This window comes from Polyodon spathula, chromosome 6 (assembly GCF_017654505.1).
Source record: "Polyodon spathula isolate WHYD16114869_AA chromosome 6, ASM1765450v1, whole genome shotgun sequence".
NCBI lineage: Eukaryota > Metazoa > Chordata > Actinopteri > Acipenseriformes > Polyodontidae > Polyodon > Polyodon spathula.
Window position 1 is genome coordinate 7,792,705 of NC_054539.1, and position 53,796 is coordinate 7,846,500.

At 38.5% G+C, this 53,796-nt stretch overlaps 4 protein-coding genes across 6 annotated transcripts; 2 read left to right on the top strand and 2 right to left on the bottom strand.

Moving 5' to 3' along the window:
* Positions 1–779: 779 nt before the first annotated feature.
* LOC121316756 (protein FAM98A-like) lies at positions 780–8,723 on the bottom strand. Its single transcript, XM_041251912.1, has 8 exons — positions 8,573–8,723; positions 7,157–7,305; positions 5,286–5,420; positions 3,521–3,705; positions 3,282–3,362; positions 2,680–2,796; positions 2,323–2,490; positions 780–1,797 (listed from the first exon to the last, which is right to left on the bottom strand). The coding sequence occupies exons 1-8, from the start codon at positions 8,608–8,610 to the stop codon at positions 1,132–1,134; spliced, it is 1,539 nt and encodes a 512-aa protein (XP_041107846.1). The 5' UTR covers positions 8,611–8,723; the 3' UTR covers positions 780–1,131.
* A 1,084-nt stretch (positions 8,724–9,807) lies between these two features.
* bub1 (BUB1 mitotic checkpoint serine/threonine kinase) lies at positions 9,808–21,498 on the top strand. Its single transcript, XM_041251914.1, has 25 exons — positions 9,808–9,920; positions 10,456–10,515; positions 10,622–10,763; positions 12,034–12,230; positions 12,610–12,653; positions 12,808–12,890; positions 13,014–13,090; positions 13,403–13,593; positions 14,029–14,156; positions 14,246–14,931; positions 15,110–15,162; positions 15,384–15,518; positions 15,800–15,907; positions 16,002–16,104; positions 16,195–16,279; positions 16,472–16,610; positions 17,080–17,152; positions 17,327–17,598; positions 17,754–17,897; positions 18,012–18,118; positions 18,547–18,708; positions 19,250–19,407; positions 19,810–19,987; positions 20,755–20,861; positions 21,195–21,498. The coding sequence occupies exons 1-25, from the start codon at positions 9,898–9,900 to the stop codon at positions 21,388–21,390; spliced, it is 3,651 nt and encodes a 1,216-aa protein (XP_041107848.1). The 5' UTR covers positions 9,808–9,897; the 3' UTR covers positions 21,391–21,498.
* Positions 21,499–26,905: 5,407 nt separating this feature from the next.
* On the top strand, positions 26,906–40,081 carry nvl (nuclear VCP like). Of its 3 annotated transcripts, none has more exons than XM_041251915.1 (23): positions 26,906–27,306; positions 27,615–27,685; positions 28,121–28,173; positions 28,564–28,654; positions 29,030–29,087; positions 29,225–29,464; positions 30,446–30,566; positions 30,793–30,869; positions 31,052–31,186; positions 31,787–31,888; positions 32,132–32,249; positions 32,710–32,854; positions 33,237–33,501; positions 33,824–34,045; positions 34,550–34,654; positions 34,793–34,855; positions 35,596–35,715; positions 36,171–36,270; positions 36,386–36,492; positions 36,871–36,947; positions 37,251–37,339; positions 37,930–38,009; positions 39,849–40,080. In XM_041251915.1, exons 1-23 carry the CDS (start codon positions 27,250–27,252, stop codon positions 39,891–39,893), a joined length of 2,541 nt encoding a protein of 846 aa, XP_041107849.1. In that variant the 5' UTR covers positions 26,906–27,249; the 3' UTR covers positions 39,894–40,080. The 3 variants fall into 3 exon arrangements, with proteins under 3 accessions (XP_041107849.1, XP_041107850.1, XP_041107851.1); XM_041251916.1 differs by having other exon boundaries at positions 33,827–34,045; XM_041251917.1 differs by lacking the exons at positions 26,906–27,306; positions 28,121–28,173 and having other exon boundaries at positions 39,849–40,081.
* A 5,022-nt stretch (positions 40,082–45,103) lies between these two features.
* On the bottom strand, positions 45,104–52,064 carry LOC121316759 (sphingolipid delta(4)-desaturase DES1-like). Its single transcript, XM_041251918.1, has 3 exons — positions 51,700–52,064; positions 47,501–48,243; positions 45,104–46,310 (listed from the first exon to the last, which is right to left on the bottom strand). The coding sequence occupies exons 1-3, from the start codon at positions 51,779–51,781 to the stop codon at positions 46,164–46,166; spliced, it is 972 nt and encodes a 323-aa protein (XP_041107852.1). The 5' UTR covers positions 51,782–52,064; the 3' UTR covers positions 45,104–46,163.
* Between the last annotated feature and the right edge of the window lie 1,732 nt (positions 52,065–53,796).

The following is a 53,796-nucleotide window of genomic DNA, read 5'->3' on the forward strand; positions in this document are numbered from 1 at the left end:
GTTTTTTTTATTTGTATTGCTCACTGTTCATTCAACATCACACTTCCAAGCACTGTCTTTCATAACTTCACATAACTTATGTACACATAATAGCCAACAAGCAGTGTCATGTGGCTTGTAGTAAAGAAAAAAAAAAAAAAAAATGATATCATGAGCTCAGCTATGCTGTCTGTAGCAAAAGCGAAAGGCCTCCAGGATTCTACAGTCCCTTGCCTGGAAGGCAGTACATTTTAGTTTAAATCAACCACATGTTTTAGCCAGTGGTGTAAACTCATGCACAAAGCATATTTATGAATATGTATTTCCTTTCAAGTAAATTTCACATCAGTTAACGCTGAAGTTATTAATATTCCTCTAACAAAGGACTGCAGAGAGATTTTAAAGTTTTTCTTGCTTGATAATTGGTTTGTTTTCTAACCACCATATAGGTCCATGGTAAGATGTAGTAGTGTGGCAGATTTCTAAAAAAAACAAAAAAAACTGTAGTAGTGGCATTTCAATTCTCTATAGTTGCAATGTTCAATGTCTTCCTTGTGTTGAAAAAAACAGAAGATAAGGCTATTCATTTGTAACCTAAAGCAATTACAGCAGAGCTCATATTGTGGAGACACTGATGTAGATCAATTTCATGCTACTGGTCATATGAGAGTCTTGTAAATTCCTTACATTAAAAGGATATTTCTGATATCTGTTAGTTTTTTGATGGTGCAATTCCCTTACCTAGGGTTACAAGAAAAATGATTCAGCTCTCATTAGGGGATGACACTTCAGTATATATGCAATATGAAAGCAAAAGCCAGAATCATGTTGAAATTCCTGAAACAAAAATGTTAAAATAAAAGAAATGATTGCATAGGTACCGTTGTGTCTGTTTCATGAAAAAGCATGTCATCAGAAATTTCACCGTATATTCAGGATAAAAAAAAAGGCTTCAGTCTTGCTGTATGTGAAACCTTTCAGTTCAAAATTAACAACTTCAGGTCAGCACCAACTCCTCCCAGTGCTGGCGACCTTACCGTGCAATTTCATGGTAGTGTACATTGCTGGAATATTTTGTAGTTAAGGCTTTTTTTTTTTTTTTATCCATCTCGCTAGTACGTGAGCTCTGTTGCAGTGACCACGAGGTTAACCTCAACTTGAATAATGCTTCCCCTGACCAAACCCTGCCTGGTTATAGTGATAGCCTCCCTGCTGGAAGTACTGCTCAAACTGCCCTCCCTGATTTAAGTTCTGCCCTCCTCTTCCACCCCATCCACCTCCTTGACCGCCACGGTTCCCCCTGCCCCTGCCGCCACGCCCCCCACGGCCACCTCTCTCCTGGTAGCCACCGTCCTGGTAGCCACCGTCCTGGTAGCGGTTATCCTGCTGGTATCCTCCGCCGCCTCCACCACCCTGATAACCCCCTCCTCCTCCTCCTCCCTGGTATCCACTTCCCTGGTAGGTAGTTGCCTGAAACCCACCTTGATACCCTCCACCTGTATACCCGCCACCTCCCACACCTTGGTATCCACCCCCTTGGTAGTTGCCTTGGTAGCCGCCACCACCTCCATCCCCCCAACCCCCTTGTACTTTGCCCCCTCTGCCACCCCGGCCACCTCCTCCTCGGTCGTACCCTCCCCGCCCTCCCTGGGACTGCTGATCGTAGCCCCCTCTGCCACCACCTCTGTTCTGCTGCCCGCCTCCCCCTCCGTACTGCTGCGACCCGTCCTGCCTTTTTTGCCAGGGCGGCATCTCAGGAGGAGGTGGCTCGATCTCATTGGGTCTTCCTCCTCGGTCCGGCACCCGGCCCATCAGCACCTGCAGATCACAAGCAAACAAATAGATATGATGTAGAGTAATATATGGGCTGCAGGGAATTTACAAGCAAAAAAAATCTTATTTCTGCACACAGAGCAAGTAATCTTCTTACAATGCTTTAGGTGCCATTTGAAAATGCTACCCAATAACAGTTAATCCTTCTGAGATGGTGGTAAGTGGAAAGCTTCATGAGCTACCTGACTTATTCTAATAGTGGCATTACTGCTTCATCTGTGTGCAGTGAAAACTAAAATCTGCATTTTGAGTAGATAGAATATTTCAATTCCATTTTCCATCGAAAAAAATTTGAATTTATACTTTGAGACATAATTGTTGTGATTGTTCAACTGCTTTCATTTGAAGCCAGTTTAACTGATGAACAGGGACTTCATTTAAGTAATTTGTTGCCACAGTGAGAAGCTCATATTAACAGAATACTGCCACTTGCAATGATGTATTGGAATTGATTAAAAAGGAAGTGGAGTACAGTAGTTGACCCACAACCCTGTTCTACTGCATTCATACCTTGTTGATGGCACAGGCTGACTTCTCACGGATCCTTCCACTGCTGGTTCTTAAAATCTTGGACAGATCTTCCCGGGCTGCATATAGGTGTGCAATAGAAATATTGCTTTTTGTAGCAAGAGCAGTTCGTTTTGGTGGGTAGACCTTCGCCAACTGATCAGCACGAGCCTTAAAAAAATAAAAATAAATAAAATAAATAAATAAAAATTATATCTAAACGCCTAAATTAACATATTTTATAAAATGGATTGGAAATTGTCCTGCATCTTGACTGATTGCTGACATTTCAACAATGGCTTGGACCTCGCATATATCCTTTCAGAATATCTTTTACTCAAAATCCACTGAATCTCTTACCTTTGCTCTTTCTGACCAACCAAAAGACTGCACCGTTACATCCAGTCGTTTCAGCAGCATCTTCCTCCGGACTTCATATTCATTAACTAGTGCTTGGTTGACAGCTTCGATTTTTTCCTGTGGGAAATATTTAGCCTTTGATGAAGACTGTTTTTACAGCACTACGTTTTCTTGCATTACTTCAACGCGTAATAAACCTTGCTATCACGGCTACAAGAAAACAACTATTTTTGACTAGGTTTCTAATAGAACTGTGATAGAAATACGTCCAGTATTGTGTAGACATGTTTTTACAATCTACTTAAGAGCAGAGTAAATACAAATAATACACGTGGGACAAGAAGCTGTTGTGTAAAGAAACAGAATCTGAAAATATGGCTGGAAATTAAAAGAAATGTGGCCATAAAACTTGTTTTTACACAACACAACCCCAATAAGGAAGCAATATTAGGTCACAGGTCAAAGTAACGTCACTTTTTAAATTAACTTCATGAGATATGGGCAGATTAAGAAAAACATAAAAGTTCCCCTTACAGGACACTTAAAGAAATAATATTTAGGCAGACTACAGAACAAAAACAGCTGTTCTTTAAAGTTCTGACCCAGTGAACTGGGCCAAGTGGTTTCTTCAGTAGCGGCTTTCCAACATGATTCGGCGGCACCTTGGACATGGCTTCCTTCAGCTGTTGATGGAGACACAAGTAATAATTTTTTGTCAATGAAAAAGAAACACATAGGCTCCCAAATATGCCTCATCACGCCCTCCCCCCAATTATGTTATCCACATCATTAGCGGACAAATTGTGTGTGTGAAGGCTTAGTAAGACAGTGATCTGCTTACCTTCTTCTCAATTCCACTAAAGAACTGGAACATGGCAATGTTGGCAGGGGGTTTGGACATACCCAGGCCCACACAAATCCCCTTCAGCTCAAGAAAAACATCACTGCCTCCCCCCTCCAGAGTCGTCTTTTGCGGATGGCTTACATGAACCATCTTTAACGCCTCCAACTCAGAAATAAGGTAGGCTGGAAAAAGGTGCACAGATATGGCGAAGTTAACAAAGATTAATTTATCTTGACTGAACTCTTGCAAGAAATACAAGCTGGAAAGAGGACTAGTACAACAAAACAGAAACAAGACTACCTGGATAAAGAGGGCTCTAAACACTGTACAACTGATTGAATAGGACACTTCACACCATCAACTTCCCAAGCCAAGCAAACGTAAAGATAAGCATTGTAGTTTCCCTCATTGTAGCGCCAGCGAAATAATCACAGAAAATTAACACAACAAAGTTATGCAGTTAACCTTTGACTCGCTTTCCTAGTTCGTTATTAAGTGAACGTTCATACCAATGTCATCAACACTCCCGCTCCCAAAGCAGAACAGAAAGTACAACATGGCAACCCTACATTTAACACCAGAGCAAAATAAACAAATCTGCATGCATGCATCTGAAAATAATATGTTTTCTCGCCTAAGTGAGCATATACTGTTAATCAAAGGACAACTGGAGACACTGTAATGGATAAAACCAAATGGCTTACCTTGATGGAACAGGTCAATTTGTTTAACCTGAAAATGGCTTGACGCAGTCTAACAAGTGACTTTTATAAACCACAGTAAAACAAACAAAAAAGAAGTACACTAAGAGGTGTGTTTGTTTTGCACACATGAAGGCTGACTTAAACTAAAGCACCAGTTTTGTAAACAGCAGAATAGTTTTTTTTTTTTTTACTTTGTTTAAAAAAAGGTGTTTGCCTGTACTTATTCACATATATATATTTTTAACTGCTTAAAAAAGTATGCTGTTGAGCTTAAATTGCTTTGTGAAATAAATACATGGCATCGTTCAATGGAGGACAGTATTCAGCATTTGTAAAGTTCAAATGAACAGTACAGTCAAAAAAAAAAAATCGTACGCTTTATTTTTATAAAATTGTTGTTTGGGTAATTTGAAATTATAAACTGTTCCTCAAAAGTAACATGTATGTTTCATACAGATGGGAAAAGATGATAAAACGTCACTAGTAGACCTACTGTGTTAAGAACTAGTACTGTAGTTTAAAAAAATTAAATAAATAATCTTTTATTAAAATGGCCTGGAGATACTGTAATTGTAGAACTAAAAAAAATAAAACGTTTGAATTTATTGCAAACACAGAAGGCTGTGTTCATGTTTGCTGTTTTTTTTTTGGACCCTCACTATAACGCCACCCTCACTTATTGCCTGTTTTTGCCCATGGCCCTTACCAGGCAATATAAAGAGGGTTGACAATATTTAAATGTCACTGCATTTTGGAAATTAGGCTGTTATATGCATTGTATTGGCAACAGAGTTAGGAAATGGAAAATCCAATACAAAAATCTAAATCTCAAGGGGACAGTAATTACAGCTGCACACCCGAAGAGGTCAGACAGGTTGAAAAGGGACACATAGGGTTAGAAAGCCAGGTAAATAATGATCCATGCAGAAATAACTGTAGAGAATGACGGAGAACACTCAGCATCAAAAAAAATCAACAAGAAATATTAAACTCCACAACATGCATGTAGGGTAAATGCTCCAAAGAGCAAAGTTTGATGTGTATTACACAAAACTTACTGAGCAGCAAAAGGCAGCTGTTTTTGTTTTGAAGACGTTTGGCGACATCCCCAGTCGTAAGAACAGAATAAGGGCAGTTCATCTCAGCTAGCAAGCCACTCATCTCAAGCTGGAAGCCTTCTGCTTCACTGGGACCTTAACAAAGAATACAAAAGGGAAATGCTACAGTTTAATTACAAAGACCACAAGCATTGTCACAGTACAGAATTACAAACCTCCATGTTTTTTTATAATAACAATAATAACCACCAATCTAACTAGAACACAACAGAAATAAAAAGGAAAATGTATACTAAGAAACACACAAAGAAAAGCTCAATATATCATAAATTGCATTATATTACAGTGGCAGGGTGCTGCAGTCACAGAATAAACCAGAGCTGTTTTTGTCGCAGGACAAGAGATCTTTGCTGTGCTTTGCTCCAGAAAAATCTGTCTATAAAAAAATGTAACAAGAGTAAGACAGAGTGTGGATTCAACCATGACCAGAATTATAGTTTTATCCCATGATAGGAAAAGGGAAGGAGATACAGGCACTGCCATCCTGAGCAGACCTGAATAAATTAAGGCCGCCTGGGACCCAACACTTGCCACTGGATCCACTACCTTGGTTGAGTAGCTCTTAAAAATCTTCTATCCACAACCTGCAAACTACTAAATGCAAAAGTGGTCGAAAATCTGAAAATGTTACTAAATCACACATCTGCTATCCAATATAATTTGCATGAATGGTATGCTTAGCGCTCCACATTTTCAGGACACAATTATAGCTTGCTCTCTCAGTACCTTTTGCTTGTGTTGCGGGTTTTGTGCTTTTGTTATTTTTATACAGCAAGGATTTTCAGATATCTGCATATCTTTTGTGAAGAATTCCTAGTCATCAGTTACCTTCCAGGGGGTGACTAGTAAAGTGAATTGTTAAGTGGCTCACTAGTAGTGGGTGCATTTTTGTGGATTAACCCAAAATGATTTGCTCAATACAACAATTAGTCAGTTTAATACTAATGTTTTATTTAAGCCCGAAGGAGAGGGCTTAATCGGGTGGTAATGCCCAACACATTTCGTTTGAACCTCTCACAATGTTTTCCAGTTTGCAATGACTGACATATAAATAGCAGTGCTGAAACAAATACCTGAATTTAATATATTATTATTATTTTTTTTTTTTTTTGAGACTTTGTTATGTGGAATGTAATAAATGAGAACCAAAATGGTGAGTTTTTTCCCCCCCTACATTTTACTTTGCTTCTTCAGCTACAAAAAGGCACAAGTAAACCTCATGTTATTACTTTATGAAAACGTGTCGATGGCTGCTGTTTACTGTGAAGAAACGGCAATGGCAAGGAATTTAAAAAAAAAAAAAAAAAAAGGTAAATAATAATAAAATGCAATGTCAAATTTATGTACTATTTATTTCTGGAATAAACAAAACAATGTTTACCTTGAACTGCTATTTGGCATCCTTTGTTTTGTAGTTAATTCACTGGGGAAAAGTATTCTTTACTCCTGGGTTATTTTTGTATTTTAACTGTTACATATTGTAAGGTCTTGCTGTAAAATAAAGGCACACACACACGGGCCGTGCCCCCCTGCCCCTGCTGCTATGCTATCTCCGCCTGCGTTCTGAGCAACATAATGTCTTTTTAAAAATGTATGAATATTTACATTATGAGCGAGTATCCAAACATGAAAATCCTGCGTTTGTCTCAGCACTAATAAATTGTAGAACACCGTTTTCAGATTCCACATATTTTAATAATGCATAGTGACGTTTTGCACAAAATTCATCACGTCTCCTATACTGCTGACTTATTTTGCTGCAGTGACAGTGGACAGTTCAATTATATCACAATATTACAGTGATTACTTACTGTTTGTGGCTTGCACATTCTCCTCCAATTTGCAGTATAGCTTGATCTCAGAGACAATCCAGGCACATAGCTTTGTGAATTCAGGAGAAGTGGCACCCTCAGCAACTGCCCGATCCAGCGCACCATTTTCTATCAGAGGACCCTTGTAACTATACGATGAAATTAGGTTTTATGAAAAAATATAACTATATCTTAACTATTTACCTACCATATGTTACTCTCAGCAAAGATATGAACAGCCAAGGGTAGACCAAGATACTGTATATAGGCGGTATTCCACCATAGTACCTACAGACCCAATATTTAAATGCTATGGTTCAGTAGCATGGTGAAATACCGCATCATTTGAAAAGTCAAAGCAGGACCTGCAGTATTTTCTTTTGGCAAGAGTATACAGGAGAAACTAAAAAACTATTAAAATAATATATACTGTAACAACTGTTTGTCTTTTTTCTAAGAATATTGCATGCTTGTATTAATACTATTTTTAATGGGAACATTATACGCCACAACATAAATAGTGGCAACCTGTTTATTTTTATACTCAATGCCAGCCATGACGGATCATGCAAACGTTCACTTCAGTGAATACAAGACTTCACTTGTCCTGACATTAAGAAGTGTTTTTTGGCATGTAAGTAATAACTACACTGTCAGGACTGGGATCAATTCCCATTTAAAATCAATTTCCAATTCCAATCCCTTGTAGGAATTGGAAATTATATTTCAGAGATAGTAATTGTTGAAATGCTTTAATTTGAAGAAAATTGAATTGACTAACAAGGACTTCAATTTAGATAACTTCTTGCCACCGTGAGAAGCTCGTTTTAACAGAAATCTGCAAATTGCAATTTCGATCAATGTGTTGGAATTGATTAAAAGGGAATTGGAATTGAAAAAGAGTTATTGACCCTAACCCTATTATTGTATGTCAATGATCGCTATTATGGCCAAAAAAAAACTACTGTACAAGAATATAATATTATATCACTGCTTAACACAGGGAGGACGCTTCGTAGTTTTGGTGCGAGTAAAATGTTTAATGTTTAAGCTTCTTAAAGAAGCAGGTGAATAGCTCCCACCACGTCTTGACAGTGTCAGTAAGTTAAGGGTTTTGTGTCTGGTTTCAATTTCCCAGTGAGACTGCAGCAAGCAGCAACAGCCGAAATTTAAATTGCAAGCTCAAAACAACAGACTATGTTTTCGCAAGTGTCAAAGTGATCAGAATGTATAATTAAAATCGAAATGCAATATTTTAAACATGTGGGTTTCACTCAATTAGGAAGCATACGGAAAGATTGGGTTTTTTTTTTTTTTGACAAGTACTCTGTACACTCTTCTGTAGATACCACTTTATTATACAGCCTCGTCATTCTCCCTAAACAATTTTAAACGCGTTATGAAAATGCTACGTACCACAAATCCTCCAAACAGTCTAATACGTCGTTCTCCATTTCAATGCCGTCTATTTTAAATGACTAAATTACACTGACAGACCAGCTTCACTCTCGCAGCTGCTGGGTTGGCATGTCGGGGTCCAAACCCGCCCCTGAACCCCAGACAGGAATGACCAACACTTGCCTGTTCTTTTTTATTATTACTATTATTATTTTATTTACATTATTTCATATCCGACAAAAAATGTTAGCTATTGTTTCTATGTGAAAATAAAAAAACATGTTAACCTATGCGACAATTCTAAAGAGCGTGTCGAGTTTGCTTTTTACAACCTTCGTCCCGCCATTAAAAGGAAAAGGCAAAGTACTAGTATTCTCACTTCCGTCATAGCTGATGATCGCCCGTAGCCGGAAAGGACCCGAATTTGGTGTTGTTTGGAATTCACTGCCTAATAATGTTTTTGAGTATGTATAATATTCAAGTGACATTTTTAATAAGTGTTTATAAACTAAAATGATAGTATACTGATTGGTTATACTGTCTGGTATCTAAAGTCTAGTAAGTGATTTCATGTCAAGTGTTATCTCCATCTACAGACACAATACAGTCGTTCTTATTCCAACTTTGAAAAAAAGTGGTGTTAGTTTTTGAACATTTCCACAGCCATACATTGTATACTGCAGCAGGAGGCTGAGGATGCTTCAGACAGTGAGTTAAGCATAATCACCCTATACTTATCCTCATTATTAGTATTTACCATCTAACCTTAGCCTTTAGTTTCATTCAATAGTTTACCTGCCTCCGGCCCCTGTTGTAAGTAATTAAATAACCATGATATAATAAATAATTGATGTTAATACTGCATTTTTTTTTTTTTTTTACTCCTGTTAAAATATACATTATACAATTGTGACAAGTATTTGTAATAAGAAAATAATACAGAGAATTATCTTCATATATATCATATTAAATGTCGAACACAAATATACTATATATATATATATATATATATATATATATAATGTGTGTGTGTCCACAAAAAAAAGGCTTCCTGGTATGTTTTGATATTAGTTTCTATTACACAATTTGAGTTCACTCACTTGTGGACTGAAGGATTTAAATGTGTCTGGCTGCAGTCAGGTCTACATTGATTGGCTATCCGCTTGCTAACGGAGTTAGTGCTATCCAATCGGAGGGAAGGGATTTGAATCGCAACGCCTGCGCGCTAAATTTGAAATTGTAAGCAAGGAAGACACCGGATGGGTTGTTGTAGAAGATATTCGCAGTTAATAAAATATAACGTTTAATGTAAAGGGTAAATTAAAACAAATATTATATATAACATGGATATAAAGGACTCTTTACAGTAAGTGTGTGAGGGTATAATTCCCATTTTTACACGTTTAACACGTTGGAAAGGGCAGTGGGTTATGTATCTGCAATAGGTCGTAAACAACGAAGTATGGGGTATGATTATTCAATTATAATATTGATGTATGTTCTGCACTGCTAAAATCCACACTAAATATATTCGCTTTATGGACAGACACATTTAAGTTGGTCGATGATTCTATATTTCTTGTTTTTATTAGTCTGAATGTTAGTATATAAAGGCGTGCTAGCTCGTTCTAAACGTTGCGTGTTTGTCTGCATCTGTATCAACCATTGCAAAGACCCACATGAAAACAGACTGCTGCTTCTCGTAATTAAGCAGCACCGATACAACGTTGTTGTTGTTGTTATTATTATTATAAATAGCGTATGTTGTCAAGCTAAAGTAGAATGTTGCGTGTTGTAATAATAATAATAATTAGATGTTTTTGGAAAATAGCTAAAAACTCTGTCTGTAATGCGCACATACAACCTCGTTCTGACACTGGCATAACTGATTTATTTTTCAGACAGTTTGAAGCCACTGCCCATGACTACGAAGGAGATGATCCTCTTGATGTATGGGATAGGTAACGTTTTGTCTCTAGTATGATATATTTTTGTAAATTATTAAAACTCGTTCTGTGCAGTGTTGAAAATTATTTTTTAAATGTACCCACGTTGTTTCCATGTCAGGTTTGTGCTATGGGTGGAGGAGACTCTTCAGCCCCATGACGAGAACAATATTTCAGTCGTTTTGGAGAGGCTTGTGCGGAAGTTTATGCATGAAAAACGGTATTATAATGACGCAAGATATGTCAACTACTGCATAAAATATGTAAGTGTTCTACAGTGCTCTGGTACCAGATTATTTAAATATGTTATTAATATTAATTAAAAAGTTATTGAAGTGTTAAGTGAGATTGAGGCTAGTCAAGTGTAATAAGCTATGCACGACTACATATGCAATATTCTGTAATGCAGTTTGTCAACTCTGGGGTAAGAGATCCTAAATGAAGTAAATCCTGTAAAATCACCACTTGTCAATAGTCATCCATGTGATGAATCGCCGGGTTATGTATATCACTTGGATATACTGTAAAGTTAACCTTTAAACACTTTTGATAATGCTTTGCATATATAACACAGGGTTGGTTGATTTAAATCAAGTCCATTTTTAAATGAAAAACCATTGATTTTAAATCATTTTTCATTTACTACCTATTTTATATAGTTTCTCAAGAAAAATAAATAGTGTGTTTTAAAAACCTTTTTATTTATAAAACATCTTAAACTTTTACTGTTTATAAACTAAAACTCTTAGGGCTGTATTCTAATCACAGTACAAGCGCGAACGACGCTTGCCTCCAATTCTGTGGCACATAAATGGAGAGAAGATGTAAATACTGCACTGAAATGGTATTCTGAAGACATATCTTGCTCCGTTATAGAGCATCTGACCCATCATTAACATAGTTGCTGAAGTGATTCTGATGACAATGGGGTCCCAAATAGACAACTGAGCACTCTGTTAAGACCCGCTGAAACCAGGTATATTTAGTGGTGCAATCAGGAACTTTAACAATTGAACACAATATCAAAAGCAGTGTAGTCCTAAGTAGCAAATGTGTGCGCTTGGGCTGATACAGAAAGGAAATCAAAGAAAGAAAAGTAAAAGAATGGCTGGGGTGAGTGAGGGGGATTTTTCTCTGGCGTACTCCATCGCTAAATTCCTGTAGTTCACATATTGTAGTTAGCATTTAGAAGATGCCACAAGAATGAATAATTTGCTTTGTTATGTATTCATTTAAGATTGAGGAATTTAGTTTGGTATGTAAATATTCACAAACCACCATTTCCAACATCCTTAAATTTACAGTTTGGAGGTATTGTAGAGCTACAACTCAGATAGTACAAAAAAAAATAATAATCAAAAATCGATTTAAATCAAATATGATTATTATTATTATTTTTAAATTAAAAAAAAAAAAAAAAAAAAAAAAAAAGCCAACCCTGATATAACATAACTGTCATCTACCTCATCTGCCAACTACCTCCATCTAACCCAGAGCTGCTAGTAATGATTAGAGTTTGTCCTCACTTTTCAGGCAAGTTTTTATAGTGATCCAATTGCTGTGTACAGCGACCTCCACGCTCAAGGCATTGGAACCAGGGCAGCTGCCCTTTACCTGATCTGGGCGCAACAGTTTGAAGTACAGGGAATGCTGCAGCAGGCAGATGCTGTCTTTCAAAGGGCAGTTGAGAATCAAGCCGAACCAGCTGACCGGGTGCTTCATGAGTACAGGTAACTGCATACTCGGTAGTAAACGGCATAGTGAAGTGCAATGTCTTCTGGTAGAATACACAAAAAAGGGAGACGTGAACAATATATTTCTTGCAAAATGTTTTATTTTTTGTTATGGGGCTGGGTATGAGATAAACTGGAAGCTTAGTTCACCTATATGCCATACGGTAAAGCTTAAATGAAAATAAATTATTTGTTGTTTTATTCTAGCATCTACATGTCAGTAGTGTAAAGTACTTATTTTGATATTGTAAAACCTTTTTTTTTTTTTTTTTTCCCAATTATGACCCTGCCAGCAAACTTTAAAAAAAATCAGACAATTGGGTTATTGCGTCATTTAGATGAAGGATACAACTAACTTTTTTGTTTGCTTATTTAGGCTATTCCAAGAAAGAGTGTCTTGCAATCTGTTAATGACACAAGGTAAGTTTTACTGTGGGTGGGCTATTGATGACTGTTTACAGTATTCTGAACCATGTTTCACATATCCCTCTTCACCACCATTTTTCATAAATATGGTCACATTGTGTGTTTTTAATATAGTAAAAATGTATATTTATTGCTCTTGTCATTCTAGGCAGCACACAGCCTCTACAGAACTCGCAACGTGTGAATCAAATGAAACCATCTGGAACTGCTGATCTTCACCACCAGTGCAAGGTGAATACTGTATAATCTGGTCTTGAAACTGGTTTTACACAGTTAAAATAAAAAGCCTGAAATCTATCTCTGATAGTGGCAAGCTAGTTCTTAATTCTATTTTTTTTTGTTTGTTTTAAACAGGATTCAAAGCCTTTGGAATATCAGAATATGTATGAGAGTCAGACCCAGTTTCCTTCATCTGACGTAACACAGCATCTGTAAGGATTTTCCCTTTTAATGATCACTTTATTTTCCTCTGCTGTATATATTGCTGCTTAATTGTGTCCTTGTAAGTTAACACATTATACCAGGACTGCAGTCTTGAAGTAGCTAGAGCCATTTTGACTAGGGCTCTTTGTTTACTTAAACAAAAGGTATTTTATTCTGCAATGTAGCACATCTTCAAAATTAGACTGAACGAAACAACTAATGAAAGGCAGTTGTCTACTTTTTTTAAAGCAGTATACCCTATACAGGTGTGTGTGTGTGTAATGTTTGTGTGTATCTTATGTTTTGATCTTGCTTTACAGAATCTCTAAGGCTGAAATTGGGCCTCCACATAAGCAGACTGTTGCACAAGCTTCACAAGGAGGGGCTGAGCCAGTTCCAATGTACTGCAAAAATGAACTTGTCTCTTCAGAGTCTGAGTTGTGCTTTGAAGAATTAAGAGCACAGCGGTACTTCAAGAAATGTGCACAGAAGAGAGAGATGCAGAAATGGGGTATATACTTATTGCGGTTCTAAAATATTGATCTGTTTAATGTATGTATATTATTAACTCAGAGTACTGTCCCACTCCACACCCTAAAGTGCAGCTCTTCGCGTAATTTCTTTATGGATAGTTAGGGAAAACTGTCTTGTTGGTTTCTGTTTGGAATGCTGCTGGTGGATTCATAAATGTGTACCCCGCTATATCTCTGGGACAACTTTATAGTTGTCTTGAAATTTGTATGTATAACAGTCACCAATGTCAATGTGGCTTTCCTGTTCCCAAGACTTCTTCAAAACCACTCAATGTATTTTCTTGAAATGTGATTAATTTGCCCTCTGTAAAAGCTGTGAGTCCAGTTTGAGGAGGTTCTGCTTTGAGACATTAAAATCACCCACAAGGGGGAAAGGGGGTATTCTGTAGTTACATAAATGTTTAAACCAACAGAGGAACACCAAGCACGCTTAAGGAAGAAAGCTGAAGAAGATTTGGAGGCACAGATGTTACAGAAGCAGCTGGAGGAGTTGGACAGTCGGCTCAAATCATTTCAGAGTAATAGCCAGCTAAAGGAGCAGGTAACAGCAGTGTTACATTTCATCATCACCTTTACCTGATCTGGAGCAACTATAACTGAGAATAACACATTCTGTTTATATTGTTTTAGGATGCTGCTGTTATGGGACGTTCCTCTTTTGTAAAACAGACAGCTGGGCCAATCGAGAGAGACCCACAACAAATGTCCATGGAACCATCTGTTGCAGATGAAAACTTACTGTTTACTAACAGTCATGTGTTGCCCTTGAACCATAGCATTGTGTTGCAGTCCGAGCAGGAGTTGGGGGAAGTACCAAGAAGATCCTCTCTCTCTTTAGTGGCAACTTCAGCTCCAGACAACTCCTATCATTTTACCCCTGCTGAAAATCAAAGCCATGACAGTACTGCTTTTCCGTTGTGCCTGCCAGTACTTGGGGAGCAGAGCAAAAATGACAGTTTTGTATCTCAGCAAGAGCTGGGGACAGTGCTGAGAAGAGCTGAAGTATACACACCACACAGCTCATTTCATGTACCAACAATGGAATTCCAGAACCACGACACCACTGGCTTTCCATCTTGTGAGCCAATTCCTGGAGCTGCAGAATCGGCAACCTACAGCTCCTTCCATGCACCACCACCAGAAACCCGTATCCATAGCAGTATGCTGTTTCCTTCGTGTCAGCCAGTACCTGGTGCAGAGAGTAAAGCTGACTATGCAATCCAAGATCAAGACACTCATACTTGCATGAATACAGTGAATGAAGCAAAGCATGACCCCTTCACTGCCAGTTTTCATCAGGCCAGCTTTATAGAACAGTAAGTATTGAGAGTATACGTGTGTGTATTGCAACTTTACCTTGCCTGTCATAAGCACTTTGGTCCAAATCTGGATTATTATTTCTCTTGTAAGCAGGTTGGACTGTAACCTCTTCATTATTAGCATGGCCCAACAGACATATACACACACTTTCTAAAAGTTAACCTTCTTTTGCAGGTCTGAAAAGTCCAATGATCCAAAAGCACAGGTGATGGCAGGAATTGGAGAAGGTTAGGTTTTTAATAAAATGTCAGCTGACTGGGTTTCAATTAAGGCCACAAAACGTGCATTTTTACTAAATATCCATCTTGCTGTAATGTTTGACCTGAGAATTAGGTAGTTGGTTTAAATTGGCTTGCTTAAATAATTTTGTTTTAGATTTTCTTGTTTTCGTTGTTATTTCCATACACCAAAGACTTTGGTGTAAACTTGTGAAACTCATTGCTTCCAGCATCTCACATGGGCAGTACTCCAGGGCGCAGTGCTAACCGCTCTCATGCTACTCCAAACACGTCACTGGGACTGGTTCCGGCTACGCCATCCAAAGCGCAGCCTTCCCCCACTGTCAACACAAAAGAGGCTCTGGGTAAGCCCCCCCCACCCCCCCATTAAAAGACGGTGCAATATTTAGGAACAGTATCCATAATAACACCTGGCTGTACTTTTACACTGCACACTTTACACTATAATGGCTCATCACTCTCATTAGTGTTTTGTAGTTCAAGCAGTAATAATAATGAAGTAGTTTACTATCTATTTCTATGCAAAGCTGATACTTTTTTTTTTTTTTGGTCGCCCTGTATATTGAGACTGATGGTTTGGTGGTTAATGATTGTACACTAGTCTTGTTTCTCTGATCCTTTTCAGGTTTTATCATGGATGTGTTCATGTCAACAGCACTACCACAGAAAAGAAACATGCATGAAAACAGCCTGTTGGTGGACCACAGTTTTGAAGCCTTTTGCAGAAATACAAGTAAGAACTCGGAGGTCATATGAAACTAAATGTGCAGACCTTTGTTTTGTGTTCCACATTAACTCTGTTCTTTTCTTCCCCTCTGGGATCCAAGGTGACTGTCAGCCCCTTGGTACTTTGGATGCTGTTAACATTGCACCTGCGGCAGCTCCCTTTGTTATATTCCAGGATGAAAATGAGAACAAGGAAAATGACTGGTATTGACCTCAATGTGCATTTTGACTTTCTTGTATTTCATTTTTTGTTAATGTTTTATAACACTAACCCCTTTTTCCCATATTTTGCAGCGCATTCAAGATGGAGAACAATACCCGGCCACACAAGGTTTTTGGGGAACGGCCTGTACCAAAACTACACATCCCAAAACCTAATGTAGGTGTAATTTTTTAGCTTCAGTGGGGGAGCCTTTGGGCTACTTTTTTGAATTTCTTAAAGTCCCCTCTTCATTTGCCCAAAATTGCGATTTTTGTGTGGCTGATTTGAGGTTTATGGGTTATGAAACTAGAGTTTACATTAGTTCTTTAAATCCATTATAATGTTTGTATTGTTTGTCTCTATGTATAGGAGGCAAATCCAGGAGCAGAGTCGATAATAGATGAGACTACAATCTGGGCAGCACGATGCAATAAAACCCTGGCACCCAGTCCCAACAGCACTGGGGACTTTGCTTATTCTGCGCACATGGTATCAACACCATTTAACGGTAAGCCATTGCAGTCCTGATCTGCAGCAGCAAGGTTATTAGTCTTGTCCCGAAATGTTTGCAAAACTAGAATAGCAACACCTTATATATTGCTTGTCATAAAGCAATTTGTTTGAAATTAATTAGTTTTTCTATGGCCTACCAATGAGAAATGCAGTTTAAATGTTTTATTTTCTGCTGTTCCAATGGATAGTAATACAAAAAAGTCACTATTTATTGGATCTGTATATATCTGAGAGAGAGAGAGAGAGAGGAGACCACGTGCCTCAAAAACAAAACAGTGGAACTACATCTCCCTTCCGAGCAGCAAACAGTAAGAGCCACTTGCATGAGTTGCACTGTGAAAAGTACAAATTAGCACATTCTGAAATAACATCAATATAAAATTGCTGTACTTTCTACAATGTTTTGTTTGTAAATAGTTAAGCGTTTTCTACCCATACTAAACACTATTTTTAATTTGTTTTAGCAAATGGTGGCCACACAACATTTGATCCATCCGAAGAGCAGTTCACCCAGTTGGCAAAAACAAGGAAACTAAGGTAGAGACAATCCATCCATTTGGTTTCCCTCAACTTAATTACTACCAAATATAAATGTTTACTCTAATATGTAGATTTGTTCTCTCCAGCAGTCCATTTGAATAAAACAAATTTTAAAAAATCATTTACATTTTTATTTTATTTAATCATTTAAAATGTACTTTTATATTTCAGTCCGATTCAAGAGCAAAGCCCAGACAGCAGAAAGCATTTACTTGCCCAAGCTCCTGGTCGCATTTTAAAGCAGGCAGATTGTTTTGATGACACGGCCATTGCTGAGAAGTTGAACCTGACTCAGCACTGCCTGGCATCCTGCAGCCTCACTGATCACGGGGAGCTGGGTATTCAGCCTCCACATGCAGAGGGGGCAAGGGCTGAGAAAGAGCAGTCGTTTAATATACTGGCAGAGACAGACCAGTCGATGAGTGAGCCACCACCCACAGCAGGTACAGTAAACTTTTGGTTGTCCCAAGATGAAAGTAAATGCATATAACAAAAGCAATGATTCGGGTGATGGGTATATTTTCATGTGCACAAACTGAAGAACACAAGGAAATTGACCCCTGTTATTCTTCACTGCATTGTTATTTTATTTTTTTAGGTGTGGTCGTGGCTGACCCCTGGAATGACAGTCTGCTTGCCCGCCTGCTCTCTGCTCTACACAGACCACTGAGCTCTTACCCAAATTGTTTCACATGGGAAACCAAGGTTCCAGAAATCCGCCCAAAGGCTTCTGTTACACTAGGTAAAGTCATGTACACCCATGGCAGCACTGATGCATTGGATTCCATGACTAATTCATTTTTCTTGCTTCTTCACACCACAGTCTAACCCGGTGTTTTTCATGCATCAACTTTAGGTAACCAATATTTCCACGTTGATTGTATGTTAGGAGAAGGAGCCTTTGCCACTGTCTATCAAGCTTCTGTCGTTGACATGAACAACAGCCAAAGGCTAGTCTTAAAGGTAAAATATGATGATGATTTAAACAGTTAATTGGTTGCTTTTGGAAAGGCAGTCATGCCAGTGATCACAACAGTTCATTTTTCTATTGTTTTATATTAATTGATTTGGCTGGTTCCTGAGCATTAATGTTTACTTTTCTGTTGTAAAAAAAAATGGTGCAAGTAAACTCACAGTAATCTCACAATTTTATGTGGAATCATTTTAAAAATTAAAGACTAAACCCAATGTCCCCAATCCTATGCTAGTTTGAGAAATTCTAAAAATGTAATTCATACCTTCTGACATTGAACTTGTTGCATAATTTAGTTTCGGAATTGAAGCCCATGCAGAGTTGTACTGTAGGAAAACCTATATTTTGGGAGAAGTTTTTCTGCATTTTACGTCTTTTTAAAGTGTTTCTTTATGGTTTTCATTTCTTCTCTTCGCAGGTCCAGAAACCAGCAAATCCTTGGGAATTCTACATTTCATGCCAGTTAAACGAACGACTTCCTCCTGGCGTTCGGCATCTTTTCATAAACTTCCACAAAGCCCACATCTTCCAGAATGGAAGTGTTTTAGTTGGAGAACTTCACAACTATGGGACTTTGCTGGTATGTTTTTTTCTTATTCAGCTGCTTGAATAAGAAAAAAAGGATATAGAGACATTTATTTTGCTATCGATATATGGACTGAAAAGTAAGGTTGCATGTTGATTTCTTTCATCCATCAAAAGTGTAGTACCCTTACATCAGGGCTTTTCACACTTGCCTGTTCGCCCCAGGGCAAACTCACTCCTGTCAGAGACTAGGGTTGAGAGTTTTCAACCCAGGGTGAAACGTTTGTCTCGGGTTGAAAAATTAAATGTAAATGCAACAGGGTCACGCTCGCCACAGGTTGAAAACGTGCATGGCAGTACCCACAAAACAAACACTGAGTGGCAAGGGTCATGCATCAGCGCGCCCTGGAGGAAAATATATAGTGTGAAACGGTTGCGTCCAGCCCCGGGACGAATCTCGCCACGTAGATTGCAGAAAATGGCAAATGTGAATGCAGGCAGGGCTGAGCTCGGGTGAGTCAGGGGTGGATCATGTAGTGTGACAACGTCTATAGATTGAAATATGCCCTTTTATTTGTCGCTCCCTTTGCTAACAGAATGCAACAAACCTGTACAGACACCTGAGCGAGAAGGTGATGCCCCAGCCTCTGGTGATATATTTTGCAATATGCATCTTGCATATGGTAGAGCAACTTCACAGCATTGGTATAATTCATGCAGACATCAAACCAGACAACTTTATACTGGGAGACAGGTCTGTACTTGTTGTAGTTTGCATATCGTTTTGTGTTTTTAAGCTTGCTGCTTCTGAAGTACCCTTAATAGTGAACTCTGTTGGTTGATTATTCTTTTAATATTCCATTTGAAATTCCATGAAAAAAAAGTAAGCTTGCAGTTCTTTACAATTTTTAAAGCTCCATTTGCCTCTAAGCCATGAACCTGTGTTTTTGTTTTTTGTTTGTGCTGTTTTTATTTTCATTTTCAGTCAGCAACACACAATAGTGTGTATTTACTTTTTTCATTATTATTATAAAGCCTCAACAAGACCAAATATATTCTACACCCCTAGAGAATAAAAATTCATATTGGCTTTATATTTAACACTTGTTTGAACTAATATATATTATATATATAAAATATCTCTCTTACAATCTAGATTTCTGGAAAATGACTCATTCGACCTGGAGAATTTAGATCATGGTTTGTCGTTGATTGATTTGGGACAGAGTATTGATATGACCTTGTTCCCTGAAGGAACCTCCTTCACAGCAAAAGTGGAAACGTCCGGATTCCAATGCATTGAAATGGTAACTGGCAGGCAATGGAATTACCAGGTAAAAACTGAGTTGCTTCACTGTTTTAAAAATATATAGGTATCCACTGCTATGCTTTCATAATTACATAATTAAAATACAGCCTGCACACTTGTCTTAAATGTTAAGCTTATTCTAATCTAGGTGTTGGTGTTCCATGGTAAAAAGGGTCATTCTTGAGTATTGATACCTCTCTATGAAACAAGTTGTGAATTCGGATCTCAGTCCAGTTATGGTTCTATTGAACATTTTGGTTTCCTAATTTATTGAACAAATATATATAATATATAATATATATATATATATATATATATATATATATATATATATATATATGATATGTACATGCATGTGACTTTTTTCGGTACATTATCATTTGACTTTTTTCGGTACATTATCATTTTAAGCAGTGTTGTCCTTTACCAATTGTTGCATCTTTAAGCTGAATAAATGTGAATTGGGCTCCCTTACAGCCACAAATCAACCATGACTGCTTGTTTTTAAAAAAATAAATAAATAAATAAACACTACTGTGTTCTAGTTCTAGAGCCAGTGGACCGGTCTTAACACTGAACCACAATGCTTCTATGCAATAGTGGATTATGTTCTGTGTTGGTTAACAGCAGAAAGCGGTTAGTTTAGAAAGGTATTTAGTGTGTATTTCTGTGTTCAATACTGGTGAAAATGCTAGGTTTGTCAGCTTAAGTAACATTCCTTTTAAAAACTAGGCTGCTGTGTCTACTGTTTTTGAAGGAGAACCAATCTGATGTCCTGTTTGTCTATTTTAGACAGATTATTTTGGGATTGCTGGCACAGTTTACTGCTTGCTCTTTGGGTCTTACATGAAAGTAAAACACGACAACGGTGTTTGGAAGACTACAGCTGTATTTAAAAGGTGTGTTTGCTCTATTCAGTGGGAACATCTAAGTATTTCTTTCACCTCCCCATATTCTGAATTTATAAGTTAAGTTACCTATGGGCATGCCTGGTTATGTTGTACTATTTTGTTTTTTTAATGTAATTACATTTATTATCCACTGGTTATTCTTTTGTTCATCTTAAATGTTCCTACACAAGGTTTATGAAATGCTTCTGTCAAGACCTGAATTAATAGGTCAGCAATTCATGTATTTATTTTTAAATATAGGCTATAACAGCACAACAAGCCTTTGTTAGAGAATGTAAGTAAGCTAAATGATCTCCTTCCCTTTTTTTTTTTTTTTATCAGGAATCCTCATATTGAAATGTGGACCAAATTTTTTCACACTTTGCTGAACATTCCAGACTGCAATAGTTTGCCGTCTCTAAGGAACCTCCGTGAAAATCTGACAGCTGTGTTTAATCAGAATTATAGCAACAAGATAAAAAGCTTGCGTAACAGACTGGTCGTGCTGCTGCTGGAGAACAAACGTGCACGCAAATAAATCTTCCACAAGTGAAAGCTGGGGCTTCTTGCTGTTATGATTTGACTACTGTTTTAAAATATTTGATTGAAGGGTTTGTTTTTTGTTAAAAAAAAAATAATAATAATAAATTGCTGTACATGTTTTTGTTTAGTATAAACCTGCTGACATTTTTAAAAGGTGTGTTGTGTTTAGCTTTTTTTTTCTTAACAGTATAATGCAAGTTATCTTTTGTTAATACCACTGTTCTCTCACACATTAGGTTAAAACTTTAAAACACTAATATGGTCATGTGATTTTTAGATGCCAATGGTATTGGTAAATGGTAAACTTCGGTCAAGGTTATTCCCTATAGAATATATACATCTCTCAATTCAATTAAGCTTTTTAGCATGTCAGGGATGCTCCCGTATTGCCAAAGCACTGAAACACAATAACAACACAAACGCACATGAACCAATAAAACCCTCATTCCCAATATGTATTTAGAACATCATCCTAATGTAACCAAACAGACACGGCTTTATTTAAGCCAGCAAACATTCCAGCCCTTTATTTATTTACTTGATAGATATATATATATATATATATATATATATATATATATATATATATATATATATATATATATATAAAAAATTACATGGATGAAGGCTATATTTGCATTCTGGTCAATTCTAATAAAAGGCATAATACACAGTAGTGACATCAAAAAGTGATAATTCCTCTAGAGGAAAATATACTTGAACTTTGACCCATTCGACTCCTCGAGACCATCAATTTTAATTCAAACACAAAACGTCTTGTTTTTCAATCACTAGACAACATCTACAGTACAGAAATGTTCATTAAAGTCACTGTCTACACCTTGTCCCTCAGGCTGTGGCAGGCAGACATGTATTGGGCAGCTGTTTCTGCTGTCTGCCCCTGCTCTCCTAGCAAGATTGGTAGTCAGGCAGGTGTATGAATCAGGTCATCTGACTTGAGAATTTAGGGAAATATTCATCCTTTATTTCATTGTATTTATAGCACAATAACAGAAAGTGCATCTCTGTCTCGACCTCTCCCAGCTCACAGTGACAGCACAGCCTGTTTTCACTGGCATGCCAGGATTTTTTGTTTGCCTTTTTTAATGGCCAGGCTGTGGTCACAGAGTCTGTACTTGGTTAGTTAGTCTTTGTTTTGAGTCTTTTACCCTGACAAGGTATTCTGCCAGGGTAAAGTTTCTGTTTAGGGTTTGTTTTGTAGTTTTGTTTCACTTGTTCATTTTTCAATTGTGGTCACATTTTGTTATTGTTGTTGGGACCTTGTTGTTGGCATTGTTCTGAGGCTCACTGGGTTAGGGTAAGGCTTGGGTCTGTGGGCCTCAGTACCAGGTGGCCCAGGGGGATCCTCGGGCGAGCTGGTTGCTCTGTACTTTCTGAGGGTAGAAGTTTGGGTCTGCCTGCCTCAGATCGACCCTGAATTTAGCCGCTCTTTTGTATGGGGATAATTAGGGGAAGAGGCCCAGTTCAGCCCTGCATGTGTTATTTCGGGTGTTCCTGTGAACCTGTAGTATGTTTTTACTAAATTCCAAATAGTTTCAGTTGGGCTTTTGCCCGATCTTCTTTTATTAGTATTTTGAGTGGGCCCCATACTTCACTGCCATAAAGAAGGATAGGCTGGATTATGCTATTATACATTTTGGACAGATTTTCATTGGTGGTTTTATTTTGTAAAGACGGTTCTTTATGGCGTAGAAAGCCCTGCGTGTTTTTTCTTTTAATGCATTTATGTATAGCCATGTTAAAGCTCATTGACACACAGATAGTCAGAACCAGGCAGGTGTAACTGGTGCTGTGCTCCAGTGTAGTGTTGTCCAGAGTGAAGCAGTTCCTGTTTCTCTGAGATACTGGCTTTTTTCTGGAAGACCATAACTCTGGTCTTGTTCAGGTTTACTGCCAGTGGCCAGTTGTGGCAGCACTGCTCTAGCAGTGCCAGGCTCTGCTGCAGCCCCTGCTCTGTGGTTGACAGCAGGACCAGATCATCTGCATTGAGCAGGAATTTCATTTCTGTTGTGTAGAGTGAGACCAGGGACTGCAGATTGTTTCAGCACTGTAGCCAACTCGTTGATGTAGATGTTGAACAGTGTTGGGCTCAGTCTACAGCCCTGTCTCACTCCATGACACTGAAGAATTATGTTCTTTTGTTACCGATTTTCACACCACACTTACTTTCTGAATACATTGACTTTATGATGTTGTATACTTAGTGTTTTGCATTTTCGGTTTTTATCTTTAAAAAAATGTTCAGAGAATTTTTAGTTTATTTTACATATATTAAAATAGGGATAAAATCAGTAATAAGTAGTTTTTAATTGAAACATTGGTAAAAATCAGGAGGAAAGAAATCTCAGTACACACTTTACACATGGAATATGATGCATATCAGTTCTGGTTCTGATTAAGTTTAATGTCCCTGTCATGTACAATACCGTGAAACAGTGATCTTCAACCAAAATCTAATGTTAGAAAAAAGGGACTCTGAGTGAACAAATAACATAAAATTGATATTTATTTCATTTATTTAAGAAAGTTACGCAAACCTCAAAGCCCCATCGTGAAAAAGTAATCGCCCCCTTAGACTCAATAACTGGTTACGTCACCTTTAGCAGCAGTAACTCCAAGCAGATGCTTCCTGTAGTTATAGATCAGTCACTCAGCGCCGTGGAGGAATTTTGGCCCACTCCTTCATGCAGAACTGCTTCAACTCAGTGACATTTGTGGGTTTTCAAGCATAAACATCTTGTTTCAGGTCCTGCCACAACATTTCAATGGTGTTTAGGTCTGGACTTTGACTAGGTCATTCCAAAACTTCAAATTTATTGTTCTTCATCCATTCTGATGTAGACTTGCTTGTGTGTTTCGAATCATTGTCTTTCTGCATGACCCAGCTGCACTTCAGCATCAGCTCACAGACGGATGGCCTGACATTCTCCTGTAGAATTCTGATACAGAGCAAAATTCTTGGTTACTTCAATGATGGTAATACGTCCAGGTCCTGATGCAGCAAAGCATCCCCAAATCATGACACTACCACCACCATGCTTGATCGCTGGTATGAGATTCTTACTGTGGAATCCACCATTTGATTTTTGCCAGACATTTCTGCCCACCTCATAAAGAGCTCGTACTCTCTGCTTCTCTCTGGTAAGCACCGCTCAGCTGGTTGTGTTCATTTCTTCACGTCCTAACTTCTCTTTGCTCTTGTTCCCAGTCTAACAATTGCCCTGTGTAGCTTCCTGCAGCACCCCAAATTCCTCCATTGCTGGTCTCGTGCTGCTTCTTCCAACATCCCGATCTCCTCCTTTCTGATCTGATGTGCAAATTCTGCTCTCAATCTTCTCGCTTCCTGCAGCATCCTGATCTCTCCTCTGTCCTCTGTCCTTTTCTTTTCTCTCTTTTTTCGTCTCCCCGCCCCAACACTTAAGGTGCACAGCTGATTGATTATTGTCTACACCTGTGATCCAAACAGTCAGTAGCTCCAGGCGGTCCATCTAGTGGCGTTGCTATGGAAACAGCCACAGCAGCGTGTGTACAAAACACAAAAACACATCGTTAAAATCAATACTCACACAATACATCAAACGTGCTTAAGTTAAATAACACATCGTGAGAAAAAGAAAATAATTAAATAAAACGTTCCGAAATCACAGTAATATAAATAAATAATTACACACACATTTGTCACCTGTGACATATACACTGAGTGTAGAAAACATTAGGAACACCTTCCTAATATTGAGTTGCACCACCTTTTGCCCTCAGAACAGCCTCAGTTCGTCAGGGCATGGACTCTACAAGGTGTCAAAAGCGTTCCACAGGGATGCTGGCCCATGTTGACTGTAATGCTTCCCACAGTTGTGTCAAGTTGGCTGCTAGTGGATCTTTACTCCGAATAGCTTGTTCCATCTCATCACACAGATCCTCAATTGGATTGAGATCTGGTGACTGGGCAGGCCACTGCAGTAAGCTGAACTCACTGTCATGTTTGTGGAACCATTTCTGGACAATCCTAGCCTTATGGCACGGGGCATTATCCTGCCGAAAAAATCCATTAGCAAATGGATACACTGCTGCCATGAAGGGATGCACCTGACTGGCAATGATGTTCAGATATCCTGTGGCATTCAAATGTTGCTCCACTTTTATCAAGGGGCCCAATGTGTGCCATGAAAACACACCCCACACTATCACACCACCACCACCAGCCTGCAATGTTGACACGCGGCATGATGGATGCATGTACTCATGTGGTTTTCTCCATGCCCTAGCACTCCCATCAGCGTGAAACAGCAGGAACCGGGATTCATCAGACCAGGCAATGTTTTTCCAATCCTCCAGTGTTTTTGTTCCTTAGCCCACTGCAACCGCAGTTTCTTGTGTTTTGCGAAAGAAGTGGAACTCTGTTAGGTCGTCTGTTGCCATACCCCATTCGTGTCAAGGTACAACCAGTTGTGCACTCTTTTATGGGTCCTTCGGCACCAGTGTTGTACTGGACTGTCAGTTGACTAACTAGCCGGTCTGTTACTCTGCACAATTTGTGTCAGCTTCCGTTGACCTCTTTCATCAATGCGCCATTTTTGACCACTGGCCTGCCGTTGGCTGGATGTCCTTTGGGTGGTGGACCATCCTTAATACACATGGGAAACTGTTGAGCGTGAAAAACCCAGCAGCGTTGCAGTTCTTGACACACTCAAACCTGCGTGCCTGGCACCTACTACCATACCCCGTTCAAAGGCATTAGTGCTACTCAGGTCTGTGAAACCAGACATTGATCATCTTTACTTAATCCTGGAATAAAACACGTTAAACATCCAGATCTGTACTTCAACCACAAAATTCAAATTTTATAAATATACAGGAATGCATCACAGATATTCATTGCTGCACAGGTCTGAAGTATGTGAAATCCCAAGGATGACTGCCTTTTTCTCAAAAAAGGAAAATAATTTATCTTAACATGTATATTACAAGTGTTAGTATTGTAATTGCTGCTGTATCCTCTTTCGTCATATTAAATGTTTTTATAAACTGACTAGGTCTAATTTCTAATAAGTGGCGTACGAATTTGTTCCTTTTTTAACAGTGGGGCGCAGCAGTTTTATGATTTCAACAAAAAATAAATGCATACAACTACAGTTAATAAAATGAAGGCCATTTGAAAGAAATGCAAACTGCACAATTCTCAAAGGTCTTACTGAAAAGTGTAATTCTTGTTTTGGGTCGCGTGGTGGTGTATTTTTATTTTTTTTATCTCAATCTTTAGGTCCTTGTAACGGGGAGGGGGGGTGACTTTTGCAGTTGCCACTTCGATATTAAAGTGTAACGTTTAAACAGAACATTGAAATGTTTACAGTAAAAACATAAATTTAAAAAAGCACGTGCAACATTTTGACATTATTAATGTAATAATTTCAACTGTTCCGTGGTGCGATTTGTATAATTTCTGAGTAACTCCTAATGCAGGCAGTACTGAAGACAGCTATACACAAAGACCACGGTTTCACGTGGATTGAGGAAGTCGCTGTGGTAACTGCTTTAGAAGAATAAATATAAATATATAATTACTGGTAAATACAGGCACAGATATACAGAGCGACACAAAAGAAGAATTTATCTGGGAATTAAAAGGATGGTCTCATTTGGCCATGCAGACCTGTATACTTGAATGATTCAAAATAATGAGAGACTGAATTTACATTTCACAACTTTTCAGATAGTGATTTAGGTCGGGAAAAATACAAATCTATAATATCCAGAGTAGCCCAACAAGACTCAGGCAGTGACAGCTCAAGGCGTTTCAATATAGAAAGTGATTTGTAACAATAAGGTTTCAGAGATGAAGAACAGAGGCGGCTACTTCGTAGACAACAGGCTCAAGGAGCGAGTCAAACAGGTAAGTGCAGATGATGCTCTAGAGTAATACTAACAAGCGGAAAATACAGCAAATAAAACCGTGTTTTTGTTCAGATCTTTCCGTCAATAAACACACCAGTATAACTTATTTAAGACGAGAGAGTTACTTCGTGCTGCATCTTCCGTCATACAAAAACACACTAGTTTGTTGTGATCAACTTGCCTATCCACAATACTCACGAGAAAGCCGTTGATAAGAGACCGGGTCAGATGTACGTATTACTGTAAAATGCATTCATATCGCAGCTTTTCACTTTCCCTAACCTTTTCACTCATCCTCTGTTTCAGTATTTGAGGAAGAGCACCAGCCAGTTTACAGACCTGTCAGTCATGGCAGCTGATCTGCAGAGAATGTACAGGTAAGAGCCCAAAGTAACATTATCCAACACCAATCTAAATACATAACTGTAAATTAATTTAGACACTGTTCAGCAACCAGATGTACCTTTGCATTCAGTGGTGCATGTTCTAAAGTAGCGACTCTTTGTCGAATTACAGTCCCAGGACCTTGTACCAGCCAGGGCCTTAATAATTTAATTGCACACTTTTCAACTACACAGCTACAGACCTAGTTGGAATAGGGCACTGTACTTGTCAATGCCATTATTAACGACAGTTCCTGGAATAGATTGAAAGAGCCAAGTGAGTACTATCATTTTAAAGCATACTATAGGTAGCTTGGTGGTGGAGGTAACATTTTGCAGAACCTTAATTAAAACGTAATTATTTGTGAATGCACACACTGTATCCTCGTAGCTTGTGTGGTAATGCTGCTAGTGTCATTCTTTTTCTAGCACAGAATATGGACGGCGGAAAAGAAATGCTTTCCGGATCCAGTTAGAGAAAGGTATTTGAGCCGCAACGTTACAGAATCAAAGAACCTACTGATCCACTTCTGAACACTTAAACCAAATAGTGAACGATGACATCGCCAATTGGATGCTTCGCTTTGCACCCCATTGTTTTTGAATCAAACTTTTTTTGTGTGTGTAGCGCAACAAAAAAGAAAAACTGTGCCGTCATAGAAATTTAACGCCTTAGCATTCCTAGCAAGCTAGACTAGTGTCTCAAGTGTTATTCGAACACAGCCACAGTGATGCCAACACTCCCATGATTCAGTCTACCGCTTCTCCTATATGCTCCCTTTTAATATGAAGTATGAAGTAGGCTTGTAACTGCACTAGTCTGGCTTGAGAACCACTGCTCTCTATGATATGAATTACACATATTTCCCCAGTGTACACAGTCTTATGCAATGAGTCTGATCTGTCGGCCTTAGAGGGGGAACACCTGGCTAAAAGGGCAAGGCAAAGCCAAGGAGCTGATGGGTAAGTTGATCTGGGAAGCCTGTCTCCCCAAGACCTTTCTTTAATACTATCAGGAACTCAAACTGTGCTGAACAGGTAAATGCCTGAAGCAAAATACAGTATTTGAGATGTCTGTATATTTCAATAAGGTATCAAGTTTGGACTGTGCTACAGTAAAGAAAGCTTTCAGATCATAGATTAGTGTTAAAAATATTGCAGCAAATAGATTTTTTATGTAACCTGGTCATTATCTGGTCTTGATGAGCCAGAAGACCACCTGCAATGTTAGCTGCAATGTATGTCTTCTTACAAAAATGTTCCTCCTAAATCTCCTATACCTTGTAGTTCTTGTTGGTAAAGAGTTTCAGTGACATGAAGACTATCTTTGATTTACAGGGAGAAAGACAGCTTCAGTGAGGACTCCACAGACAGTGATGATCAACCAGAATATCCGGTAACCCCTGTTGTTGTTGTTGTTGTTGTTGTTTTATTTTATTTTATTTTTTAACTAAAATGGAGTTCGAGACTCAAAGCATGAGCATGTTTGATTTAGATGTATCTTAATGTTTGAAACTCTTGCTGTCTCTGTAGCCCACCAATCAGATGAACAACTCTCTGATGTCCCTGTATCGGAAGGGTGCTCCAGATTCTGTGGCTCCGACTCTACCCAAAGATCAACCAGCACACAGCAGCACCCCCAGGCCTGCCCCCTCCAAGACACCGAAGGGCGGCTGGTTCGTCGATACCACCCCCGGGAGGATCGGGGAGGAGAAGGAGGAGAGCATTCTCATCGATCTGTGTGAGGAGACTCAGGAGGCACCCAACCCTGAGGTAAATTCACATAGACATTGGAAGGGTGCACAGTCATGAGTCATTTATGTAGATGCAGCAGTAGTGCATACTATACAGGATTCACAACCACATAGTCCAGCTGTTATTTATACTGCACAGTGCCTAGGTAAATGCCAGTGAAATTTGTATATTTAAACTGCTGTTTTTTTTTGCTTATTTTGATTTTTTTAATTTGTTTTAACATTTACCTTCCTCATAGCTATGTGGTTGCTAGTTTGAATGTCTTTGAAGGGGGTTGAATGGTCACTATAAGAGTGAAGGGTTTTAAGCCCTCCAAACTTTAACACTTTGCGATCCTATGTCGGACCTGGTCCGTCATTACAATTTTCCCTTCCCTGTCCGACATCATCAAAAAGACGCCAAGCACAGGTCTCTAATTGTTTTTTCTCCAGAAAAAGCTGAGAAATCCTTTCAATGGCCGAGTGAGACTGGTGGGGGCTGAGAGAAACCAGGGGGAGGGGGATCTGAGCAATGCACATAGTACCCTGCACCACAGACCTAACACAGACATAAACGAACAAGATAGCTGCTTCCGCGTCCAGCACTCAAAGATCAGACATTTGCCAAGCTTTGAGATATTATATGACTTGGATTGCATTATTGAGGAGTTTGGTGGCAAAACGAGTGATCAGGAAATAATTTATCAGTATGCATGACTATGAAGAGGTATGTGACAAATACAGTGAACACAGGGTGGGTGGGGCTGGAGATGCAGTACTGAGGGTCCTGTTGATATGCAGTGCCTTTTAAACCTAATTTACTGTGTATAAAATTACTTTTAAACGGCAGATGTGAAAATAAATTGGACCTAACATGCCCGAGTCTGTGTTTCTGGGGTCTTGCCTTGCCGTTACCATTGTTACGTAAACACTGCAATATTTTAACTCTTTCTGACCGTATTCATGTGGCTGTACAGGCGGGATTACAGGCATTCATGCATTTATAATGTTTTTGAAATAGAAGTCCCTTCTGGAAACTGATAAGAAGAAAAAAGGCAAGATGAAGAATGGGAAGAGAAGACAAGAGGGAGAGGCCAGGGGTATAGACGGAGAGATCGAATCCATTATAATGAACAAGAAAGGTAAAAGCTTGTACTGAAATTGATATTTTAATCAAGTTAGATTTGTCCAAATACATTTTTGTGATTGTTTTGGTGTTGAGTGGTTCATTCATTTTGTAAGGTAATGTGTTGAATAAAGTGTCAGTATCTTGATGATGAAATAATTGAAATCGCAAAATACTGTAGGATTATGACTGAAGTCCTGCAAGACTTAGTTTGTCTGATACATATTTATTTCTCCTTTTAGTCAAGCTCAAAGCTCCAGAGCTGCAGTATTCCACTGTGAAGTTTGAAGACGTAGGAGGCAATGAGGAGACCATGAAGGTAGGCATAGTTAAAAGCTAGTAGTGGTAAGACTTTATTGTAAAATAAAAAAAAAAAAAAACACTGGACTAAACCAAGCACAGATTTTAAAGGTTTAGCATTTCTCGTCACAATTGATGAGTGGCTCTGGGACGGAGAGCCCTTTGCTCCGTGCTGTCACTCTGTCCCTCTCTACCCTGCAGGAGGTGTGTAAGATGCTGATTCACATGCGCCACCCTGAGGTGTACCAGAAGCTGGGGGTGGTCCCTCCCCGGGGGTTCCTCCTCCATGGGCCCCCAGGCTGCGGGAAGACTCTGCTCGCTCAGGCCATCGCGGGGGTGAGCATCTCAGAACAGATATCCTAGGGGAAACAAAAATACTGGACTAAAAGTCTTTTTACTACTGTCAGATAAAAAAAAGATGTAACCAGAACAGCTGTTTAGGAGTCAAAGTATAGTAGGCTGCTGATTTTCTTTAATTATTTATTTTTTTAATTTCAACTCATGAGTGGGGAAATATGATATTCAGAAACCTGTTAAAAAAAAAAAAAAAAAAAAAAAAAAAAAAAAAAAAGATCCTTAAGTGATTCTAACTAACAAAATAATTCAGGGACTGCAATAAGGCTCCTATTGCTTAGCAGCTTACCCATTCCAGGTTTTAGTGTGAGCTTGACTTAGCTACAGTGTACAGGTAACAAGCTCAGGTGTGTCTTATTAAACTCTTAGTAAAAACAGGAATGGATCAAACTCCTATGCAGTGGGTCTTATTTCCATCCCTGTAATTCCATAAATCTTACCTGTCTTGCCCTTGTACTTGTAAGTGCAGTTTTTACTGAACTTACAATGATTTGTGCATTTAAAGTGGTTTTAAAAAACTTTATTTTAGAAAAACTGAAAATCTCAGGACACTTACCCTTGCTTACCTCTTTTTCCATGAAGGAGATGGAGCTGCCAATGTTGAAGGTCGCTGCCACAGAGATGGTGTCGGGCGTTTCAGGAGAATCTGAGCAGAAGCTAAGGGAGCTGTTTGATCAAGCTGTGGTAAGTAATAGACACACTTTACCTAGCTCACTATCGACTGGTTTCACAGGCAGTAAGTATTGCACTTTGTGAGCCAAATTAGGCTATTGGAACAAGCACAGTTAGAGGTGCATGTTTGGTACTTCGTTACAATTCCGTAACAATTTTCATAACACAAGACACTACTTTCACTGCAGAATCCGATTACATTTTGTATTCCATTATGTAAACTAACAAATACCGAACCAACTCCAACCATTGCAGACCAGTGCTCCGTGTATCCTGTTCATTGATGAAATTGACGCCATCACCCCAAAGCGAGAAGTGGCTTCGAAGGACATGGAGAGACGAATCGTGGCTCAGCTTCTAACCTGCATGGATGGTGAGTGTGGAGATTTGAGCTACTAATTTACTAGATTTATTTGCTACTAATGCCTTGCTTCAGCTGAGCTTTTTTTCCCTATACTTTTAACAACTTCTCTTTCATTCAACCTCATTAGAAGGTCCATGAACCATATAGCGCATTGCACCCAAGACAGAAATGTGCCCACCTTTCATTATGCCCCACCTCAGTAGGCTTCTTGTTCAGTATGTTTTTTTTTTTTAGGAAAAATTAAAATAGGCAGTCCACTGACTAATTAAATGGGTTTAGTAAACCATGCATGCAGTAAAAACCTACAAAACAAATAGTTCCTGGAACATATCCATCACTTCGTCTCGCTGTGTTGGTTAAATTGCTCAAACACAGTTCCAAACTCTTATTGATTGCCTCTCATTTTGTGATGAAAGATTGGCGGTTGGAACAGTGTGCACATTAATTGACTTTGTTTGTTTGTTGGTAGATCTCAATGCTCTTGCAGCCACTGCTCAGGTCATGGTTATTGGAGCCACGAACCGGCCAGACTCTCTTGACCCGGCACTGAGGCGAGCCGGACGCTTTGACAGGGAGATCTGCCTGGGGATCCCCGACGAAGGGGCCAGACTGAGGTAACCCGCTACTCCTACCTGCTTCTTTTAAACTGAGACTCCAGTCTCTAAAACCTCTGCCAAAAAAACAGCTAAACTTTAACTATAACAGTGCTGTCTGGCGCAGTTTCCTAAGTGACTTGGTATTGTAGGGATTATAAAACAAGCACATTGTGCCATAACCTGCAAACAGCATCACAAGTTGAGAATGGAGATTTAATCATAACTGTGTATTCCAGAAAAGAATATGTTAATATGCTTTCATTGTTTTACACACATCCGTTCAATTGAATGTTGTAGCCCATAAGTATAGGGGGGTGTGTCTTATATATATAATTTGAATCACATTCTATGTACAATTTCTATCACCCCCTCCCCTTTTTTTCCCCCCTTCTACATACAGAATCCTGCAAACACTGTGTCGGAAGCTGAAGCTCCCAGAATCCTTTGACTTTCAGCAGCTGGCCCACCTGACTCCAGGGTACGTCGGCGCAGACCTGATGGCTTTGTGCAGGGAGGCGGCCATGAGAGCGGTGAACCGGGTCCTTATCGAGATGCAGAGCAGTCAGGCAGCAGCGGCAGGTGGGCAGCCTTACCTCGTTGACACCAAGCCAGTGGAGCAAGAGCAAACCGCCGTCCCAAATCAGCAACCAGAAACCATAGAAGAGGTGAGAGAGTGGGGCATCAGAGACCGGAAAGGGCTACACAGCTATTAGCTGCCCACATGACTGTCTGAATGGATACGCACATCAGTATGTCTGTCATTATAACGTAAAACAATATGTATTGTTTATTAGCTATACTTTAAATACAAACTCCTTTTGTTAGCAAAGTTTAAGTGACAGTGGTATAGGTCTGAAATCTGGCAGAGTGATTGTTTGCAGAGAGAAAGCTTGGGTGGACCCAGTTTGAGAACTAATGTTTTTGAGTAGTGACTGCTGTGCCTTTCCCTGCTAACCCACCCTGTCTACCCTCTCCTCTCCGCACCAGCAGACAGAGCTGCTGAGGTTGCTGAGGCTGCTGAAGGACTACACCCCTCTTTCAGAGGAGCAGCTGGAGAAGCTCCACATCGAGATGGAGGATTTTACCAGCTCACTGTGCAGCATCCAGCCGTCCGCCAAGAGGGAAGGTTTTGCTACCGTCCCTGATGTCACGTGGGCTGATATCGGTGCTCTGGAGGAGATCCGCCAAGAGCTCACCATGGCCATCCTGGTAGGGATTTGTACTGCACTGCTGCCTTCTCAGAACACCTGCAACAGAGGTGGAAAGAAGACTGCTACTGCATGGCCATTTGAGGCATTCCAATCCCATGCTTGTACATGTTATTGATTCAAGATTGTTTCCATCCCTGTTCCAGTGACTGCTTTTACATGATGCCATCGCAAGAGCTGTGCCACAGTGGAAGCACCTTGTAGGTCACAATGAAGATCTCTACAATAACCGCAGACAATTAAAATTTAAATGCTTCAATTGATATGAGCCCTGTTAGAACGAACACAGACCAAGGCAATTTTTTGTTAGCCAAACTTGACTTGGTACACTCTAATTCTGCAGGTCTCTATCACTGACTTTGCACTGTGGTAACACTGGGTGTCAGCACCGACACACTTTAATAGTGAGATTTAGACATAGTCATTTCCCAAATTAGCAACACATTGTGGAAGGAAGAAATTTCTGATTTGCATTTGTCTTTTGTCTTTTGTTTTGCACCTCTAGGCTCCAGTTCGCAATCCTGACCAGTTTAAAGCTCTGGGTCTCAGTGCACCAGCTGGGGTGCTTCTTGCTGGGCCCCCAGGCTGTGGTAAAACTCTGCTTGCTAAGGTACCTATCTGTGGCTTAAAGATGTCAAGCGTGTAAACATTCAATTTCAAAGATGAGTTTTTTTTATTTGTTTTTGTGTGTCCCACAAGCATATTCACAGCCTGATGTGAGTACATGTTTTGTTTTTTTCTTTGATAGGCTGTTGCCAATGAATCTGGTTTGAACTTCATCTCTGTAAAGGGCCCAGAATTGTTAAACATGGTAAGTAAACCATTTCTAAAGCCAGTAGCTGTATGTAAGTTAGTCATTTGTGCAACATTTCTGCATTTATTATTTTTCCATATCTAGTCACATTAAGAACTAATTAATGTCAAAATTAAAGCTATGCAGTTTTTTGAACAATGGTTCAGCACTTTTGACAGAGGAGGTTAATATTGAAAGAGGTGGGGTTCCCTTGGTATGTGTTTTAGATTCCTAAGCTAATAAATAGACAGTTTTAAATACCTGTTTAGCACAACACATTCTGCAATTGGGTAAGAAATGTGGGTGGGGAACTCTGGATCTTTCTCTTCACTGTTAATATTAAACAGATAAATTATACTTATATTATGTAAGGCTTTTCATTTAAAAAGGCCGGTAGATACAGACTTTCCAATCAGTCATTTATGTACAGCTGTTAACAGGCTTACTAACTAGCTACGCAGGTAATAACCCTACAGTAAGTACTAAAGTGTAAAGTTAATCGTAAAAAAAAAAAAAAAGCTTCTAATATAAATAAAAGGTGGTTGGTTTTTACTAAAAAATTCTTCTTGGTATTATATAAGCCCTGGTATATCTTTGTCATTTGATAAATGAATAATAGTTTTCTTTACTGAGCTACAGTACCCTTCTGTTATTACTCCACCCATGGCAAAAATAATGGATATCCAGGTGGAAGTTTAGTCTGACTAGTCTGGATCTGGTTGATTTACAATCCCGACCCCCCTTGTATTCGTGTGCAGTACGTGGGAGAGAGCGAGCGCGCTGTGCGGCAGGTTTTCCAGAGAGCCCAAAACTCCGCCCCGTGCGTCATCTTTTTCGATGAGATTGATGCTCTTTGTCCCCGAAGGACCGATCGTGAGGTGAGACCCGCACAAGGTTATGAATCTTTTAATACATCTTGCGCTACCATTACGACCAGCTGTGTAGAAGGTCCATCAGCCTACAGTGAAACCACTGGTGTTCTCTTTATAAGTGGCTATATCTACTTTATAGCGGCCATACTATCGTGGAATGCCCTCTTACCAGATTTCAGAAGTGAAGCACGTTTGAACCAGTGAAAACGTGGCAGTTACCGAAGTGATACCCCTAGAATAGTGTTGCAGGGTGCTGTTGGAAAGAATGAGACATTAAAGTGACACCCAGTATTCCCTTTAGACATGGGTCATTTTGAAAACCAATCGTGGTATTGTTTGGCTGAGACCTCAGTTGACTAATTGGACTAATAAAATGGACTCGCCTAAATGAATGGGGTGCTACAAAAGAAGCTCTAGTACTGTGCTGTTTAAATTCCATGGCTCATTGTGTTTTTAAAAAGTCTGGGGCGAGCGTGCGTGTGGTCAACCAGCTGCTTACTGAGATGGACGGACTGGAGACTCGCAAGCAGGTTTTCATTATGGCTGCCACCAACAGGCCAGGTGAGGGAACAGCCGTTAGAATCCATCATAAATATGTAGCACAATTCATCTAAAGACCTTAATTGCAGTAACGCCTGACTTAAAACGTTGTGCCGTGTAAATTAATTTTGCTCAGATATTATCGACCCTGCTATCCTTCGTCCGGGCCGGTTGGACAAATCGCTGTACATCGGTTTGCCCCCTCCCAAAGACAGATTCGCCATCCTTCAGACCATCACCAAGGTAAGGGAATCGGAGCACATCAGTATCTCTGTAGACAGCAGATATCACCTGTGGATACAATTACAGCTTCACTGCACAGTTTATGGTGGATACTGAGATTGGAGTAACCAGACAATGGGTTGTAGTGTGTTTTACTCTGGGTAATTGAGTAGGTAGAAAGAGATAACTAAATTGGAGAAATGTTGTTGGGTTGAAAAAATTAAAGTCCACAAAATTAATTGAATACAATTTTTTGTTGTTTTTTTCTCATTCCAAACATTTTGTGAAACAAGTTATTTCTAGTTTAGTAACTGAATAATGCTATCACCACAGAACATCATTTGTTACCATTCCGCACACTTTCTTTTGTGCTGCTTCTTGTCTGTTTTTTTTGCACAGTGTGGTAGGAGGCCTCTGCTGGAAACAGATGTCAATCTAGAAGAAATAGCACACGATAAACGAAGTGACTGCTTCACGTAAGTGGTGGAGAGAGATTTAGTTTCTTTGTACACTTCTGGAAAGAAGTGTACAGTGGTATTCTGAAGCCAAGGTCACTTGAGGCTGAATCTACCATGTAACTGGTATGTTCTGGTGTTTAATCATGTAAATCTATGGCCGGGATTCGTGAGGTGAACAATGGCCAGATTGGGATAAGTGGAAGTTGGTGACTACTTAAAAAGGTATTCCAATGAAAAGGTCATCGTAAGCAACAGCTGGCATTGAAGGATTGTTTCAGTCCGTGCTTGGGTGCAGATAGTCTCAATGTTCGTTTGTTTCAGGGGGGCTGACCTGTCGGCTCTGGTCCGAGAGGCTTCTATCAACGCTCTTCAGGGACACCTCTGTCTCCAGGCTCCTGCAGCAACCAACGGTAAGGACAGGAATCCTCAAAAGATTACTGAAGACAAAGACTGTTTGCTTTGTCGGTTATTGTTTTGGGGTTGTGCTTGTTTTTCCTCTCTTGTAACACTAACTTTAGAAGTTTTTTGTTTGTTTTTTGCAAGTGAAGCACAATGCTCCTCTTTACTCATCTCATGTGATAAACCAAACTGTTTTTTCCCCCTCTGCCATCTTTAAAGAAGTGTATTAGACACAAGCACACAGAACTAGCTCAGAGAAAAGGAACTGGCTTTCTTGGTAATCAGCCAATGAAAAGGAACTGGCTTTCTTGGTAATCAGCCAGTGGGAATTACCACATTCAATACATGTTTTTGCAGGGATAGGCTTTTAACCCCATCCTTGCCAAACTTTAACTCCATTGAAAAGCACAAACATTACACAGGCAATGTTTACAACATAGAAAGTTTAACACCATAATCAGAATCACACTTTTTACTTGTCATTCCAGAAAGTTATTCAACATGCCTTGTAGGTCACAGTGACCTACACTGGGCTATTTTATTTTATTTTATTTTTTATGGGTGATGTTGTACCCATAAATTGCTCCATTCTCGTTTTTAGCTCCAGTGGCTGAGATCAGGGTTAGCCGGCAGAACTTTGAAGATGCTTTGAAGAAAGTGAAACCATCTGTATCAAAAAGGGTGAGCAGTTGAAACCATGGAGCTTTCCTGTGTATTTCTCATATAGATATAGATATAGATATATATAGATATAAGTGATAGAGCCCGTGAATGTGGGTTGTATCATGTGGTAGAGCACACATCAAGAGGGCTCTATTGCTATTAGAAAATTATTTATTTTCTCAGTTTTAAAAAAAAAAAAAAAAAATAACTTTAAAACTTTACCTTTTAACCTTCCACTGAGGAAAATAGTCCCTAACATATAGAAAAGAAAAACGACATACACGTAGAGAAAAAGGGTTTTCTTATTATTTGGCTAACATTTATTTATTGTGGTCTTACTCTTTCTTATTATCATTGCCAGATAAAGTAATTGTACAATTATTGAATAGTCCGTGTTGTATTGAATCTTAACTCGAAACTTGTTGGAGGCGGGGCGTCATTCAAGCTGGCAGGGAGTGGATTGGCTGGTGCGGAAAGAACTGAAACAGGGTTAGCAGTTTGACTGGCTGATTTTGAGGGAGGGTGTTGTTTGGGATCCCGCTGATAACAACTGTGGACCAATCATGTCTTCCCTGTTGATTTGCTGTCCAGTAGCTGTGAATTGAGCCTTCATTACAGTGTCCTGTTACAGACATGATTTCCCTTGTCTCTAGACCAGCGTCAGAAAGTATCAATGTTTAAGTAACTTTTTATGTTATCAGATTAGTTGTAGATTAGAATGTTTAGGGAAAAAGCCGGTATTTGTGCGTAGATTGATTTAAAATTTAATTCACAGTTAAGCACTTCAAATTTTCAGCGGGCATCTATGCAAAATAGAAGTCCACTAGATCTGGAAGCTGATTGGATGTTTGCACTGAATCATCTTCTCTCTCTCCCTCCCGCTCATTCTATATATATATATATATATATATATATATATATATATATATATATATATATATATATATATATATATATATATATATATATATATAAACCTCCTTTTAAGAAACCAGGTGCCCTCTCCATCAGTGTGTGCTATGAAAATATTTCAAAGATAAAACTTTTCTAACTGTATATAGTTTTGTTTTGCCTTTGTAAAATGGTTTTTGAGGTGTCATTACATGAATGACTGGGCATTATTTTAAGCAAGCGCAGTGTTTTACTGTTTTATATTGAGAGGACCAATTTCCAAGGTTAATTATTGCATGAATTTTAGGATTATAATTTTGTAATCTGGATAGCCATATTTTTAATTAACATTTGCATGTCTAAAAAGCACAGATGGACTGCAAGCCAAGTAATCTACTCATTACAATACAATTCACACCCTGCAAGGACAAGAACACAGTGTAAACTTAGGTGGTAGTAAAAACTCAGTCAAGGTCTATATTCTTTGTTACATGCTGAAAAAAGGAGTAGCTGCACCTTGACTACAGGATTAAGTGGTGGTGTGTGTGTGTCAATTATCTGTGTTGCATACATTCCCATCGTTATTATGGCACCATGAAATGCATGCAAAGTCTGTCTCCCTTATTTAAAGTATGGTCTTAGAATATTTCCGTGCAGGTGAGATAGAAACACAAAAACATTGAACTCATTGAAGTCCCACTTTTGCACAGTACAAGGCTCATTTCCAACCTCTTGCTCTGATCAAGTATATACTGTATATTTAAAAAAGATAATTAAAGGTGATGTGCAGACAGTCGGAAAGGTGTCTGCATATTGTGAAGCTCTCAATAACCAAGTTTAATCACAATTGAAAATTACTTATTTCTATGTAAAAACTGAATCATGATACCGAAAAGGATGGACTTGCTTCTTCAGTTGAACTTTTTCAACACCTTACCATTCTCTTGCTTTTGTCTCCATCCACAGGACCAGCTAATGTATGACCTGTTGAAGGAGTCACTGTGTGGATGAAATGCTAAGAGAGACCGCCCGGCTTCAACAAAACACAGCAAAACTGGACTTAATAAAAGGAGCTTTATATCATGTCCCAGGGTTCTGACTCAGGGGTGTGGAAGGAGGTCCTGAACGTTGATTTGTTAAAATCAAGTTTGCAAAAAAACAAAGCATCTAACTCATTTAAATTTAGCTTCTCTTCTTGTACATATATATGCCACATCATAACATCCTAACATAGTAATTTTAAACGAATTTTGTAGTCTGTCTATATATATATATATATATATATATTTTTTGTATATATATACTCTATATATATAATATATATATATAGATATAGTATAATATATAGCAATATATCCCCACCACACATTATATATATATATATATATATATAGATATATTTTATATTAGATATATATATATAATATGTTTTCTTTTATAGATATATATAATTCATATATATATAGAAAATAAAATGTAAAACCATATCAATTTTTTTTTTTTAACTGGTGATATATAGATAATATGATCATCATATATATAGATAATATTAATATATATATATAACTATATATATAGTGTATACACCCACACAAAAAAAAGTTATGCATAGGGGATATAGTGTAATCCTATATATATATATGAAATATATATAAATATATATATATATATATATATATATATGTGTATATAGATCGTTGTGTGTTATATATATGTATTTCTATATATATATATATATATATATATATATATATAGAAGATTTATAATAGAGAATGTATGTGTATTTTATTATATATATATATATAGAATTGTGTTCTGAGTATTTATATAATATACATATAATTATTGAAAATAATGATATATATAGATATATATATATCATAGTTTGTTATCATATAAGATATATAATATAATAATATATATATATATATATAATCATTGGTGTGTTGGTTACGTATATATATATATTATAGTGTGTTATATATATGTATATATATACAAAAGAAAAGCAAAGTTAACTTCTCTTTCTTTTATTTTACATTTTGGTTTAAAAAAAAAAATGCACTGGGTCTATTTGGTAAGCTCAGGTGTGAAAATTCAGTTGAAACATGGCTAATTTTGATAAAGTAGTATCATCTTTTGGTGAATAGGACACAAGTGCTGCAAATGAATTTTGTTCCCTAGTTCAGCTCAATCAAAACAAGTATGCCAGGCTTCATTAAGATCTGTTTTCATTTCCTGAGTGCCTTGCTTCTTCAGCCAGTTTTACAGTGCTTGTGTTTCCTAATCTATCAACAGCTAGTAATGCTTTGTTTTGCATGTGGTGCCCAGATCTGTACTGAAAACATAACTGGAATTGTGGCAGTAACCTAGTTTACCATTTTTAATGTTAATATATGTTGAGGCCTTGTTTTAGTGGGAAGAAGTGAACACATTTTAATGAAATATCTACAGAAATCCATATTTTTTTGTTTCCATTGACAGAGTCTTAAACTGTTCTACTATATCAAATAAATAATATTTAAGCTGAAATAGTTTGTCTTTACATATAACTGATGATTGAAAATACTTTTGCTAATGAAAAGGTCAGTTGAATCCCTTTGTTTGTAGTCGTATTGACAGAAATAATTGATTACAGCTCCTTCACTTAAGTGGCTGCATGTATTGTGGACTTTGTTTGAACAACTGCCACAACGAAGAAAAAATAGAAAATGTTTACTACAATCCAGTTTCTGAAGCTTCCAGGCACCACTCTAACATAGAATAAAAGGCTAGTGCAAAATTAAGGCTGTTGCTCCTTGTGTAAAACACTTGAGTAAAACTCCAAAAGACAGATGTGTGAATCAACCACAGGTGCAGCTCTGGACTTCCACAGAGGTGGTCTCCAATTCACATCAAGTAAATTGCATTGCTATAAAGACAGGTTTCACGTTGTCAGTTTTAGATTCACACATTACTATAAAGAAAATAAAAAGGTTTTCATAAACTAGTGCTGACAGTGATCCCAATCGTTTCTCAGGGCATTCAGTCAAGCACTTCAGTGTTATAAATGTTTCAAACTAGTGAAGCGCATACATTCTCAGGCAACCAAACCGGAATCTTTAGGTGTGCCAGTAGCAGTGACTTCTTTAAATCACAGAAACAATGCAAATACATTGTGTTGAGTTTACACAGCAGTTAACTCGTTTACAGTTGTACACACAACACTACACTACCAACAACTAGGGAAAGGAAGGACAGACGCACACATACAGAAGTAGCGCTCCTGTTATGCTGCTCTCCATATACTGTACATAAATATTTTCACTTGTAATAATTGCCATGAAAATAAATTACTAATTGTCCCCGTGAAAATAAATGTTCATAATTATTTATGGTGAAGTTGTAGTTCGTTTTGTTTTCACTACAGAACAGCCTCAGGCTGAAGTCAAGATGCGGAAATATTTACCAGCGCTCAGCTCCGGCTGAATTTAAGGCCCGAGTATAAGTAATAGCAAGTATCCTTGTAAAGTTGTACCAGCTCAAAAAGAGAATGCAATCAACTGGTGGCATGAGTTTAGCTTTTCTTTCTGCTCTTTGACTCAGTAAACTTCTTAATTAGTTATCATGGCACTGGCTATAGGGCAGCACCAGGTTTTTGTGGGCCCCAGGCAACGGACCACCAGTGCCAACCACCTTCACCCCCAAAAAATATTTTCATAACACTATGTAACACAATTTTTGTTCCTGGGTAGTAAGTGTTATTTCCTAATTGCTTATGCCTCAAAAGTATAGAAAATGGCTATTATTCCCCACAAACTTTGCTTTTGTGACCAGGACAGTGATATTTCAAAATATCACTATTTCCAATGGGAAAACGGACAAATGTGTGTCTTTTCGTTGACATAAAGTCAGAAAAAAACAACATATGAACCCAAATTAACATGTATTTATACTAAAGTAATACAAAAATGACTACAAAAGATTTAGAAGTGAGTAGTTTTTCGAGATTTACGATTATACTGTAAATACATTATATGTTTACATACATCCGGTTCCAGGCCAACACATCTCTGTTTTGCCTGTGCAGCTCCTTCATATCCTTTCAAAGCCATATAGACACAGCCTAAAGAAATCCAGATTCAAAGCTGCAAGAAAGACAGAGAGATCTTAAAATCATCAAATTATTACTTGCTGTATACAGTTTATTTTTTTCACAGCTTAGTGTAAATACAGTATAATCGTAAATCTCGAAAAACTACTCACTTCTAAATCTTTTGTAGTCATTTTTGTATTACTTTAGTATAAATACATGTTAATTTGTGTTCATATGTTTTTTTTTATTGACTTTATGTCAACAAAAAGACACACATTTGTCCGTTTTCCCATTGGAAATAGTGATATTTTGAAATATCACTGTCCTGGTCACAAAAGCAAAGTTTGTGGGGAATAATAGCCATTTTCTGTACTTTTGAGGCATAAGCAATTAGGAAATAACACTTACTACCCAGGAACAAAAAAAAAAAAAAAAACTGTTACACGATGTAATCAGAAGTCCCTTGCTAAACCGGACATGGCTCGAGACATGAGTTTTCTCATTCAAAAATAAATAAATAAATAAATAAATAAATAAATAATCTGTACAGTGGGCCTATACACATATCAAATGAATACATGTAATGCACTTTTTATTTTATCCTACCGGTAACACACAATAAATCATGCTGCTGCATTTTACACAATAGGCTACTGTACAGTGTGCAATAGTAAAAATAAAAGAAGTTTAAAACTAACAGTATATGATTTTAACACATTTTCTTTTTTACTGTAGCTTATTTAGTACACAATTAACAGAACACACTTGAGATAATGTTTTTAAATTTACATATAGAAATGACAACGACCCCCCCCCCCCCCCAAAAAAAATAAATAAATAATATGATGCCCCTCGGTATAACAAGCAGGCTAGTCAGAGGACCTCAGCTTGCATGCAGGAACATAGCGGGTCAGCAGGTTGAGGAGAGATACTCTAGACCTGTGTGGTGAAGGACCTTGTAGGCAAGCAGAGAATGTAATCCTGAGCTTTACAGGTAGCCAGTGCAGCTGGGCAAGACGGGGTAATGTCATCATGTTCTTTACATCTGGTAAGGACCCTAGCAGCGGCATTTTGAACCAGCTGCAATCTGTTTATGGCACGTGACAGAAGACCACCATGAAGAGAATTGCAGCAAATCAACAGTCGAGAGGAGATGAATGCATGACAGAGTATCTCTGCATCTGGTAGGGAAAGGTAGGGACGGACCTTTGAGACGTTTAGAAGGATTTGACTACAGAGGCGATTTGGGCATCAAAGTAGAGGTTACTATCCAGAAGTATGCCAAGGCTTCGTACAGTGGGGGGAAGGCAGCAGCAGACAGTTTCCGAGGTTCAAGGCAGCAATATTGAGATTCTTAAGTTGAGCTTTGGATCCTACTAGAAACAGGTTTGTTAGTGTTTAGCTGAAGAAAATTGGCAGACATCCAGGCCTCGATGTCTTGGATGCAAGCCGAGAGCCAGACCATGGCAGAGTAACATCCAGGGTCTAGTTTTAGGTAGAGATGGGTGTCATCTGCATAGGAGTGAAACATGAGGCTATGTTGGCAGATGATCCAAGGGAAGCATGTAGATGTTAGGGAACAGGCCCAGGAACAGACCCTTGAGGGACACCACAAGTGACTGGGTTTGCATCAGCACTGCATCCAGATAGGTAAGAAGACACCCAGGAGAGACAGGTTCCAGAGATCCCAGCATACTTCTGAAGGCGGTCAAGAAGAATGCTATAATCTATGGTATCAAAAGCAGACGACAGGTCAAGGAGGACAAGCACAGAGGGAGCAGCAGCATTAAGTAGATCATTTACACTCCGAAACAGAGCAGTTTTGGAACTGTGTAATGCGGCTGGAAGCCAGACTGCAGGATTCAAGCAGATTGTTATATGTGAGATGTTGCATCAGCTGGCTGGCTACAACCCTTTCAAGAGTTTTGGAGCGAAGTATACCACACAGACCCAGAAAGCATCTTAAACAAATCTGTGGAGAGAAAAGGCTGGAAGTCTGTGCTCATTTTCAAAGCATCTTATTGGTAAAGGGAACCTGTTTTATGAAAATGAAAAGCAATGCACATTTTTCTTTGCTTGAAAGATGACATTTAGGCACGTGTCATTTTATTTTATTTTTTTTGCACAATTTATTAAAGAAAACAGCTTTAACAAAGCATCACAGTTAGTTAAGACACACCAAGATTGGGAACTTGCTGCAACTAGTATGTTTAATGTCCATACAGAGACGATCAACAGGAGCACATCACTTTTTTGATATACAAGTGGAGGTGCAGTGGAAGCAACTAACTTTACTAATACTGACACTGGTATAAAAACTGCTACAGTTTTCTTTACACAAAGCACATATGAAACCAAAGTATTGCAAACCAGTCAGAAACATCATTCTAATAGCGATATTTATTAGGAATATAAATATGAAGGTTTTACAAAATAGTCTGAACTTTCTTTAGGGCGATTCGAGAACACCTTTAGGAATTATGTGGTCATTTCCAACTGCACTCAACACTATGTAAATAGAACAGAGTATACAGTACTGTACTATATTGTACTTGGTAGCAGTTGTGTACAGTAGTGCTGTGCTGCAAATCAGTTCAGATACAGGTGATAAAGAATGTATTAAAATGTGACCATTAAACCACAAAGCAAACTCCAGTTTCAAAAATGTACTTTGTTCCATTACAAGAGGTGGTGATTTGATCACTTATTGAATAAAGGAGGCAATCTGGACACAACCCTGATAAAGGACCGATTTAAATGGTTAGCTTGGATGGCAAGCAGGAACAGGTCAGCCCTGCTAGTATGGTAAAATATACAATACAAAAAAAAAAAAAAAAAAAACAGGCAAGTCTGTCAAATTTATAAATAGGCTACTATGTGCTTTCTAATTTCTATGAAATATATAAATGTGTTGTGGGATATTATTACAATGCCCTATTGACTGATTTAGCCAGAGGGGCACCCACCATTCACAAGTCATTTGAGCAAGTATGCAAGCGCTCATTAATGAACGCATATTCAATAAAAAATAACTGATTACACACAGAAGCAATCAGGACTGTAACTAGCTCATTTTTAATAAGATAACATTAGTTGTTCTTGGTAAATGAGATGCATGCAACAGTAACAATGTGGTTTTGAACCCTGTGCAAGCCATTAGGTAATTGTGATCATTTAAGCAGTTCTCCAATCTGGCAGGAAGGGCTCATTCCTGTTTCACCTCACCCTTCAGCTTTCTCTTGACACGAGAGTAGGGACTCAGCGAGTCGTCCATAATAAAATCATACAGCACTTTCACCCACGAAGTGTACTGAGGCAAGTCGTCATAGTACTCTGCAGCAATTTTCTTTACCTGAAAAAAAATTATACATTCTACCTTAATGACCAGACCAATTAAAAAGAAACCATTTTCTTTCCACAATTGGAAAAAGTGGTTCTCTAAAAAAGCAAAATTCATGTATACAGTTTGACTAAAGCCGATAAGATTACTATACAAAGCTCACCCAAGTTATCTGTTATTCATTTTCTTACATTGCTACTGTGTTCAAGTACACCCTGGAACTGCCAATTAGGCGACGAGGGATAGTTTCAGAAACTATTCTTTGCTGGATTAGTTATTGATAGTAATAGTGGAAATGATGACCCAAGTAACAGCAATAGAGAATCATATAAAATACACAATATAATATTAAATAAGGTAAGAATTTCAGTACAGTAATCCGTCACATATCTGACTGTGGTAGGACCAGAGTAAGGGTGGAGATGTAAAAATGCAGACGAATGAATCCTGTTTTAAATCCCATTATACACAGCTGTAACAATTAATATATTCACACACTTATTGTTTCAAGATTCAGCTTTTTACTTGGAAGCTCCCTCAAATCCCTTGTTTAGAAATATACAGGGTAGTAATGCTTGGGACTGTGTAGCCATCTGCCGTGTGCATACCTGTATGCCATCGTAGATGGTCATGTAAGTGAGCTTGCCTCACGCACTGAATGCATGCCTGACACAGGGCTCCCCTGGGTCCTAGACCCTACTAGGAACAGACAGGGATTGCAGTAACCACAGACCACAGAAAGTAAAGGTTTGCTGACATAAGGGGGGTTAACTGTAGAGTTTTGAGGAAAATACATGAGAAAAATCTGTCCCGGCAGTTGTCCAGAAGAGTCCAAAAAACAGGAGACTCCTGGCAAATAAGAGAGAGTGGACAGGTCTGTGTGTGAGTGCGTGCATGCGCTGCTGAGTGACAGGCAGGAGAGCAAGACACCCCGCAGGCAAACATGATTTATTTACATATCAACACACTGAACAGCTCACATGACACTACCAGCCAGGGCATGGATCACATACAAGAAAGTGTACGAAAACTTTGGTGGGATCTACAGTCTCTAAACTAAATAATACACTAACATTGAGGAAGAGATTGAACAAGGCGGATAAACGGCTAGGGCAGATGTGGCAACTACTGTATTAGGAAAACATAGATAGTATCCCTTTAAGGCCTACCCGTGTGTACCGCACAGAAGTCCCCCAACTTACCAGGGGCAGCCTCCTGCCAGGAACACTGGGGAAGTCGTGGTGCTCGTTGTGGTATCCCACGTTGAAGGTGAGCAGGTTGAGCGAGCCGTAGTACGAGTAAGTTTCGTGTCCCTTTAAGAACATGTAATGCTCTGCAATGAAGTGGCCAGAGATGGGGTGTAGCCCCATGCCGAGCAAGGAGCCAGCCATCATGTAGACCAGTGGCTTAGCCCCCCACAGATAGTAGAGCCCAACGTTGAAAGAGAACTGGATCACAAGGTTGATGATCTCTAGCCGGCTGATTGGCTTAGGGTTGATGACGAGTGGCCGCACAGCATAAAACAGAGGCTGCAGGATGATCCAGACAAACTTGCGGAAGCGTGTGCAGAAGAACCAGCCTTCGAATTCGGTGGGAATGTCGACGTCGATGCCGTCACCGCCCAGGTAGCGGTGATGATCCAGGTGATACCTCTTGAAGGAGGCAGAGTAGGGCAAGCCAATGGGCAGGTTGGCGAAGATGGCAAACCAGCGGTTCCACTGGGCCCGGGTGTTGCCGAACGCAGCGTTGTGGGAGATCTCGTGGATGGCCAGCGTCATGGAATGGTTCACACAGCTGCCAAAGGCGTAAGTCCAGAACAGAACCCACTTCCAGTCCAGATCCTTTACGAAGTAAAAAGCTAAAAACTGCACTGCAACCATCATGCAGACTATCCATTTTAACCTCGGATCAGGGCTCATAAGAGATTTTATTTCAGGATATTTAGCTGTGGGAGACAACAAATAAAATAAAAATCAGTATTTGTTTTTAAAGTAAATCACAATGCTAGTGCAAGTATCAGTATGTACTATAGAACAGTCTGAATCTGTCACTTGTTCTTATAAATGTACAGTTGTCAAACCTTTGAATTTACAACAAATAGGACATTGATCAACTGCTGTATACAGTTGAGTCATGCCTACAAGGAACTATAGGTTATAAAATGCTAGTTTACACAAGATGACAAAATGGACTGTAAATTAAGATAACCCTACAATAAAAACACAATTAAATGGTTCACTTGCGCTCGGGGAGATTAAGTGATATATGCCAGTATGTCTTATTCACACTACAAGTATAGATAATAGAACACATAGGGCCCGGATTTCATGACTGGATAAAACGGTGGTGCTGGTGCGGTTAATCTTCAGGCCCTGCAAGGACATTGGTGCATTATAACATTTAAAAGGGCAAGTGATCACAGAAGAGAAGTTAAAAATAAACAAACAAAAAAACTGCTGGAATAGTACACATTGTTAATTATTTCTCTCAATTTTGCAATAGAGTTAGCTAAACATGATATTATATTAGGAAAACAAATGTTATCCATTTCTATAAAACAAACATTTGAAAGCTTTAGGGAAAAAAAAAAGAAATCTTTTAAAATATTTTAACATGATTAATTGCCATATTGATAATCTCTGCTGTTGTGATGCAAGACGACCAAACATCTATTTATTACTGATAACAGCAGAGCGGCAATGTCTTAGTTTTGGGAGCTGGCGTTCAGGGTTCCAATGTAAACTTTGCTTGTCACCTTTTTTTATTATTATTAAATGTATGTATGTTTATTATATGGGGTGTCCAATTGCACTTGTGTTTCTGTGTCTGAGGGCAATTGCAATTGAAATGCAAATGCAACGCAATGCAATTTTCATGACAGTGCAAAGGGTTCCATTTGCTTTACAAGAGACAGATCAAAAGAGGCTCTCCACTGGCACCCACTGTAGTATTCACATGTCCTCTCTGGAATCCAGCTCCATATGCTGCATGTAGCTGTAGGGAAGTCTGTCCCGGTCTACCCACAGGGGTCATTCAACATACTCATACTGAACCAGCGACATGTCTGCATTTGCACTGTACTCCCTGTAAACTTGTATACTGTTCAGCCTAGCATGGTGCCCATCTCATTCTCTGCAAGTACACAGCAAGACACCACACCATCCAAATGAAAATAATGTTTATTTGAATTAATATTATACCCCAACTACAGAAACTGTCCCCACAAATTAGCTACACATGTCCCTTTTAAACTTTAACATTGACAAGATCCACTGTCAACCAATGTCCTTGCATGGTCCTGAAGTGCGTGAAGTGCCACCACTTTGCCCATTAATGAAAATCAGGCCCATACTGTATTGATGGATGGACAATAGGAATCTGAGCAAAATATGACCAACCCAAATTATTTCACACTGTACAGTTTTGTACAGTAGCCACTGTGCAGGAAGAAAAAACATTAGTGGCCTTAATTTTTACAGAGAAAAAATAAAATGCAGGTTAAGCAGCTCACTAACCCTTCTGAAGAACATGCCGACACTGTGCCCTGTCCAGCATTGTGTGGAATGGGTTACAATGTCACACCTTTAAATGAATCATTTCAAAAACAAGGCTCCAGACATGACTAAATGAAGTCTATTTCAGGCATGATTCAAAGGTTATTACGGTGAACTGTATTTCTTTCACACTTGTTTGCACCAAGCATGATCACATCTTTATGATGTTGGCTAATACATTAACTATGTAATCAGGCAGCTGGCTGTGAAAACTAAATTCACAGGGAGGACAAATCTCATCAGTGCTTTTGTTGATTTAGCCCTACCTAATGTACACCCAAGCACTGTAAAAATATTTCAAATGACTTTCATACTCATTTTATTTACAAGTTAAATATTACAAGTTCAAATAACTGGAAACTAGAAACCAATTAGTTCGGAGATCATTAGTGTTTAATCTGTTTTCAATAGTTAGGCTACATTATTAATGTGTTGTTTGATAAGCTTGACTTAACAGTAAGCCCTTTTTGTTTCCTATCTCAGCAGTTCAATGTACAAGCCATTGCCTGACAGCGTGCTCAAGCGCTTGCATTTTAATACATGCTTTACTCAGTATTGCAGTCAGTGCATTGTTATCACTGAAATACAAATCAGATAGGAGTCTTGGAAAAAATGCTTCGAGTCATGATCAATGTATTACAGTACAGACTGTCAGAGCAGGGACCAACACACACAGACTACAAACAGTCACATGAAAAGGAGAGCATATAGCAAGGACATTTCTACCACCAAAGCTTTCAAGAGATGATTAAAAACACACTGCAATTTACAGACCAGGGGTCAATGATGGGTTGTAGCAATTAAGAAGTGCAAAGCACAAAAAACACAATTATTTATTATAGTTCCTGGAATCTCAAAATTAAAGATTAATAAAATAAAAAAAATACATTGATTATTCTGAACAAGCATATGAAATGACTAAGCTTTGTTAAATAACAAAATCATTCCCATAACTTACCAAATAGTTACTAGCTGCTGTAATAGCAAACCAACATGCTTGTGTTAGTGAGTTGTGCTGTTTAAATGCAAGCAAGAAAAAGTATATATATATATATATATACACACACACACATACACACACACAATTATAAATATATATTATCTATATATTGAGACGGCTTTTAAAAATATTCGACTCAGATTCCCTGATCACTTTTGGAAGAGAATGGAAAATGTAAGACGACTTTTCATTGGATCATTTAGTACACGTACTATTTTCTTTAAATTCATTAGCTCTTATTTCATTTCTAAATGAAAGGCCCAAACGTGTACGTGTAGTAAAATAGTACGTTTAGTTAAAAAATAGAACGCGTAATGTACCGCAGTACTACACGTAGTAAGTTATTTGAAACGTGTACTAACAGCACACGCTTTTGACGGAGATGGCCTTCTATACAATACTACACATAGTAATTTATTTGAAACGTGTACTAAACGGTACATATTTTTTATCCAGACGCCCTCCCATACAAGTGAACGTAACGGTTCTGCGACGTTTGCAAATTGACGTCGTCAGGCAGGGTTGGACAATATTCAGCGTATAGCGAGAACACACCCAATGTACTTTTTTCCATCAAGACTAGAACATTCAAATATAGTTAGCAATTGTGAAACTATAACATCAATACCTGGTACAACACCGTTTAAAAACAGAACGGCTCGTAAATTATCCCACATGTACTTTTACTTAACAAATAGAGACAATGCAATGCATATAAAAATGCAATTCCACTTGTTTATTACTATGTTCACATATTCATACAGGCCAACTTGACAAACCGCTGCCCTCCCACATAACCTGGCCATAGCCTAACCCGGCCATAGCCTAACCCATCCCATCGACTCACCCAAAATCTCTTTCCTCCTGTCGGCGTGCGGCTGGTCAGTGTAAACCCACTCATAATCGTCTCGGGCCACACGGTTCCCCATGTCTGTTCTTCTTCTTACCAACGGGCGACGTCTCTGACTGTTTTGTTTTATTGCAAGTGAGATGCGCTTCCCCCTTTATCTTCCACTCTACCGCACACGGCAACTTCCTGTCCTAAAAAAACTGACACCCCAGCCAGCAGCTTCGTGCGCTCCTCGCTCTCACCCGCTGCCAACTTTCCGTGCAGGAGTCGATAACACGCCCTTCCCACCATTAAACACAACAGCGACCCTGTTAAAACTGTGTCATATTATATCAACATCATCGTGCAACAACAGCCAATACATTACTTCTGCTCTAAAACATTTTTTTTTTTAAAACACATTTAATATTCTTTTCAACTGCAGGACGTAGGATGCTAATCATGACGTAGTATCTCAGCAGGAACTACGCCATATTGGTAAGGTCGAACCTTATTACAGTTGTGTAGTGTAGCGCTTTATAACTTTTATATTGCTTGTTTTAAAGTATATAGGTGTTAAAGTATACAGTGTATGATATTTGTTTGAAGAGTGTAAAGACAAAGACACATTATCTGGAAGAAATAATTTTACTTTAGAGGTATACTGCTTGAAAAGAATCAACTTAATATATAGCTATCCTGTTTTGTTTTATGCTAATTTTAATACATTTTCTACTTGAGAGAGGCCTAAGAGAGTGTTCAGGTCAAGACTGACAGCATGCCCACACAGAACAGTGAATGATTTTACTAGTAGCTATCTGGTTACACATGTTAATGCATTTATAGTTATGGATATGTTGCAGGCTGGACTTACTGCAGTTTCTGTCACTATGCTTGGTCTAATTTTATCACAGTGTGACTTTACATTGCACTATTAGGCTGTACAAATACTAACTGTGCCAATTTCTTTGGACTTCCCACATCCTGACATGGTTTTAGTTGATTAGGCAGGGCTTCCTTTCCTTGCTGTCCAGAGAAGACTGTCCTTCTCTTCCTGTATGGATAAAGATCTGAAACCTCAAATCGTTTTGATCCTACAAACAATTCTAGTCCAAGTCTTCCTCTGTAAGTGGGCTCTAATATTATTTATTATCTGCTAAAAGCTTGCATGCAACAATACAGACCATAGCTTAAGAAATAAAGACTTCACAAAGGCATTCATATGCTGATTTATATTCAGGATATTTAATTAAATCAACTTACAGTAACTTAAGTGACAATTGCTTTGTCTTTTTTATTATTATTATTGTGTGTAAGATTGTTATAACATATTTTCTAAGACATCCAATACAATAAGAAAACCTGGGTTCTATTCAGTTGATATAGACACTGGGAGATCTCAATACCACTGTCTTAAATCTGAATAGGACTCTCTGGCAATCTGCACATGTCTACAGATGAACTAAACAGTCATTTCAGCTGTTAGAGGTCTGAGTTTCATAACTTTGGTTCACAAATTGTCTTTATGTTTAGATCAGTCCAATAGACTCCTGCCAAAAATACAGTACATATACACGTTTATTATGAAACTTTTATAGCGTATATATTTTAAATTACATTGGTTTTTAATGCACAAACATTATAGGCCCTCGTTTGAAGGGTGCAAATGCAAAGCTGAATTTAATGCCAGAAATAATACAAGTTCAGTGGCAGTCCATTTTTTTTATAGTTTTATGCTACCATTGAGTTATAATTTTTCTTTTCAGATCCTTTGCCTTGGATGCATGCCCCCCACATTCAATGAATGGTTGTGTCATTCTGGTTGGCATTCTGGTTTCTACCGTTTGTGAAATGTGGAAGTTTGGCTCAAGCAGTCACAGTGATAAGTTGTGCTGACAAAAAGAAAAAAAAAGTCAAATATAACAAATGAGACTTCCAGACAGCATAGTGGTGTAAAGTGCTTAATTATGTTAACAGAAACTGGCATTTCAGCATCAAAGAGACAACCGCCTTCAACAAGACATGAATTCTGCTCTTTAATTATACACACGGGAGCATACAGACAGTGTGCTTCGCAATACAAATAGCATTAGTATAAATTATAATGTCAGAGAT

Bases quoted from the DNA above. Each gene is read 5' to 3' on its own strand.
- LOC121316756 (XM_041251912.1), bottom strand. From the start codon at position 8,610: ATGGAGAACGACGTATTAGACTGTTTGGAGGATTTGTG. The intron at 3,706-5,285 runs GTAAGTTTTGTG...ACCTTTTTCCAG, and splicing joins CAGCTGCCTTTTGCTGCTCA to CCTACCTTATTTCTGAGTTG. The intron at 2,797-3,281 runs GTCAGAACTTTA...TATTTCCCACAG, and splicing joins CACTTGGCCCAGTTCACTGG to GAAAAAATCGAAGCTGTCAA.
- bub1 (XM_041251914.1), top strand. From the start codon at position 9,898: ATGGATATAAAGGACTCTTTACA. The intron at 14,932-15,109 runs GTAAGTATTGAG...CTTCTTTTGCAG, and splicing joins CAGGCCAGCTTTATAGAACA to GTCTGAAAAGTCCAATGATC. The intron at 16,105-16,194 runs GTATTGACCTCA...CATATTTTGCAG, and splicing joins GAGAACAAGGAAAATGACTG to CGCATTCAAGATGGAGAACA.
- nvl (XM_041251915.1), top strand. From the start codon at position 27,250: ATGAAGAACAGAGGCGGCTACTTCGTAGACAACAGGCTCAAGGAGCGA. The intron at 27,307-27,614 runs GTAAGTGCAGAT...CCTCTGTTTCAG, and splicing joins TCAAGGAGCGAGTCAAACAG to TATTTGAGGAAGAGCACCAG. The intron at 27,686-28,120 runs GTAAGAGCCCAA...TTCTTTTTCTAG, and splicing joins GATCTGCAGAGAATGTACAG to CACAGAATATGGACGGCGGA.
- LOC121316759 (XM_041251918.1), bottom strand. From the start codon at position 51,781: ATGGGGAACCGTGTGGCCCGAGACGATTATGAGTGGGTTTACACTGAC. The intron at 48,244-51,699 runs GTGAGTCGATGG...TGTCTCCCACAG, and splicing joins CAGGAGGAAAGAGATTTTGG to CTAAATATCCTGAAATAAAA. The intron at 46,311-47,500 runs GTAAGTTGGGGG...ATTTTTTTTCAG, and splicing joins CTGGCAGGAGGCTGCCCCTG to GTAAAGAAAATTGCTGCAGA.